The sequence below is a fragment of the Triticum urartu genome, chromosome 4A, assembly GCF_056163025.1.
Source record: "Triticum urartu cultivar PI428250 chromosome 4A, HENAU_Tu73, whole genome shotgun sequence".
Lineage (NCBI taxonomy): Eukaryota > Viridiplantae > Streptophyta > Magnoliopsida > Poales > Poaceae > Triticum > Triticum urartu.
The window spans coordinates 500509268-500581356 of NC_141876.1; the positions used below are offsets into that span (position 1 = coordinate 500509268).

A 72089-nucleotide genomic window follows, 5' to 3' on the forward strand; every position below is an offset into this window, starting at 1 on the left:
CCTTATTGGGCCATACGGGAATAGAGGAGAGAGGCCAAAAGGAAGGAGGCACGCGCCCTCCCTCTAGTCCGAATTGGACAAGGGGTGTAGCCCCCTTTTCCTTTTCCCTCTCCCCACTTTCCTTCTCTCCTACTCTGAAAAGGAAAGGGGAATCCTACTAGTAGTCCCCACACTTGGCGCGCCTCCTCTAGGGCCGGCCTCTCCCACCCTCCTTTATATACGGGGGTAGGGGGTCACCTCTAGACACACAAGTTGATCTGTTGATCTCTCCTTGCCGTGTGCGGTGCCCCCCTCCACCATAATCCACCTCGATCATATCGTAGCCGTGCTTAGGTGAAGCCCTGGGTCGGTAGCATCATCATCACCATCATCACGCCGTCATGCTGACGGAACTCTCCCTCGAAGCTCTGCTGGATCGGAGTTCGTGGGACGTCATCGAGCTGAACGTGTGCTGAACTCAGAGGTGCCGTACGTTCGGCACTTGGATTGGTCGGATCGTGAAGACGTACGACTACATCAACTGCGTTGTGCTAAAGCTTCCGCTTTCGGTCTACGAGGGTACATGGACACACTCTCCCCTCTCGTTGCTATGCATCACCATGATCTTGCATGTGCATAGGAAATTTTTGAAATTACTACGTTCCCCAACACAAGGGCGCGGCCTTCTCGCTCCCCAGGGCGGTGCAGATTGGGCATGAGGATGAGGGCCGTCACTGCCTGCTCTCGTCTTTGCTGGCGGCGGACGTGCGCAAGCCGCGCCCTTTGGTCTCCTTCAACTCGGAGGAGATGACTTTCTCCTTTCAGCTAGAGCTCAGCAGCTGGAGCTCCGCCTCCGGCGTTGTGCCTATGAATTCGGTGGCAATGGACGACAGCTATTTCCCGGGCTTCGATTACCTCGCGGGGCTGCTGGCGCGGGAAAGCTGTCATTCTCTACTTTTCAAATTATCGCCCAAAGTGGTGGATGGGGGGCTCGGCGCCCGCACGCTGCCGCTGCTTCCTGCAATCGAGTCCAGATACCCTCCCAAGCCCAACGTGCTAGCAGGCCTGCTGCCTACTGTTGGGCCTCAACTCTCGCTGGTTGGTGGAGATGTCCCTCCAGTGGAGACTCTCTTCCCGGGCCATGACCACATGCGAGCCCACCACATTCTCACTTCGCGGCCGATGTGCACGCGCCCCCCGGCCCATGTGCCTCGGTCAGAGCCAGGTGTGCTGCCCATCGGGTATCTGTCTCCGGTGGCGGCCACAGATCTCAGGCACGGGGCTTGCGCTGCGCTCCCCTCCCATGTCGCACTGGCGTTCTGCAACTGCCGGGAGCCACCGCACAAGCCTGCAGCCAGCGAGCTCCGCCGCTCCACGCCTATGCTTCAGCTCTACCCCTCGTCGACGCCCTCTGTTGGTTTTCCATTCGGGCCGGCCGCGGCAGTGGAGGCGCGGGCCCTCGACCTCAACCTAGGGCCTGCCTCTAAGCTGGCGATGCAGGAGGCCCCTTCCGACCCTGTTGCGCATCCCCTGGGCGGCCCGCCCACCCACGCGCCGGTGGTCGCTTCTTCGTCTCCCCGTCGCAGTCCCCACATCCGAGTCGCGTACGACGGGGTGCGCTTGGGCTCGATGGAGTGCGCCTCCAAGAGGAAGGTTGCGGCCTCTGCATCAAGCTCAAGCAGTCGTTCTGTAGGATCGAAAGTATGTCTAGAGGGGGTGATTAGACTACTTGACCAAATAAAAACTTAACCTTTTCCCAATTTTAGTTCTTGGCAGATTTTAGCTATTGTAGGACAAGTCAAGCAATCATCACACAATTCAAGCAAGCATGCAAAGAGTATATTGGCAGCGGAAAGTAAAGCATGCAACTTGCAAGAATGTAAAGGGAAGGGTTTGGAGAATTCAAACGCAATTGGAGACACGGATGTTTTTCCCGTGGTTCGGATAGGTGGTGCTATCCTACATCCACGTTGATGGAGACTTCAACCCATGAAGGGTAACGGTTGCGCGAGTCCACGGAGGGCTCCACCCATGAAGGGTAATGGTTGCGCGAGTCCACGGAGGGCTCCACCCACGAAGGGTCCATGAAGAAGCAACCACCCACGAAGGGTCCATGAAGAAGCAACCTTGTCTATCCCACCATGGCCATCACCCACGAAGGACTTGCCTCACTAGTGGTAGATCTTCACGAAGTAGGCGATCTCCTTGCCCTTACAAACTCCTTGGTTCAACTCCACAATCTTGTCGGAGGCTCCCAAGTAACACCTATCCAATCTAGGAGACACCACTCTCCAAGAAGTAACAAATGGTGTGTAGGTAATGAACTCCTTGCTCTTGTGCTTCAAATGATAGTCTCCCCAACACTCAACTCTCTCTCATAGGATTTGGATTTTGTGGAAAGAAGATTTGAGTGGAAAGCAACTTGGGGAAGGCTAGAGATCAGGATTCATATGGTAGGAATGGAATATCTTGGTCTCAACACATGAGTAGGTGGTTCTCTCTCAGAACATATGAGTTGGAATTGTGTATGTGTTCTGATGGCTCTCTCCATGAATGAAGAGGAGGTGGAGGGGTATATATAGCCTCCACACAAAATCCAACCGTTACACACAGTTTTCCAATCTCGGTGGGACCGAATCAACAAACTCGGTCGGACCGAAAAGGTAAACCTAGTGACCGTTAGAGATTTTCGGTGGGACTGACATGCAACTCGGTAGGACCGATATGGTTAGGGTTTGGGCATAACGTAATCTCGGTGAGACCGATTACACAAACGCGGTGAGACCGAGTTTGGTAATAAGCTAACCAGAGAGTTGGTCAGGTAAACTCGGTGGGACCGATTTTCTCTTTCGGTGAGACCGAAAAGTTACAAAAAGAAATAGAGAGTTTACACTGCAATCTCGGTGGGACCGATTCGCTCTTTCGGTGAGACCGAAAAGTTACGGAAGGGAAACAGAGAGTTTGCAATCCCATCTCGGTGAGACCAAGATCCCTATCGGTAGAACCGAATTGCTAGGGTTTGGCAGTGGCTTATGACAAGTGAAACTCGGTGGCGCCGGATAGAAAGAATCGGTAGGACCGAGTTTGGCTTAGGGTTTAGGTCATATGTGGATATGGGAAAGTAGTTGAGGGTTTTGGAGCATATCACTAAGCACATGAAGCAAGAGGCTCATTAAGCAACACCTCATCCCTCCTTGATAGTATTGGCTTTTCCTAAAGACTCAATGTGATCTTGGATCACTAAAATATAAAATGAAGAGTCTTGAGCTTTTGAGCTTGAGCCAATCCTTTGTCCTTAGCATTTTGAGGGTTCCACTTTCACATCCATGCCATGCCAATCATTGAGCTTTCCTGAAATAGTCATCTTGGAATAGCATTAGCTCAATGAGCTATATGTTGTTATGAATTACCAAAACCACCTAGGGATAGTTGCACTTTCAATCTCCCCCTTTTTGGTAATTGATGACAACATATAGATCAAAGCTTCGACAAATGATAATAAGCATGAAATATATCGTCGCTTTGAGAAGTATGTGACAAGTAAGAGCTCCCCCTAAATTTGTGCATATTTAAAAATTTGCTTTGGACTGCAAATGCACAAAGAGTTAGAGTCATGGGTTACTCTTCCATGTCACATACATCTTGGTGGAGCGCTTAAAATGATAAGAATGAAATACATGCACTCATCACCAAGAATAGTGAATGATCACATAAGATAGATAAGATGATAATATTAAGCAAACATTAAGTGTAGCTTATGATCAAACACATGATCATCAATGTCTCGCGAGCAATGACATAGTATCTCACACAAAAGCAAACAAAGTTTGAAAAACCACCAAATAAAACAAGAGAGAATAAAAGCAACACTAAAAGCAACACACTCTCTCGAAGCCTATGATCTATACATTTTCTCCCCCTTTGGCAACAAGTTACCAAAAAGTTCCTAGAAAATGCATAGTGCTAAGTCGACACTCAGGCTTGATCTTCAGGTGGTGGTGGAGTCCGGAGCACTCCAAGGACGAAGCCTTCTGTAGACGTGGTCGTAGTCGAGGCTGAAGTGGACGCTGGAGCTGGTGGAACTGAGGCTGTAGCTGGTGCAGACGTGGTGGCTCTGGGGGTCAGCAACTGGCACTGCAGACGACCTCGGACCTCGTGGCACTCTGGAAAAGGCATCAGTTGTAGTCTTGCCTCTCCTCTCCTGCATGTCATCCTGGAGCTGCTCCACTGCAGTCTGAATCTCTGTCACTTTGACATCCAAGTCATAGAACTTTTGTTCCATGATCCTCTCTAAGCTTGCCTGGTTCTGAGTTAGGGTGGCTAGTCCTTGCTCAATCCGCAGGGTGGATGCAATCAAGTAACCAAGTTGCTCTTGTTTGGTTTTCAGGAAATATTCAGATGCCTCCTCTTGAGTAGGCATCTTGGCAGCTTTCTCCTTCCTCGCCTTCTCCTTCTTGGCTTGTGCTTGGGCAGATGATGGCTCATTCTCAGTCATGACCACTTGATTATCTTCAAAGTCTGGGCGGATGGGCAGGTGTTCCTTGTCCAATAAGTATATCCCCGTGCCCATCTTAGAGTTGATGAGCTCCTGAATTTGTGGGGCATATCCACAGCTCCTCTTCTGGTCTGCTGTTGTCCTCTTGATTGTTTCAATCATAAGGCTCATGACTTTGAATTTCTGTGGCACGTCAAAGATATGAAGCAAGTTGATCGCGTGGCCCCTGATCATCTTGTGATCTCCAGACTTGGGCAATAGGGTGTGCCTAAGAATCCAGTTGATGGTTGGCAGCCCTGACAGAAGATAGTGTACTGAGCCAAACTTGAACGTATCAAGTGCTTCATTTGGAATCTCCTTGTACATGTTTGACATTGAGTTATGGTCCATCTTCTTCTTGGCATAAATGTCCAAGTCATCGTCATGCTCTTCTGGGGCATTAATCAGCTGAGCCCATTCAGCAACTGTAGACTGGTACCTCGTACCCTCTGACATCCATACAATCCTGCCATCTGGATAGAAATGGGCTGTGGAGTAGAACTGCATGATGAGTTCCTCGTTCCACTTTGTGAGCTTCTGCCCAACAAAGTCCTCTACTCCACATGCCTTGAAGTTGTCCTGCACTCCAGGGTAGTACTCTTCGTTGTCCTTGATGTATTGCCAATCAACCCATCTCATATCACAGACAATTGGCTTCTTGTCTAGCAGCACTGTCTCATAAAAGTCTTGCTGCTCCTTGGTGTGAAACATGTAGTCAACTGCACTCCTTCTCCTTGAAGCATACGGGTCTGCTTCTCTCCACTTCCGGAGCCCGGAATCTCTCCTGAGTTTCATATCCTCAGCCACAGGATGAGCATCGTTGTGGTCTGGGATCTTGGGCTTGAGCTTTCTAAGAACATTCTCTTCTTCTTCTTCTGCAGCTTCAGGCACTGGGGCCTTGTTCTTCTCAGTAGCTGGGATGCTTCTTGTGTTCCTCTTTGGCTTTGGCTTTGGAGCTGGCTTGGCCTTGGAAGCAGCTGCCCCTGTTCTTATCGCATCACCCATCATCTTGGGTGCCTTAGGTGCTGGTGCAGCTACCTCTTCTTCTTCCTCCTCATCTTCCATGATGGAAGCCTTGCCAAGCACTCTGGCTACAGTTTTCTTCACCCTTTCTTTCCTCTTCTTGCCTTCAGCAGCAACTAGCTCAATGGGAGTGGGCTTCTCAGTTGAAGCTCTGGCCTTTGACATAGGCTGCCTGCCTGCTAGCCTTTTGATCTTCATCCCTGGTTTTATGCCCTGTGCTGGCTCAACTCTCTTGGAAGTTGCTTCCTCTTCTGCCACATAATCCTCATCTTCTGAGTCTGAGGTTCTCTTCTTTCTCTGTCTTGTGGCAGCTTTAGGCAGATTGCTAGGGGTGCTCCTGCTGCCATCATCTGAGGAACTTGAGGGACTAGTGCCCTCACTCATCTGCACTTGCTGCTCTGACAAGTTCTGGCTATCACTTTGGTCTGACATGATGCAAACTCTGACTGCTGACCCTGTGAATAGGTTATAGATGAGATAGAGTGGATAAGCATCACAAAATGCAGAGATTTTTGCAAAAGAATAATTCAAAAACTTAGTTTTAGTTTCCCACTGAAAGCATCTCGGATCTACCGATTTCTAAACTTGGTGATACCGAAGCAGTTGGCACCTAAACTAGTGAACTCGGTCAGACCGAGTCACAGTTCGGTGGCACCGAGACTGCTAGGGTTTCACAGAGTTCCAAAATCGGTCACACCGATAAGTAATTCTCGGTCAGACCGAGTCTCACTTGTGCAATGGCATAAGCCAAATCGGTGGGACCGAGTTTTTCAACTCGGTGGGTCCGAGATGGTTTCGGCGGAAACCTAACCCTAAAATTTTTGAATTAAACCTAATCTACGAGTTCATTGACTGGATATAAGTTTAACAAACGTGGCAAGAATCATGATGATCACAATGTGCTAAGAATCGGATTGGGGAATAGCACAAAGATCGAGTCCATACCCTAGTTCGGCGGAGACTCGCTACGGCGGCAACGGCGGGGTTGAATTTCCGTTGACGGCGACGGAGACCAGCGACTGGAGGCGGCAGGCGGCGAGGAGACGATCCGGAGACCAAGTTGGCAGAGCAGGCTATCACGCGGGCAAATGGGTTCGGAGAAATTTCCAAATTTTTGCCCGTGACTGTATATAGCCCGACCCTGTCGGTGTGACCGAGTGGAACAACTCGGTGGCACCGAGATGCAAAACTGTATACAGTTGTTGCAACTCGGTGTGACTGAATGGTTCAAATCGGTTGCACCAAGATCGAAAACCTCGATCAACTTAATGATCTCGGTAGGACCGAAAGTAGGGTATCGGTCAGACCGAGAATCATAAAGAGGTTTTGGAAGTTTAAGTCTATGACGAATCGGGGACTCCGAGCGCTCCTCACACAGAGTGGTTCGAATCTGACTTGATCAAATTTTGTGATGTAGCATGAATAGAGTTTGAGACGAGAAAAGCATAGATAGCTAGAGGAGGTTCTTAGGCATTCTTGTCCATCCACTTGGCAAAAGGAAATAAAACCAAACAATCAAAACAACAAGTGGATGTCCTCGAATGAGTAAAATATGCAACCAGCATGCTCACACAATAAGATGGCAAATGAAATATGTGACAAGGCATGCACAACCAATTCTAGCATCTATCAAGCAATTTGCGATGACAAGGTCATCTATATATGAGTATATTGACTTAGGAGTCAAGTGAGAACACTTGATCATAGGTCATACTCATCGTTTAAGCTCAAGTGGGGTTACCACTTTTACATAAAGCATTGTTGTGTTCACATCTTTAGAGTTGCTTTAGCTCAAGTCTTAGAGTAAAGCTCCCCCTAGATGTGATATCCCCCCTTAGAGGGATGAACTAACCTCGTGTTTTGTCGATGATGACTTCATGTAGATGTTGAAGATGTGGATGCTCAATGTTGATGTAGATCACTTGGAGCTATCCATTTGAGTGAATTGCACTTTCAATACCTACATGGGTTAGTCCCACAAGGAACAAACAAGGATATCCATAGACATAGAGTGATGCACACACAAGATGATGTCCATGAAAATTTTTAGGTTACCTTGTCCCTTGTCTTACCAACAAGAGGGTTTGTGACTCCTTGAACTAGTGCAAGATGTGGAAGTTGATTGCACTTGTTCTTGCCAAAATGATAAGAGTGAAGTATGTTGGCGGAGTCACCCTCAAGAACTCTCTAGTTCTTCTTCTTTTGGATCCACACCATCTTGATGGGAATCCTTGGAGTTGTAGTCGTACTTGATGAAGTGGAACTTGAAGTAGTCTTGGGAATCCACTTGACTAAGGTCTTAGGAGCTTCTTCAAATGCATCAATTTCCTCTTGAAGCTTGTCCTTGCCTTTTTGCTTGTAGTCTTGTGGTGGAAGATCATCTTGAGCTTGTGCCCCCTTGAAAGAAGTATCATACTTCTCTTGTTGAGGAACAAACTTTGTCTTGGGGTATTGATCTTCTTCCCACTCAACTCCATTGGCATTGAACTTTTGTTCAAAACCAACACCTTGATTCTTTCGGTGCATTCCTTGCTTGCGCACAATTTCCTCGAATTGCTTACTCCCGGCAAGGCCTTTGTACACTCCTTTCTCTATAATTCCCTTCAATAAGATATTTTCTTGCTCAAGTGTAACTTGGCTAAGAGAATCATTAGTGGAATCAAGAGAACTACTAGAAGCAACAATATTGGATTTAGCATGATCATTGTTACTGCTAGAGGAAGAATCTTTCTTGTTCTTGTTACTAGACTTGACTTGAGGCATGTAAGTGGATAAGAGTAAAGGCTTGGCAATGTAAGAAGAACTTTTCTTGCGGAGATCATCATTGATTGCTTTTAAGAACTCATGCTCTTGCTCAAGATTGAGCTTTTCAAAGCGTAATTTCTCATGAGCTCTTAAAAGTTCTTGATGATCTTCGAAGATAGTTTCATGAGCTAACTTAAGAGTGTTTAGTTCTTTATTTAGAGCCTCAATCTTCTCCTTATCATTGTCATTCGTTTTATCTTGATTAGCATGATTAATTGACGTTTCAGCATAGTATTCATCACTAGAGTTGTCAACAAGCAAATCATCACCTAACAAGTCATCTTCATCACTATTGAAATCAACATACTCGGGGTGTGTTACCTTAGGACCTTTGGCCATGAAGCATCTTCCAATTCCTTCATTTGGTGAGTCAAATATGTCGTAGGAGTTGGTTGACACAAGTGCTAGACCGGCAACACCTTCATCTTGAGTATCTTCGGAGTCGGAGTGATAACTTCTCTCGGAGTGGCTGTCGGAGTCGGAGCCGGATACCCATTCACCAACATGAGCTTGATGTCTTCGTTTTGTGTAGCTCCTTGATGATTTTTCCTTCCTTTCCGAATCCTTGCTTCTCCGTGAGTATCTTCGTTCATAACGATCATCTCTACTCCTTCTCTCTCTTGGTGGTGATTCTTTGCTTCTTCTTTTTGGAGAATCTTCTCTTCTCTTGTAGGGAGCCGTACACTCATTGGAATAGTGTCCAGGTCTTCCACAACTGTAGCAGTTTCGCTCTCGACTAGAAGATCTTTTGTCATTGTAGGACCTTGACTTGAAGCTTCTTTCTTTGCTTCTACTCTTGTAGAACTTGTTGAAGTTCTTCACCATTAAGCTCAATTCTTCATTGAAGTTTTGTTTCTCACTTGATGATGTAGGGGCTTCACATGAGGCTTTGTAGGCACCACTTGATTTGTTGTGAAGTTCCTCTTTATCCTTAAGTGACATCTCATGAGCAACAATTCTTCCAATCACCTCCGTTGGCTTGAGATCTTTGTAATTGGGCATCATTTGGATCAATGTGCACACGGTATCATATTTTCCATCCAAGACTCTTAGAATCTTCTTGATGATGAATCTATCGGTCATCTCTTCACTTCCTAAGCCGGCAATCTCATTTGTGATGAGAGCAAGCCTAGAGTACATTTCAGCGACACCTTCACCATCCTTCATTTTGAACTTGTCAAGTTGACTTTGAAGCACATCCAACTTGGATTCCTTGACGGAGTCGGTACCTTCGTGCATATCAATCAAAGTGTCCCAAATTTCCTTTGCATTCTCAAGACGGCTGATTTTGTTGAATTCTTCGGGGCACAATCCGTTGAAGAGAATATCACAAGCTTGAGCATTGTATTGCAACATCTTCAACTCATCCGCGGTAGCTTCACGGTTTGGTTCTTTCCCATCAAAGAAGTCACCTTGCAAACCAACACACACAATAGCCCAAACGGCGGGGTTATGTCCAAGAATATGCATTTTCTTTTTATGCTTCCAACTAGCAAAATTAGTACCATCAAAGTAAGGACCTCTACGGTGATAATTTCCCTCGCTAGACGCCATACTCTCCTAGGTTGTGAAACCAAGGCTATGACCACCAAAAGCTATGGAGATCAAAGCAAATGGAGACCAAAGCTCTGATACCACTTGTAGGATCGAAAGTATGTCTAGAGGGGGGGGGGTGATTAGACTACTTGACCAAATAAAAACTTAACCTTTTCCCAATTTTAGTTCTTGGCAGATTTTAGCTATTGTAGGACAAGTCAAGCAATCATCACACAATTCAAGCAAGCATGCAAAGAGTATATTGGCAGCGAAAAGTAAAGCATGCAACTTGCAAGAATGTAAAGGGAAGGGTTTGGAGAATTCAAACGCAATTGGAGACACAGATGTTTTTCCCGTGGTTCGGATAGGTGGTGCTATCCTACATCCACGTTGATGGAGACTTCAACCCACGAAGGGTAACGGTTGCGTGAGTCCACGGAGGGCTCCAACCATGAAGGGTAATGGTTGCGCGAGTCCACGGAGGGCTCCACCCATGAAGGGTCCACGAAGAAGCAACCACCCACGAAGGGTCCATGAAGAAGCAACCTTGTCTATCCCACCATGGCCATCGCCCACAAAGGACTTGCCTCACTAGCGGTAGATCTTCACGAAGTAGGCGATCTCCTTGCCCTTACAAACTCCTTGGTTCAACTCCACAATCTTGTCGGAGGCTCCCAAGTAACACCTAGCCAATCTAGGAGACACCACTCTCCAAGAAGTAACAAATGGTGTGTAGGTAATGAACTCCTTGCTCTTGTGCTTCAAATGATAGTCTCCCCAACACTCAACTCTCTCTCATAGGATTTGGATTTTGTGGAAAGAAGATTTGAGTGGAAAGCAACTTGGGGAAGGCTAGAGATCAAGATTCATATGGTAGGAATGGAATATCTTGGTCTCAACACATGAGTAGGTGGTTCTCTCTCAGAACATATGAGTTGGAATTGTGTATGTGTTCTGATGGCTCTCTCCACGAATGAAGAGGAGGTGGAGGGGTATATATAGCCTCCACACAAAATCCAACCGTTACACACAGTTTTCCAATCTCGGTGGGACCGAATCAACAAACTCGGTCGGACTGAAAAGGTAAACCTAGTGACCGTTAGAGATTTTCGGTGGGACTGACATGCAACTCGGTAGGACTGATATGGTTAGGGTTTGGGCATAACGTAATCTCGATGAGACCGATTACACAAACGCGGTGAGACCGAGTTTGGTAATAAGCTAACCAGAGAGTTGGTCAGGTAAACTCGGTGGGACCGATTTGCTCTTTCGGTGAGACCGAAAAGTTACAAAAAGGAAATAGAGAGTTTACACTGCAATCTCGGTGGGACCGATTTGCTCTTTCAGTGAGACCGAAAAGTTACGAAAGGGAAACAGAGAGTTTGCAATCCCATCTCGGTGAGACCGAGATCCCTATCGGTAGAACCGAATTGCTAGGGTTTGGCAGTGGCTTATGACAAGTGAAACTCGGTGGCGCCGGATAGAAAGAATCGGTAGGACCGAGTTTGGCTTAGGGTTTAGGTCATATGTGGATATGGGAAAGTAGTTGAGGGTTTTGGAGCATATCACTAAGCACATGAAGCAAGAGGCTCATTAAGCAACACCTCATCCCTCCTTGATAGTATTGGCTTTTCCTAAAGACTCAATGTGATCTTGGATCACTAAAATATAAAATGAAGAGTCTTGAGCTTTTGAGCTTGAGCCAATCCTTTGTCCTTAGCATTTTGAGGGTTCCACTTTCACATCCATGCCATGCCAATCATTAAGCTTTCCTGAAATAGTCATCTTGGAATAGCATTAGCTCAATGAGCTATATGTTGTTATGAATTACCAAAACCACCTAGGGATATTGCACTTTCAGGTTCTTCTGGCAGCCGCTCTGGTGTTCATTTTTCGAGGCGCAAGAAGGCCAAGGCGGCGGCGGTGGCTGGGCTCCTGGATGTGACGCCCCCGATTCAATCGTACACTAATCATACACGCAAACGTGTACGATCAAGATCAAGGACTCACGGGAAGATATCACAACACAAATCTACAAATAAAATAAGTCATACAAGCATCATATTACAAGCCAGGGGCCTCGAGGGCTCGAATACAAGAGCTCGATCATAGACGAGTCAGTGGAAGCAACAATATCTGAGTACAGACATAAGTTAAACAAGTTTGCCTTAAGAAGGCTAGCACAAACTGGCATACAGATCGAAAGAGGCGCGGGCCTCCTTCCTGGGATCCTCCTAAACTACTCCTGGTCGTCGTCAGCGGGCTGCACGTAGTAGTAGGCACCTCCCGAGTAGTAGTAGTCGTCATCGACGGTGGCGTCTGGCTCCTGGGCTCCACCATTTGGTCACAGCAATCGAGTATGGAAAAGGGGGAAAGAGGGAGCAAAGCAACCGTGAGTACTCATCCAAAGTACTCGCAAGCAAGGAGCTACACTACATATGTATGCATTGGTATCAAATGGAATAAGGGTATCATATGTGGACTGAACTGCAGAATGCCGGAATAAGAGGGGGATAGCTAGTCCTGTCGCAGACTACGCTTCTGGCAACCTCCATCTTGCAGCATGTAGAAGAGAGTAGATGGCAAGTTCACCAAGTATCATCGCATAGCATAATCCTAACCGATGATCCTCCCCTCGTCGCCCTGTGAGAGAGCGATCACCGGTTGTATCTGGCACTTGGAAGGGTGTGTTTTATTAAGTATCTGGTTCTAGTTGTCATAAGGTCAAGGTACAACTCCAAGTCGTCCTGTTACCGAAGATCACGGCTATTCGAATAGATTAACTTCCCTGCAGGGGTGCACCACATAACCCAACACGCTCGATCCCATTTGGCCGGACACACTTTCCTGGGTCATGCCCGGCCTCGGAAGATCAACACGTCGCAGCCCTACCTAGGCACAATAGAGAGGTCAGCATGCCGGTCTAAATCCTATGGCGCAGGGGTCTGGGCCCATCGCCCATTGCACACCTGCACGTTGCGTACGCGGTCGGTGAGCAGACCTAGCAACCTCCATTACAAAGGAAGTTGCGTTACGCGGTCCAACCCGGCATGTGCCGCTCGATCGCTGGCGTCACGAAGGCTTCGGCTGATACCACGACGTCGAGTGCCCATAACTGTCCCCGCGTAGATGGTATAGGCCAGTAGCCAGACTCAGATCAAATACCAAGATCTCGTTAAGCATGTTAAGTATCTGCGAACGCCAACCAGGGCCAGGCCCACCTCTCTCCTAGGTGGTCTCAACCTGCCCTGTTGCTCTGCCACAAAGTAACAGTCGGGGGCCGTCGGGAACCCAGGCCCACCTCTACCGGGATGGAGCCACCTGCCCCCTCAGCTCCCTTCTCCGAACAGTATCATAAGTAATGTAACAGTATAAAGTATATATCATATGCCCGTGATCACCTCCCGAAGTGATCACGGCCCAGTAGTATAGCATGGCAGACGGACAAGAGTGTAGGTCCACTGATGGAACACTAGCATCCTGTACTGAGCATTTAGGATTGCAGGTAAAGGTAACAACAGTAGTAGCAAGGACAGGCTATGCATCAGGATAGGATAATGGAAAGCAGTAACATGCTACACTACTCTAATGCAAGCAGTAGAGAGAAGAATAGGCGATATCTGGTGATCAAAGGGGGGGCTTGCCTGGTTGCTCTGGCAAGAGAGAGGGGTCGTCAACACCGCAGTCGTACTGGGGTCTCCGGCAGTCTCGAGGTCTACCGAAAAGAAGTAACGGAGGGGGAACACAATAAATAACAGAGCAATCAATGTAACAAAAGGCAAGATGCGGCATTACGTTGTGCTAGGGGTGACCTGACGCGGTACGAGGTGGTACCGGTGAAGGGGGGAAACATCCGGGAAATATCCCTGGTGTTTCGCGTTTTCGGACAGATGAATCGGAGGGGGAAAGTTGTGTGTTCGCTATGCTAGGTATGCGTGGTGGACGAACGGGCTGCGTATCCGGGTTCGTCTCGTCGTTTTGAGCAACTTTCATGTACAAAGTTTTCCCATCCGAGCTACGGTTTATTTTATATTAATTTTAAATGATTTAAATCATTTTTAGAATTTATTTAATTTAATATTATCCAGAAGAGTGTTTGCTGATGTCAGCATGACGTCAGCAGTCAACAGGGCGTTGACTCGGTCAAACTGACATGCGAGACCCACTTGTCATACTCTGATTAGTTTAATTAGGATTTAGCTAACCTAATTACTGTTTAATTAAACTAACTAGTTGATTAGGTTAATCAAACAGGATTAATTAACTTAATTAATTCACTAATTAATTAATTAATTATTAATTTTATTAATACATTTTTATTTTATTTCTTATTTCTTTTTTAAAATACGTTCCGTGGTGGGCCCCGACTGTCATTGGGCCAGGGGCCCTAACGGGTCTCGGGCGCCACGGGTCCGTGGGCGCAAACCGCCTGGCGCGGGGCTAGGTTGCCGGCGATAGGGAGGCGGAGTGCGGGCCGGCGACGAGCAGGCTCACGGGCGGCAGAGGAGCGGCCGCAGGGGAGCCGGGACGCGGCGGCGCACTAGCAGCAAGGGGCGGCGCCGCGGCAACGGAAGCGCAACGATGAGGATGCGGAGCATGGTGCGGGAGGCTGGAGCGGCGGTGAACAGGGGCTGCGGGGGGTGGTGGCGAGTAGGAGACCACCATGCGGGGTTGTGGCTGGGCGTGAGGGGCGCGGCCATGGGCGGTCCAGTGCGTGAGGGAGTTCGACGGCGGACGCGCGCGGAGGCATGTGGCCGCGGGCGCCAGCGGCAGATGCGGCTCGGGCGCGCAGGGCAAGGAAAACCAGAGCGGGGTGAGGCACGCGGTGGCAGCAGAGCAACGGGGCCGGCGAGCGGGGCAGCAGTAGTAGGGCTGCGCGGCGGAGCGACACGCAGAGGGAGCCGAGCGCTGGGCGTGCACGGGACAGCGCGAGGGGCAGAACGGGTGCGTCTGAGTGTGGCGGGGTGGTGCGCGTGTGTGCATGCGCAGGGGATGGCCCACGGGCACGCAACGTGGGCGCTAACGGTGCAAGGCCGACGCGGCGGTGGAGGCACGGGGATAAGGGGAGGTGCGGCGCCTCACCGGCGGTTGCAGGGAAATGGCCGTGGGTGTGGGGAGGAAGACGAGGATGACGACGAGCGTCGACAGGGACGAGGCTGCGAGGTTGGGGGCGGTCCGGCGACGAAGAGGACGACGGCAATGGCGTCCAGCGAGGTGGTCTCCCGGGCGGCTGCGACGGGGTTCGAGCACGATCCCGATTGGATCGGGGGGGGGGAGAGGGAGAGTGGGGAACGAGTGGGGGGAAGTGGAGGGGAGTGGGGAGAGACCGCTAGGGTTCGGTCATAGTGGGGGATTATGGAGAGTGGGGGGGGGGGGGGGCGGTTGGGCCGGCCTGCTAGTGGCCATGTGGGCCAAATGGCCCAGGGAGGGTTCTTCTTCTTTCCTTCTCTTTGTTAGTTTTTTATGTTTTAGTTTTTATTTATTTTTCCTTTCTTCTGTTTTCTTTTAACTTTTAATATATTTTATTTTTATAATTTATAGAGTGGATCCCTAAATCAGTGTTACAAATTAATCCACTGCCACAAAAGTTTTACCCCAAACAAAACAGTTTAGTAATTTATAAAATACAAAAGGCATTTAATTAATGGTTTTAGCTACTGTTTTAATTAGTTTAGTGCATTTAATCTTTTTACAAAAAAAGGTTGGCTCCACCACCAATATTAGTTAGGGATTATTTGCCACATGACGAACATTTTAGTTTTGACATTTGAAAACTTTTAAAGTTTGAGTTGATTTTTAAATTTGATTTTGAACGAGGTTTGAATTAAAGCGAGTTTATCAACAGTAAGCGTGGTGACGTGGCTACATTAGTAGAGGGTTACTGTAGCTTAATTATCCGGGCGTCACACTGGAGCTGCCGCTGCTGTCCACGCCTGCTCCTATGACCAGAGGCAAGCTCAAGCAAATCGCTATGCATTGTGACCTCAACGCCATAGCCATCCTGGACCAAGCCCGAGCGCGTGCCTCTCCCGTCGCTCCGCCTGAAGCAGCAATTGGCATGCCCACCAGCGGCTCCGTTTCTGCTAGCCTGTGCGTCTCTGGCTCTCCTGATGAGTAATCTTGTTGTTGTTAGAGGGCTTTGCATGCGGCCGGCATTAGCCATGCCTGCTGTTCAGTCTGCTCATTGTCCCTTCAGTAGTCGAGTGCTAGCTTTGTTCTTGTGTTTCAGTCTAGTCCAGTTCAGTTCATTGCTGTTTTCGTCAGTCAGACTGCATCAAGTCTGTTATCGAGTCTGTCATCGAATCTGTATCGCCTACCCTTTTGGGCTCCATGTTATCTGCACTCTGTCTCTGTTGAACATGCATTTAGCTTTCTCTCTTATGGGTTGTATGCTCTCTCTTATATTATGAAGATGCTTAACTGGAATGTTTGTGGTCTCGGTGACGATGACAAATGCTCTTTGGTTCGTGATGTCCTAACCTCTTGTCACCCTAGCATTGTTTGTCTACAGGAGACCAAGCTGTAGGTGCTCGATCGGTCCAAGTTACGCAGCTTTCTTCCTGCTAATTTATGTGATCATGTGGCTTTTCCTTCGGATGGTGCTTCTGGGGGCGTTCTTGTTGCCTGGGATCCAAGTGTGGTGGTTGGCCAGGCAGTCTCAACGCACAGATATCATGTTACTGTCAGTTTCTCATCTACAACCACCAATATTTCCTTTGTGCTCACTTCAGTATATGCTCCCTGCATAAATTCAGATAGACCTGCTTTCTTTGAGGCTATGAACAATATTGACGTGCCGGCTGAGGCCTCTTGGGTGGTTATGGGCGATTTCAACATGTATCGGTTTGCTTCTGAAAAATCCCGTGGCAATGTTAACTGGAGGGTCATGGAAAATTTCAACTCATGGGTCAGAGATCATGGTTTGGATGATGTTCAGCTGGATAACAGGAAATTCAGCTGGACTAATAAGAGGAGTACCCCTACAATGGCTCAGTTGGATCAGGTTTTGGTCAATGCTTTTTGGAATCTTGGTTTTATGCAGACCACAGCCACTGTCGTGCCAGCCATTACTTCTGATCATAGGACCATTTTGGTTCAATTATCTGCGGACGTAATGAGAAGCAGCTTGTTTAGGATGGAAGATCATTGTCTTGAGATAGAGGAAACAAGGAACATCATTGTTGACAATTGGACAAGGGGGCACCGAGCTTTAAATTCCTCTGCTTCTGTTTTCAGCTTCAAGATGAGGAGAGTTAGAGCTGCCCTCCGTGCTTGGAGCAGAAAAAAAATCAAGCCTCAGGCTCTACACAGACAACAATAAACACGTGGTAAACTTCCTGAATGCAGTAGAGGAAAGGCGCTCCCTCTCTGTTCCTGAAGTTGTGCTTCGAGAAGCTGCTTCTGTTAAAGCCGAGGAGCTAATTTTGTGGCAAACTGCACTCTGGCGACGTTGCGCTAAAGTGCGTTGGTGTGTGTCGGGAGACGAGAATTGCAAGTTTTTTCATGTTGTTGCCAATTGCCAGGCACGAAGGAATAAAGTCAAGGTCCTTGTTCAGGATGGGGTTGAGATTTTTCAGAACAACTTGAAGTTGGCGCTGGCCACTCGCTATTTCAAGAATTTGCTGGGACGGGATGCTGTGTCCCTGCCTATGGTGCAGCTCAGCTCCTTATATACGCCTTCAGATTTGACTGAGCTTGCGGACGATTTCACTTGGGCAGAAATTGTGACTGCCATCAACAAGGCTCCAAATAACAAGAGCCCTGGCCCAGATGGGTTTACGAATGAGTTCTACAACGCCTTTAAGTCTATGCTCAAAGATGATCTTCTCAGGTTCTTTGCTGATTTTCATGCAAACAATGTCTCCCTTGAGGGCATCAACAGGGCTTATATCACCTTGCTGCCCAAAAAGGACACCCCTCTTGAGATGGGTGATTACAGACCTATTTCTTTGGTTCATAGTCTGCCTAAGTTGGCCTCCAAGGTTTTAACTAACCGGTTTCAGCGCAGAATTCCAGAGCTTGTGCACCCTTTGCAGTCTAGGTTTTTGAAAGGGCGCTCGATCATTGAGAACTTTGCTTTAGCCACCGAACTGGTTCAAACTTCTCACAAAAGAAAGCTGCCGGTTGTTGTTTTAAAGCTAGATTTTCACAAAGCCTTTGATAGTGTGAGCTGGAGTTGCCTCTTCCAAATCTTTGAAGCTAGAGGCTTTCCGCAGAGGTGGACTCAGTGGATCTCCTCCTTGCTTTCCACTGGTAAATCACAAGTGCTAATGAATGGAGAGCTTGGGGATGCTTTCTCTGCTAAGAAGGGCTTTCGTCAAGGGGACTCTCTGTCTCCATACCTTTTCATCCTGGTTGCTGATGTGCTTCAGCAACTATGTTGCATGCATTTCCAGGCTGGCAGTTTGTTACACCCCCTTGGCTCGGATGTTTTGTTCCCAGTTTTGCAGTACGCAGACGACACTCTCCTCATCTTCCAGGGGGATTTGCAGCAAGCGCAGGTTATAAAAACCATCTTATCTGCTTTCTCAGATTTCTGTGGCCTGCAAATTCACTTTCACAAGAGTACGCTGGTCCCGGTTTCAGTTGATGCCGACCTTGCGTTGGATATTGCTCATGTCCTTGGTTGTCCTGTCTCCTCCTTCCCGTGCACTTACCTTGGGTTACCTCTGTCTTTCAATAAGATTACGCATGGTATGCTCCTGCCTGTCATACACAGAGTTGACAAGAGGCTGTCAGGCTGGTTAGCTACTTTCCTTCCATGGGGAGGCAGACTTACTTTGCTTAACTCGGTGCTTGCCGGCATTCCCAGCTATTTCATGACTTGCTTCCCGTGGCCAAAGGAGTCAATTAATAAGTTGGAGGGGATTTTGCACGCTTTCTTCTGGCAAGGCAAGAGCAAAACCTCGGGGGGTCACTGCCTTGTAGCTTGGGATACAGTTATCTTGCCACGATACGCGGGTGGCTTGGGAATCAGGGATCTTTCAGCTCACAATCAAGCTATGATATGCAAGTTCGTGGCCAGAGTTCTTCAGTCTTCTGATATACCTTGTTATCAGTGGTTCGCCTCACAGTACTGTAGGAATAACTTACCTTGTGGCACTCATTCAAGAGACATTGCCTTCTGGAAAGGACTCAAATCTTGCATCCCGCTGGTCATGTTTTCTTCCCGTTGCTCGGTTGGTTCTGGGGCTCTGGTCTCCTTTTGGCAAGATCAGTGGCTAGAGGTGGGGAGGCTTATGTTTATGCTTCCAGTCTTATTTTCTTTTGCCAAAGATAAATTCTGTTCAGTTCAGTCGGAGAGATCCTCAGGTGGTTGGGATATCCAGTTGCATCCCAGTTTATCGCACACGACCTTGCAAGAGCTGCAGGTCCTGCATTCCCTCGTTGCGCATGGCAACTGGAGCAGTGATGCCACTGTCGACCATCGTTTCTCCTCTCTGTCTCGAAAGGAGCTTACTACGAGTCATTTCTACAAGCTGATCACGTTCCGTGGTGGGAGGTGCGTTTTTGAAAAGTGGATATGGGATGTGATCATTCCAAGCAGGCACAAGGTCTTTCTTTGGCTGGCTTTCTATGGGCGTCTGAATACCAAAGATAATATGTTCAAAAAAGGCTGGTCTGCACTTGTCTCACATTCAGATTGTGATATCTGTCCTGCTGTGGAGTCAATTGCTCACATTGTCTTGAGGTGCCGGCCTGCTGAGCATCTCTGGGGCAAGCTGCAGTTGGACGCGTTGGCGTGTGTTTCCCCTAACCTGCTGTCCTTCTTTGAACGCGCTGCTCAACAGCTTAATCCCAAAAGGAAATGGAACATCACTTTCGCAGCCTGCATCGTCACCCTATGGCATGCTCAGAATGATCGTGTCTTCAACAATAAGGTTTGGTCTGATCCTTACACAAGGTTCTACGCTGCGGATTTGCTTCGTCTTTGGCTACACCGAGCTACGCGCCAACAAGACAGAGATGATCTAATGACCTGGTTGCGTAGTTTGACAAGCTAATTATGTTGTAATCCTGACGTTCTCCTTTCTTTTTTTAGAACATAGACGTCAGGGACGTCCGGCTTTAAATTAATAAAGCCCACAACATAGGCAGCGTATGACAACCGCATGACCAACACACGGCACCAAACATAAGACGAGCAGGTCTTGAAAACAGCAACCGGAGAAGGAATAAAGTACGTTACAAGGAACGTCCGGCCTAGCGAAACGAGCACGCAGGCTCGGCTGAAACTACAACCAAAAGGGGCTGCCCATCCCTATGCGACAGCAGACGGCGCAGACGACGGAGCGCGGGACTCGGCGTAAACTAAGCGAAGACGGCAAAGAGCTTGGCGATGAAGATCAGAGTCCTGTTGTCTGCCCGGCGGTGCCCATTGCTGCAAGAAAATGGTGCATTTGAAGATAACGTCAGCGGGAGTGCGAGGGAAATACGCCCTCAATAGTAAACTTGTTACGAATATGCCAGATAGCCCATAACATGGCCGCCGCACACGTCCACATGACCCGACGAGCCGGTCCATGAACCAATGACAAAGAAGACACTAGCGCGGCTCGGGAGCGGGGATCCCAATCCACCCCCACGGCCTCACGGACCGTGCTCCAAGCAAAGCGCGCCAAAGAGCACAGGAAGAAATCATGGTCAGCATCTTCCGGAACCCCACACAAAGCACAAGGGCCGGAGGCGGGGCCGTTGCGCTTAGCAAGGTTGGTAGAGGTAGGAAGGCGATCTTGGCATAGTTGCCAGAGGAAGACCTTGATCTTGAGAGGGATTTTAGCCTTCCAAAGCCCATGGCAGCTGAAGGGACCTGGCCGCGGGTAAGCTCTCTGTATAAGGAATTGACAGAGAATTTGCCAGAGCCCGAAAGTCTCCAAGAGACCGTGTCCGCGGAGTCCGACAAGCGAACATCCGCGATCAAATCCCGAAGGCGGTCCCACTCCGCCATTTCCGTCCCCGATAATTCTCTTCTGAAGTTGATGTGGGGTGGGGAGGAGCTAAGAGCCGAAGCAACCAGTTGGTTGGGCTCGACTGCAATGGAGTAGAGTTGGCGAAACTCCGACCATAGGGGTTGGTGGCCAATCCAAAGGTCTAGCCAAAACCGCGTGGAGCGCCCGTTGTTAACCCCAAACTTCGCGCCCCTGGCGAAGAAGGGTTTTAGGGCTTGAATGGAGTTCCAGAAGGGGGACCCACGAGAGGCCGCCTCGAAGAAATTCCCGCTCGGGAAGTATTTCGCACGAAGGAGGTCAAACCAGAGGCCAGTCTCACCCTGAGACATCTTCCAGATCCATTTGCACATGAGTGCAATATTCATCAGCTTGGAGTTGATGATCCCAAGGCCCCCCTGGGCTTTAGGTCTACAAACGGCCTGCCATTTGACCATATGGTATTTCCATTTGGGTCCCGCTCCTTCCCAAAAGAAACAGGACCGCGGGGTATCCAACTTAGTGTGTACCCCATCCGCCAGCAAGAACAAACCCATGGCGAACATAGGTAAGGATGAGAGGCTGGAGTTGGTTAAGATTAGTCTAGCCCCTGAAGACATAAATCTACCTCTCCATGGGCAGACCCTGCCCGCTACCTTGGAGGTGAGAGGTTCCCAATCGGCGACCGAACATTTCTTCGCCGCGATCGGGAGGCCGAGGTAAGTGAACGGAAACTGGCCAAGTTTGCAGTTAAGCAAGTTGGCTACCCTCTGACTTTCGGCCGCGTCCATCCCTATGGACACCACTTCACACTTGTGGAAGTTGATTTTAAGCCCCGACATGAGTTCAAAACACAACAGAATGGCCTTGACCGATGCGATACTGTGTGTGTCGGGCTCGAAAAGGAGGAGTGTGTCATCCGCGTATTGCAGGTGTGACACTCCCCCCGGGATCAGGTTGTCCACCACTCCCCTGATGTGGCCAGCCAAACGAGCTCTGTCGAGCATGGCGCCCAAGGTGTCCGCTACAAAGTTAAACAGCAATGGCGAGGCTGGGTCCCCCTGACACAGCCCACGCTTGGTGCGGAAGAAGTTCCCTACTTCTCCATTCACCGCAATCGCCGTTTGGCCCCCCGAGACCAACTGCATCATGCGATGAACCCAAACCGACGAGAATCCCCGATCCAGGAGGACCTGACGGAGAAACTCCCAGTTCACGCGATCGTACGCCTTCTCAAAATCTAGTTTCAGGAGAATCACGGGCTGGCGAGCGCGTTTTACGGAGTGCACAATCTCCTGGAGGGCCAACGGCCCCTCTAAGATGTTGCGCCCCCGAATAAAAGCCGATTGGTTCCTACTAATAATACGGTGAGCTATCGGAGACAAGCGAGTCGAACAAGCCTTAGCACAAATTTTAAACGGAACATTAATCAACGCTACGGGACGAAAGAGCCTAATATGATCCGCGCCCGGAACTTTGGGGATCAGAGAGAGAACCCCAAAGTTTAGGCGAGAGATATATACCGTACCCTGCATAAAACCATTGCAAATGTCAAAAATAGGCCCTTTGAGCACTTGCCAAAACCTTTTGAACATCGCCACCGGCCACCCATCCGGCCCAGGTGCGGTGTTGGATTTCATGCCAAGGGTCGCCTTGTTAATCTCCTCCGGGTTGAAGGCCAATATCAGGCCCTCGTTTTCATCGTCCGTGACCCGCAACGCAGGGTCCCACACATCCGCCCTAAGCCGGGCGCGGGATTCCTCCCTAGAACCCATAAGTTGGATGTAGAACTCGTAAATGTGGCGGACGATATCCTGTTGCCGCAAAAGGAGCCCCTGCTCAGATTGCAAGCACAGAATGGCGCATTTGCGGCGACGGCCATTAGCATAGGCGTGAAAATATTGAGTGTTCGCGTCACCCTTGAGCGTCCACTTGATACCACCACGTCTACGCCAGTACTCCTCCTCAGCTCTAAGGAGGGACTCGACCTGGGCCTCAAGCGCGTAGCGCTGAGCCCAGTCTTGCTCTGAGAAGGTCTGCACATCCGCCACAACATCCATCTGAGCGAGCTCCGCGGTCAAACGCGATCGAAGCAGCTTATCTTCGCGCCCCTGGTTAGCCCCCCACCCTTTGAGGGCCGCACGCAAGCCCGCTCCTGCAGCAATCCAGAACTCCATTGGCCCGCGCGCGCGCCCGACCCGAGCGACGCAATTCTCCCATTTCGAAAGGAAGATTTTCTCAAAGTCCGGAGACTCTAACCACACGATTTCAAAGAAAAAACGAGGGCTGCGTTTTAACCTTTCCTCCCCCGAGGAGAGGATGAGGGGGACGTGGTCCGACCCTATCCTCGTTTCGGCATGCAAAGGGCACAAGGGAAATAGCACCTCCCACTCCGAGGACATGAAAACCCTGTCCAAGACCGACCGCACCGGCGTTAGTTGTTTGTTGGTCCAGGTGTAGCGTGCCCCCACGCGAACCACTTCCCTAAGGGCCATGGCTGCGATTGCATTATTAAACATGGACACCCTTGTCCAATTAATAATACCGTTGTTTTTATCCGCTCCCGAGCGAATTAAGATGAAATCCCCTCCCACTAGCAGAGGCAAATTTCGTGTGCCCACAGACGCAACCTTCGCCTGGAGTTCTCCCAAGAACTCAAGCGAGAGCGAGTGGTCGGCCAGGCCGTAAACCACAATCACCTCCCACTCTTGGAGAGTTGCGCGGTGGCGCACGTGGGCCGACAGGAAGAAACGACCGGCATCCCACGCCACCACCTCGAAGCAAACTAGGTTGATGCCTAGCAACATGCCTCCCGAGTGCCCGACCGCCGGCACCCAATGCCAAACAAAACGCTCCAGCGGATCGACAGCTAGCAGGTCCCGATGATTGAAATCGGCCTTGATGGTTTCCTGCAGGCCAACTACATCGATCGCCTCGTTCAGAATGAACTCTTTTAACTGGGTCCGCCTCCAAGCGTGGCCGAAGCCTCGGATGTTCCAGAATATGTAATGCATTAGATAATGCGATTGCGGAGGCGGATACCGCGAGTGGTCACTGCTTTGGCCACGCGCCGTGTCTTGGCAGGACGACGGTTGGAGGTGGACGGCGCAGCCCCTGCTGCTATGTCCTCCTGATCGGGCCGCGCAACAGTCACCAGAGAAGCCCCTACTTCTTCTGCTGTTGGTGCAACGCGGGCCAGCGCTGCCTGAGCTAGCGTGGCCTGCGCGATTTCCTTAGCACGAATAAGAGAAAGCACTTCGCGTGTTTCCCCCTCGTCAGACATCACCACCCCACTATCCTCTAAGATACCCCCCAAGCACTCATCAGAATATTCATCAAAGATCGTAAAGCGGGGCATGGGGTTACCTTCGGTTTCCAGGTTCTTCTGGGCCTACAGGAGTTGGGCGCGTTGGGCTGGAAGGTTGCCCTTGGCGCCCTTCGGGCGGGAGCTCACCCGCTCCTGCGTCGCCGTGGACGCCACCACCGCCTTGGAGCGCTTGGCCGTTGAAACGGGCGCCACCTTCGCCACCTCCACGCGGAGCGCGTCAGAAGCTGGAGGGGAGATGACCGACGAGGTGCCACCAGTCGGACCCCCAGGAGAGGCCAGCGCCATCACCACCGGCTGCTGCGGAGCAGGCGTGCCCGCATGGCCCGAGGGAGGGCTCACCGGTGGCACCATGGGAGTCTTGCGGCCCGCCGGCTTCTTGTGGAGCCTCGTCCCACCGCCACCGAGGCCAGTCAACGCCTTGGGTGAGCGCGCCGTGGCAGCCCGAGGCTCACCCACCACCGCAGCCACCGGGGAGACGAGCATCGAGCGACCCTCCGAGTCGCAGGACGCCGAGACCCCCTTGTCGATGTCGAGGCCCAGCGTCATGTTGGAGCCGTACTGGTTGAGACCCATCTCGTTGCTGCCCACCACTACTTGCCGCTCCTCCTGGTCCTTCGTAGCGCCCGCCGCCGGGGGCGCGTCCTAGGAGTCCTTGTCCTTGAGGCCAAGCTTGTCCCAAGTGGCGATGTCGATGGAGTCATCCCCCATGCTCGTGTCGTGGTCCTTGTCTTTGTCATTTGGTCCCTTGTCCACGCTGGCTAGTGGAGGGGGAGGGGGCACCGCACCCTGTAGATCACCCACCTCGGCCTCCAGACGAATGGTGAAGCCCTCGCTGTTGAACCACACTTGGACGTAGCCCTTGAGCTTGGCCGGCGATCAACACGCGAAGCGCATTCGGACTGGGCCGCGCCCCGGCAACGACGCCTGATCCACCTCCATCGGACGCCCAATCATCACCGTCCCTGCCATGAGGCGGTCCACGCGGCGGTGCTTGGGCGGCACACCCCACAGCTTGACCCACACGTCCGGCATGATCTCGGCCTTGGGTTCCTCCTGGCTCAGTTCCTTGATGTCCGCCATGATGTCGTTGAGGGAGAGGTAGAGCTTGCCGCTGCAGGTCGCCATCCACAGCATGGTCTTGTTGGGGAAGACGACCGAGAACTGGTCGACGCCGATGGCCGTCACTTGCCAATCCCACACCCCCTCGAAGAGGTGAGGGAGCTCCGCCTCCATGATGGGGATTGACAGCGTGCCGGGTGCCGCCGAGATGATCGCCGCATCCGCCACCAGCGGGGCCTGGACCTCCTCGCCCTCCGTCTCCACGAAAGGGAGGCAGAAGAAGCCCTCTCCAGGAATGGCGTTGCCCATGATCTGCAGCAGTAGAGGCCGCCCCCGCGTGGGGCAGTACGCCGACGCGTGCCCTTCCTCGTGGCAGACGACGCACAGGGGCTTGAAGTGGCACATATTTTGGTAATGCCCCACCCTGCCGCACTTGAAGCACTCCGGCCCGTCGGCCTCCTCCACTGGGATCGGAGCGTCAGCCGAACCCTTCGAAGCCGACGGCCCGGCCGCCAGCTACAACGGCGCCATGCCACCCCCCTTTTGCTTCTGCTTCTTGGCCACCGGATCCCCGCTCCGCTCACCGCCCGGAGGGAGCTGAGACTCCTTCCTCTTGAGCTCTTTCTTCTGCTCCAGCCCACGGCGCCGATATTCCTCCTTCTTCTTCTTCTTGCGCTCGCGTTCCTCTTGCTGCTTCCGCTCTTGTTCCGCAAGCCACCATGGAGGCGGCGGCCCCCAGCCCCCATCCCCCGCGGCCTTCGCCAACGCCTTGGAGGGCGCCTTCGCTCGCAGATCGTGCTCGCGCTGTCGATCCGCCGCCGGGATCGGAGGCGACATGGGAGGCTTGTCGCCGCGGCGGGAGCCCATCTTCACAACAGTGGCGAACGAGCAAGAAAGAGGTGGGGGAGGGGCAGAACGTAGGAGACGACGGGCAAGGTGCCCGAAGCGCCGCACCTGAGAGTGGGATGCAGGAAACCCTAGAGGCAGATCTAGGGTTCCTTTTGGCACCCACAGCCACCTATTAATAGGGGCGGACGACCGCGCAACCTCCTCCGCACTGGGCCCGGGCCTAAGCGCAGGCTCACAGCAGGTTTTGTCCCCAGGCTGCGGCCTGTTTGAAATATATAAGGTAGAAAGATCTCTACCTTTTATTTTCAAAAAAAAAAGGTCGGTCGGAATTATTCCCTGGCAGTGGCGATCCCGTGGTTCCATGGGGTTTTGGCCCCAAACCACGCGGGGGTGCGTGGACGGAAACGAGCAAGGCTTAAGCTAGAACATTCACTTTTGTTTTGAAGGTGATAAGCTAGAACATTCACAAGGAATGCTTAACAGAAAACGGAGGTTACAATATTGTTATGCATGCGTGATGCTAGGTAATCAACAATTCATAAATCAAATGTTGACAAGCATACGCAAGAAAGTCTGACGCCATTTTTATCCTGGTTTTCAAACTATGGAACAAATATATACAAAGTCCGACAGCTATATTTACTTCAAATGATCATTCATGCAAGCAGAGGCAAATTGACTGCTCACGTTCTTTGCTGCAAGGAAGATTTTTTTCATGGACCTGACATCATATCTAGTAGTACTAACTAGCACACACACTAGCTTCACATCAAAGAGGGAAGAGGAATATCCTCAGTCAGGCTAGATAAGACCAAGTTCCAGCAACATGCATGTCGCATCAGGTACATACATGCACGGTAACGATCCGAGAGAGCTGGTTCCAGATCGACAACAGTGGATACGGGCGAAAGACAGTTATCATGCATCTAGCGGCATATCGGGAAAAAATATGCAGGCAACAGATCACATGATCGTAAGGTAATCTGATCGGGCGAACCTAAAGACGACGGCGCCCATTACCATCGCACCCTCTTACGCAGCTCATCACCATCAGCGACGGTATCTCCGGGCACGCCAGAGGAGGTCGTTGATTTTCCGCTCCAGGTTCTGCGTCAACTCCCGGGAGTGCTGCACCGTACGTAGATGATCATCACAAACATGTTATGAACGTACCGATATATCCATGAGAAAGACGTACTTAAACGACTGACATGCGACGCAAGTCGAGATGCGTGTGACAGGAAGTGATTAAGTTAGCAAGCTACTTACAGTTACAGCATTGCATGTCTCGAGCAGCGTGTGGAGGACGAAGGTGGCAGGAGTGGTCTGCACCAGCCCTTGGAGCTCTCTTATGCTCTGGCGATTACAAGCACTGAGCACGATGGGCAGCAGATCGTGCTGTGGCGAACCAGTCCTTCTGTTCCGGACGCAGTGCTGCACGAGGTAGTTCCCGTGCGGGTGGAGGGAAAGGCTGGCGAACTGCATAATGAGCCTGGACACGAGGCCGCACCTGAACTGAATGTCGCCATGGTCGAGGACGAGCTGCACAAAGTAGTTGCTGCGTGCGTGGTGGCGAGGCGAGTTCATGCATGAGAATTGGGAGCCGGTAATGAGTACAGTATAATCAACGGGATCGAATCACCGGACAAGTTGACGCGAGAATTGTGTAGACGGTTACCTGTGTCGTCCCATTGCCATTTCTACGGCGTTTTTAAAGACGATGCCCTGGAAACACCAGCGCTCCTCGGGTCTCGCGTGCCGGAAGCATGTACCCAGGCGCGCCAACCCGGACGCCGACTCCAGCATGTATCCGATGGTGCGCAGCGCAAACCTCTTTTTACCGGAGGGGGTATGTACCGGAGCGGCATCCACCGTTGGCATTGTTTGCGATTCGTGCCTTTTGATGGCCCACACTTTTGTATATGAGTGTATTCATCTGCCCGGGTCACTGTATTGATCATTACGTCCTATCAATGGTTGGCCCCATTTATTATTAACTCCTTTTCTTTACCCCCCCCCCCCCCTCCCTAGTCGTCATCCACCCCTCGCAAACCTATCTTCTTCTTCCATCGGTGTCCATGATTCATCCGCCGCCATCTCCTCCGCCGCCTGGCCGCGTTCTTCGCGGCTGAACTGTTGATTTCTTCCTCGTCGCCTCGGCCGCCGGCCCGCGTATTTTGGCGGCTCACCTGTCGCTTTTCTTCCCCTACTTCCGCCGCCCTCATTAGTTCGTAAAGGTTAGATATCCATCTTCATTTACTCATAATTCCTGCTGCTCATCTTCATTTACAGTTTCTACATTTAGCTTATTTTGGTTAGATATGTAGAAACCCGTGACCTCTAAAACTATATTCCGTAGTTGATTAATGCTTTGGTTCTCTAACCCTAGATCCCCATGTGTAACTAGAAAAAGCGGTAGCACATTAGTAATGAGATGTTCAAAGTGAGATAGTTATTTGTTACAGAAACTGTGATTGAAATATGATTTCTAGTTCCCTTAATTCGTTTGAAGGGTACACTCTGTGTGCATGATTTCAATTTTTATTGAAATAAGATCGTGCAAATTGTTAATTAAATGGCTATTGTACATTATTCCAATCTGTATTGAAATAAGGTACAGAAACTATATCTGAACGTGCAAGTGAAATGGCTGCATGATTTCAATTTTTATTGAAATATGAACCTTAAATTTGTTAGTGAAATGGCTATTCTACAGGATTGGAATTGTTATTCTACATGATTCCAATTTGTATTGAAATAGGTTAAAGAAACTATATCTCAACGTGCTTGTGATATGGCTATTCTACATGATTTCAATTTTTATTGAAATACATTTTTTAAGTACAGATTGCAGACTTTTTTTCAAATAAGATGGCACATAATTTGTCTTAAGGGTACACAGTGGGTACTGAAATGTTAGATATAGTGTTCAAATTTGACTAAAATCCATACTAAACTGCTACATCCGTACGTAATATATGGGTTTCATAAGTCCACAGGTTGTAAGTACATTCAGCTCCAAAGAATCTAAAATGTTAAAGTTACTGATAACTGAATTTCCTCTTGACCACTTTATTATTTCTACCTATGCTGGTTCTTAATTTCGAATTTTTAATTTCACAGATGACTAATTCTGCACGCCGTCGCCGGAAATCTCCAAGCTTTGAGACAACTAACTATGATGAAAGCTGTGGCGTCGACATGAGTGATACTGATGTTTCCTCAATCAAAATCAACCAGGAATAGGCGTAGAAGATCTCCGAAGAAACTTAAGAGAGCAGCTTCCCCCGAAGTTAAGCAGGTATTTACTTAGTACACTAGATGTTTGCATCGCTTTAAAATGTAATTATTGATGGCAGCACTAACCTTCTGCTTCCCCCGAACATGCATGTAGACAATCAACTGCAAATGTGATCCAAACAAGATACGCGCCATTATATAAAAACTATGTCCAGAACAGCTACAATGGATAGAAGAATTGGGATTTGGATCACTCATTCACATGATTGAGTGCAAGTTACCCAGAAAGCTAACTATATGGCTGATGAAAAGAGTAGACTGCGATAGCAAGTGTCTAGTATTCAGAAATAGGAAGGTTTCTATAGTACAAGCTGTTGAAAACCTGTTGAAGTTACCTGCTCTTGACAAAGCAGTTCCAATGCCCCGTCCAGGTAGGGTTCGTGACAAACCTTTCAGAGGTAAAACTGAATTCAAGTCTGCTACGGCCGGAAGAGGAGAATCACTCAAGGAAGCGACAGCAGGATGTTAATGTATAAAGAGGAGAAAGACAAGGACAAGTTTTGCTTGTGTTTCATGCAAGTCATTCTTTGCGCCTACTTAGCTCCGACGACTGGTTACCAAATTAATAGAAGTTACCTGCTAGGAGCTTTGAAGGACTTGAGCGACATCCCTCGTATGAATTGGTGTCGTTTTGCTGCTGAGTACCTTATCGAGGCAATCCGTGAATCAAGGGAAAACAAAGTGCCCAACCTGAATGTGGGTGGATGCGTACATATTCTACATGTAAGCTAAACCTTTAAAAAATTGCACATACTATGCTTCCACTACACATTCACATCACTGTGTTACTAATAAACCCTATTTATATTCTGTCTAATTATTGCAGCTCATATATGTGGATCTACTTCAATCACATTTAGTCAAAATACCTCAGGGTTACCCAAGGATTAAATATGTGGGTTCAGCAGTACTGGAACAAATAGATCATACTGGAAAAAAGAAGACACAAGACCATTGCAAGTTGTTTGAGAGCTTACTGGTATACAAATCATGTTGTTATTAATACTCTTCATTTTACCTATTTCCTTTAACTTATTAACTGAATCTTCATGTATTCTATTGCAGGACGATGAAAAGTTAGCAATGTTCCCTACTGCAGAAGACCATAATGATGATCTTGATGATCACGAAAAATCTACACATTCCACCCCACCAGTAACAGTTAATATAATTACTACCTGGCCAGGAGAAACATATACTTCCTCCACAAGTAGTACAAGTTTCTAAAAAGCGGCTATCACATCAAGCTACAGATGAGGTGATTTCTTAAATCTGTGTTACACTAGTTCATTATTTTTCATTGATATATTCATGAATTAGTCTCTGTCCAACTTGCAGTTTGATAAAACGGATAAAGATTCTTGAAGACCAGTACACAGCCGATCGACAAAGGTTGATAACTGTGTCTGAACGAAAGCTTCAAAACAAACTGCAACAGCTTCAAATTAAGAAAACCAAGGAAATGGCAGCCTTGGTCCAGGAAGAGATTCAGAAGGCTATGTTACCGATGATTGATGATGCACGTCCAGGAAGTTCTCTGCACAATGATGATGCAACTTTGACGAAACGAACTGTACGAACACAAAGTCCATGTCAGTCCAATCTAGATGAAGCTGTTCTCAATTCTTCCCAGTCTGCTGAACTGGTTCACGAAACTAGCACTCATGTTGATGTCATCCAGCAGTTGACAGCCGGAACACCGGCATCTCCAACCTTCATGAATGAGACTGTAGAAATTGGTACTCATGAATCAGAACCAGGAACCAATTTTGTGAACATTGAAGGTGTCGAAGCTGACAACTTCCATCCTGCTTCGCCAATGCTTGCTCAGAGTACTCAGTACGAGCCTTCTTCTTCTAAAGATTTGACTACCACGGATCAGATTGTTCAGCCTGAACCTGCTGCTTGTAAAGATCCATTGGTGGAAAGCATTTGCACTTTTCAAAATCTCAAGTCTGATGCTACATCATGTTCTGCAACAACCGCCTTAGAAAGACAAGAGACTTCTGTTGCCAATGTTGTATCGTCGTCAAACAATTCTGCTTCTACACATCCCCCAGAATTTGTCTCTACAGTCATCATTCCCACAACTGCAATTGTCATTCCCAACATTGCTGCAGACCAAGTCAGGTCACATTCTGTTCAAACTCAGAGAAGCAACATGCCAAGTGAACATTCATCAATAATGAAGTTTGTTGGTACTGATGGTCAAGCGGATAGTGCTTTTCTTCTACCTGTTACTAGTGCTCATAATGTGCTTGGACATGGCAACCAAGGGGATCAGCCAGAGAGTAATGCATTTGCTGTTCAACATCCACAACAGGATTCATCCAAAGATGTTTTGCATGAAGTAGGTAATACCGTTACTACGGCACCAACTGTTGATGGAATTCAAGATATTGCCTTCATTCATCCAAAAACAACAAATCTTCATCTCAAATAGATGTTTCTGATGCACAGAAAGCTACCAAGAATCATAGTTTCTCACACAATCCTGCATAAGATGTTGTTCAACTACAACATACAGACAAGACGACACTTGAAGATGGCATTCAGAAACAATCGAATGATCATTTGGGAAATGTTGATGTCAGCAAAATTGATATTCTATCGATGAAAGATATTGAAATTGCTGATACTGATTCCACTTCAAAAGATGTTCCAAATATTTCTTCCCCACCTTTATCCATACAAATAGTAGGTGATGTATCAATTATGTCAGTCAGTCAGATGACTAGGGAATATGATAGGATGAATGTACCAGCGGGTGCTACTATTCATACTACCCAACATAATGTTGCATCTACGCTCCAGGAAGTCTCAAGAATTGAAGATAATCAGCCTATTGTTTTGGAAACTTCTGTTCTGCCTGACCACAGCTCCTCCAGTTTGGATGTTTTCCAGATAGACCCTTCTAAGTTACCTGATGATATGCCAAAACCAAGCACTGTACCCTCAGATATCACATTGCAAATTGGTCAAACCTCACCAAAGGAATCCTCGGCACTGCAAGATTCTGATAAAAAAATACTAGACAAATGTGTGGAAATGATTCTATGTATGACACCGAATCCAGCACCTGCAAATGATAACAACGAATCACTAAGTCTTGCTATCAATGAAGTGCTCAGTGAAAACTTAGAACAAACTCTTGCATTAGTAGAAATACAGACTCGATGCACTCCAGGAGACATAGAATCTGAAGGAAATATGCCCTAGAGGCAATAATAAAGTTATTATTTATTTCCTTATAATCATGATAAATGTTTATTATTCATGCTAGAATTGTATTAACCGGAAACATAATACATGTGTGAATACATAGACAAACAAAGTGTCACTAGTATGCCTCTACTTGACTAGCTCGTTAATCAAAGATGGTTATGTTTCCTAACCATGAACAATGAGTTGTTATTTGATTAACGAGGTCACATCATTAGTTGAATGATCTGATTGACATGACCCATTCCATTAGCTTAGCACACGATCGTTTAGTATGTTGCTATTGCTTTCTTCATGACTTATACATGTTCCTATGACTATGAGATTATGCAACTCCCGTTTGCCGGAGGAACACTTTGGGTGCTACCAAACGTCACAACGTAACTGGGTGATTATAAAGGAGCATTACAGGTGTCTCCAAAGGTAGATGTTGGGTTGGCGTATTTCGAGATTAGGATTTGTCACTCCGATTGTCGGAGAGGTATCTCTGGGCCCTCTCGGTAATACACATCACATAAGCCTTGCAAGCATTACAACTAATATGTTAGTTGTGAGATGATGTATTACAGAACGAGTAAAGAGACTTGCCGGTAACGAGATTGAACTAGGTATTGGATACCGACGATCGAATCTCGGACAAGTAACATACCGATGACAAAGGGAACAACGTATGTTGTTATGCGGTCTGACCGATAAAGATCTTCGTAGAATATGTAGGAGCCAATATGGGCATCCAGGTCCCGCTATTGGGAGGAAAGTAGAACTTGACGAGGTAACTATACCTGCTCCCTTGTTGGAAAGTAGTACATCACAGAAAATTGTTTCTGCGACACCTACACCAATAAGTGAGGAAGTTAATGATAATGATCATGAAACTTCAGAACAAGATACTACTGAACCTCGTAGATCAACCAGAGTAAGATCTGCACCAGAGTGGTACGGTAATCCAGTTCTGGAAGTCATGCTACTAGATCATGATGAACCTACGAACTATGAAGAAGCGATGGTGAGCCCAGATTCCGCAAAGTGGCTTGAAGCCATGAAATCTGAGATGGGATCCATGTATGAGAACAAAGTATGGACTTTGGTTGACTTGCCCGATGATCGGCAAGAAATTGAGAATAAATGGATCTTCAAGAAGAAGACTGACGCTGATGGTAATGTTATTGTCTACAAAGCTCGACTTGTCGCGAAAGGTTTTCGACAAGTTCAAGGGATTGACTACGATGAGACCTTCTCACCCGTAGCGATGCTTAAGTCCGTCCGAATCATGTTAGCGATTGCCGCATTTTATGATTATGAAATTTGGCAGATGGATGTCAAAACTGCATTCCTGAATGGATTTCTGGAAGAAGAGTTGTATATGATGCAACCGGAAGGTTTTGTCGATCCAAAGGGAGCTAACAAAGTATGCAAGCTCCAGCGATCCATTTATGGACTGGTGCAAGCCTCTCGGAGTTGGAATAAACGTTTTGATAGTGTGATCAAAGCATTTGGTTTTATACAGACTTTCGGAGAAGCCTGTATTTACAAGAAAGTGAGTGGGAGCTATGTAGCATTTCTGATATTATATGTGGATGACATATTGCTAATTGGAAATGATATAGAATTTCTGGATAGCATAAAGGGATACTTGAATAAAAGTTTTTCAATGAAAGACCTCGGTGAAGCTGCTTACATATTAGGCATTAAGATCTATAGAGATAGATCAAGACGCTTAATTGGACTTTCACAAAGCACATACCTTGACAAAATTTTGAAGAAGTTCAAAATGGATCAAGCAAAGAAAGGGTTCTTGCCTGTGTTACAAGGTGTGAAATTGAGTAAGACTCAATGCCCGACCACTGCAGAAGGTAGAGAGAATATGAAAGATGTTCCCTATGCATCAGCCATAGGATCTATCATGTATGCAATGCTGTGTACCAGACCTGATGTGTGCCTTGCTATAAGTTTAGCAGGGAGGTACCAAAGTAATCCAGGAGTGGATCACTGGACAGCGGTCAAGAACATCCTGAAATACCTGAAAAGGACTAAGGATATGTTTCTCGTATATGGAGGTGACAAAGAGCTCACCGTAAAAGGTTACGTTGATGCAAGCTTTGACACTGATCCGGACGATTCTAAATCGCAAACCGGATACGTGTTTACATTAAACGGTGGAGCTGTCAGTTGGTGCAGTTCTAAACAAAGCGTCGTAGCAGGATCTACATGTGAAGTGGAATACATAGCTGCTTCGGAAGCAGCGAACGAAGGAGTCTAGATGAAGGAGTTCATATCCGATCTAGGTGTCATACCTAATGCATCGGGTCCAATGAAAATCTTTTGTGACAATACTGGTGCAATTGCCTTGGCAAAGGAATCCAGATTTCACAAAAGGGCCAAACACATCAAGAGACGCTTCAACTCCATCCGGGATCTAGTCCAGGTGGGAGACATAGAGATTTGCAAGATACATACGGATCTGAATGTTGCAGACCCGTTGACTAAGCCTCTTCCACGAGCAAAACATGATCAGCACCAAAGCTCCATGGGTGTTAGAATCATTACAATGTAATCTAGATTATTGACTCTAGTGCAAGTGGGAGACTGAAGGAAATATGCCCTAGAGGCAATAATAAAGTTATTATTTATTTCCTTATAATCATGATAAATGTTTATTATTCATGCTAGAATTGTATTAACCGGAAACATAATACATGTGTGAATACATAGACAAACAAAGTGTCACTAGTATGCCTCTACTTGACTAGCTCGTTAATCAAAGATGGTTATGTTTCCTAACCATGAACAATGAGTTGTTATTTGATTAACGAGGTCACATCATTAGTTGAATGATCTGATTGACATGACCCATTCCATTAGCTTAGCACACGATCGTTCAGTATGTTGCTATTGCTTTCTTCATGACTTATACATGTTCCTATGACTATGAGATTATGCAACTCCCGTTTGCCGGAGGAACACTTTGGGTGCTACCAAACGTCACAACGTAACTGGGTGATTATAAAGGAGCATTACAGGTGTCTCCAAAGGTAGATGTTGGGTTGGCGTATTTCGAGATTAGGATTTGTCACTCCGATTGTCGGAGAGGTATCTCTGGGCCCTCTCGGTAATACACATCACATAAGCCTTGCAAGCATTACAACTAATATGTTAGTTGTGAGATGATGTATTACAAAACGAGTAAAGAGACTTGCCGGTAATGAGATTGAACTAGGTATTGGATACCGACGATCGAATCTCGGACAAGTAACATACCGATGACAAAGGGAACAACGTATGTTGTTATGCGGTCTGACCGATAAAGATCTTCGTAGAATATGTAGGAGCCAATATGGGCATCCAGGTCCCGCTATTGGTTATTGACCGGAGACATGTCTCGGTCATGTCTACATTGTTCTCGAACCCGTAGGGTCCGCACGCTTAAGGTTACGATGACAGTTACATTATGAGTTTATGCATTTTGATGTACCGAAGGTTGTTCGGAGTCCCGGATGTGATCACGGACAAGACGAGGAGTCTCGAAATGGTCGAGACGTAAAGATTGATATATTGGAAGCCTATGTTTGGACATCGGAAGTGTTTCGGGTGAAATCGGGATTTTACCGGGTTACCGGGAGGTTACCGGAACCCCCCGGGAGCCATATGGGCCTTCATGGGCCTTAGTGGAAAGGTGAAAGGGCTGCCCACAAGGGCTGCGCGCCTCCCCCCTTCCCCTAGTCCTATTAGGACTAGGAGAGGTGGCCGGCCACCCCTCTCCCTCTTTCCCCCTCGGGGAATCCTAGTTGGAATAGGATTGGAGGGGAGTCCTACTCCCGGAAGGAGTAGGACTCCTCCTGCGCCTCCCTCCTTGGCCGGCCAGCCTCCCCCCCTCTACTCCTTTATATACGGAGGCAGGGGACACCTCTAGAGACACAAGTTGATCCACGTGATCTATTCCTTAGCCGTGTGTGGTGCCCCCTGCCACCATATATCTCGATAATACTGTAGCGGAGTTTAGGCGAAGCCCTGCTGCTGTAGTACATCAAGATCGTCACCACGCCGTCGTGCTGACGGAACTCTTCTCCGACACTTTGCTGGATCGGAGTCCGGGGATTGTCATCGAGATGAACGTGTGCTCGAACTCGGAGGTGCCGTAGTTTCGGTGCTTGATCGGTTGGATCGTGAAGACGTACGACTACTTCCTCTACGTCGTGTCATCGCTTTCGCAGTCGGTCTGCGTTGGGTACGTAGACAACACTCTCCCCCTCGTTGCTATGCATCACATGATCTTGCGTGTGCGTAGGAAAATTTTTGAAATTACTACAAAACCCAACAGAATCATCATCTTGTCAGTCTACACAAGAAGATGTTGCAAAAAAACAAGATGAATCCCAAGAACATCCTTCCGACAATTCAGTTGCAGAAGTAAGTTCTGAGCGCACCGAAGATGATGATATATCTAAAGTGGGCAAGCAAGATTCAGACTCTCATACTTCTTATTTAACTCCTAGTAAGTTCATACAACCAACAATTGTTCTCACTTAAATAATGTATTTATATTTTACATGACTTAGTATAGTAATAATTATCTGACTTGTAAATATTCAAATATCAGGACACAGCTTCAGGGATATAGAGATAGTTCACATACCCGATGAACCTTCATCTCCTAAAACAATTGATTGTGACCACATCTCTAAGCTTGCTGAGCCATTACCAGATGGAGAATGTTTTGATTATGCTGGTAGCATAAATCCTTCTATGAAGATGAGAAAACAGCGTTATCAGAAGAAAGAGGAGATCGTCGAAGGTATATCTGAGCTCATAAAGAAGAAGCAATATCCGGTGAAGAAGTTGAACGACCTGTACAATACTCTTGTCGCTGGTAGCAAGTTCCGAGGTTTACGTAAGACACGACGACGCAACGATAATGACACAGGTGGTACCAAGATAAGGATAGGTCCAGCTTCTGTAACAGAAAGAGAGTTAGTACAATGCCTAATGCCAAAAGGAAAGATGTGCAAAAATATGATGTGGTTACTATCCGTGGCACTTATGTATGATTGGGGATCAAAGACCAAGATCATATTGGACCAGACTATTATAGTAAGCACTCTTTACTTTTATTACGCATAATTTTCATTCCATTCTTGTTATCTAACAACTCTGCATTCTTATTTAGACCGAATTGCTAAAAAAGGAAATAAATGCAACCATGCATATCTCTGCAAGAAGCTTAGTAAGTTGCCACTTCAAAATGTTGAGCAGGTAATCTTTCACCATCTACATTTTTACTTTCTACTGTAAGTACATTTTACTAATAAACAAATTTGTACTTTTTTTCAAGCTATTTCTGCCTACAGTATCGGACAACCATTGGATTCTGGCTGTCATTAACCTCACGCAAAACACAATTGAAATTTATGACTCTAACTTAGAAGTCAAAGAAGGTGAACACTCGCACAGGGTTATGTTGGAGAACATGGTAGGTTATTCTGTTACTAGTTCTATTTCAGATTTCCTAATTCTGATAAATGTTCAATACAGTACCTGAAATTTCTCACATAAATAATTTGCATTCATGACCTTTCTCAACAAATTGCAGGCCAGCAATCTCCAAAAATCATTGAATGATTGTCTCCACAAGAGTGCTTTCGCATTTACTGATTTCCCAATGAAATATTGTTCTGCTGGAAAACAAACAAACAAGTATGTATGCTACATCTTTTGTTATATACTTCAGTAATATGATGAAATACTAATAATTATTATTATGGCAGTGATGACTGTGGTTTCTGGGTTCTTAAAGTCCTTCTGTGTCACAATGGCAAAGAGCTCATTGGAAATTACAAGGTTTACTATTGAACACACAACAATGTTCTCACAATCTTCTATAACATCACAACTTCCTATGTACAAGTTCATCCACTATTAACTCTTCCTTGCTTCCTTACAGTGGGCAATGGATGTCTTCAGGAAGGAAATATGCTATATCCTTGTTTACCACTGCTTCAATGATCTCAATCCAAGGAGGCCTGAGATTAAGAAGATAGCATCCGTCGTGAAGACAACAACATAATGATTCCTCCACCGCGTTGTTGCCTATGTAGCATTCACTACGTACTACAAGTTATTTCATATGATGTAGTAGTTTCATTTGAAATGAACAATGTTCATTACGTGCAATCATCGTTATGTATGGTACTTTAAAACTATTAAGGTTATTCCCTGCTTTATAACCAATGTTTGTATTGCCAGTATGTAAGGAAATGACAGCACAACTTCTTGCTGTCTTCCAATCACTTTATGCATCTCATATTTCAGTTAACAACAGTATATATTGCACTCATGGTCTCTATCATTCTTAAATTCTGTATAATATATTTCTAAAATGTACTCTTAAGTCAAAAGATTGTTCCACATCATATGAATAAAATAACTTGTATGCTTGTTCTTCTTGCTCACAGCAAAATTTTGGTTCACAGCTAAACTTCTTGCTGTCTTTCAAAGTGTTTATATTTCTGCTATAGATCATATTATTTATCATACTTAAATTCAGTATCATAGCTATCAATCAAATACTATCAAGTACAAACATTTATCCAAATCATAAGAAGAAATTACTTTGGGTGCTCACAACTAACTTTTGTCTAAACGTATCTTTCAAATGTCACACTAAGATACTTATTCTGTGTTTATCTGCTATGTGAAATGAGACATCACATACTTGTGTTGGCATACCAATTATGTATGTTAGTCGTTTCACTGAAAATTAAACTTATTTTGTAACTTTCTTGTTACATATTTCATTCCATACTTTTCTTTCAAAATTTGATTTCAAGTAATAGCAACGATATACCAATACAATAATCTCTTTCCAAATTTGATTTCAATTAATATAAATGATATACCAATACAAACGAGCTACCGCTACATATTTCATTTTTTTACTATGCTCTACAGATTTCATTACAGACATCTCTTTCCAAATTTCATTCCAGACATCTCTTTCCAAATTTGGTTTCTACTAGGTTGCCCAGTTGCGTAATGACAAGAAAAAAGCAAGCTTAACTAGATATTCATACATCATTATAGAATAAACTTACATATTGGTTCACACGGATAGGTTTTCAAAGTTACCCTACAACCAGATAAATTAAAGTTACAGCTAACAGTATAGTCACCAGACTTGAAGCAGATCCTCCAATTGCTAACCAAGTTGATACCAAAAAGATTGTTCCCCATATGAACATCTTCAACATTCTCACTGATCCTTCAAGCTTTGTTATACAACCTATGACCTCTCCCAACTGGTGCTCTCTATCACTAGAATCTTGTTCAATCTTCAACCTCAGGGAATTAATTAATCTAGCTTGATCAGCAAGCTTTCTATTTGCATCATCAAGCATCTCCTTAATTGGCGCTCCACAATAATCAATCATTTCCTCAACGTACTCCATTCATATATCTCTCCAAATCCAAATGCTACATCTTCCTGGCTGCTCTTAAATATATTAGGTGCGAGATGATAATTAGATTTCTGCGAAGATCCAAAAATCAGTAAAGATGAACAATCAACTTACAGTGCTTCCACATGAAAGGTACTCTCGATCTGGATTCCGTGTGGTGCGAGACATCATCTTCCTCGCCTCAACCTTGCAAGCACACCTTAGCTCTGGTGGATCCAAGCTTCTACCATCTCTAACTGACTTGTACACCCTTCTAGAAGACCTAGAGCTTGCAGATCCAGATGAATTACCCTGTTGCAACATTTTGCTCTGTGAAATGAGTGTGTTCCTTCCGCACTCTTATATCCCCCACTGGTCATTGGATTCTAACAAGTGGATCAGCTTTCTCATTTACTCACATGCGTCTGTACCACGCATCCTTGTGAGGTCAGTTCCCGCTTTTCACAGTACCACGCATCCTTTGATTTGAAATATCATAATATACAAATTTTACACAACGCCACAGTACTAGGTTTCCAAATGTAACTCTTCGTTGTTGTGTAAAACTGCAATTTTCCACTTTATCAAGTCTACTTTAATTTCACATATACTAATATTTGTTAATTACAGTACTGCACACTACTATTTACGAAATGTAAATATTGCAGAACATAGAGACATATTATTTTACATTCACTAAACGTTAACACATCGTACCATAGTAAAAATTGCAACCTATCTAACACAACAAGATGGGTACTAAAATACAATAAGTTCAGTCATATATTCCATTTCAATTTTACAATTTTTTGGTTTTATCTAATATGTTTTTGGTTAAGTTCTGTCAAACATGAAACATTAATATCAGTACAAATTATTTCAAAAATCATGTATAACTGTTTCTTCAATTGAAAAATATTTCATCACATGTGAAGCGTTAAAGAACATATCACATTTCATTATATCCACATTTCAATATTTCCAAATAGTCAATCAATATTTATGAAAGTGAAATGCAATATAAATACCATACCACATTTCATTCTTTCCACTACTGTTCAAAATTTATATTTCATTATACACACAATACGAACAATATGTCATTTTATACATCTGAAATATGATATGTCTTAGACAACATATTTCAGTGCTACCAACCAACAACAATATGTGAATCTATACATGTGCAATATGAATTATATTAAACTACATGTTTCAGTAATACCAACGAGGACATATCATATGTCATTGTATACATGTCAAATGTCGTATTTGTTAATTAAGCATGTTAGCACCGTGTATTCACATGAGGAATTATGAATGTGAAACATTTGGACATCACTAAATGCATACTATACAACTTAAATATGATATTTGATATTCAATTATTTCATTTCAAACTATATAACTGATCTCATATTATATTGTCCCCACAATAGTTGGATTTCACATAAACATATTGAATTGTTATAGTTACAACGTGTAACATTTCAGTATTTCATTTCTCACTATACAAGTAAAAAGTCATAATTATAACAGCTCATATTTCATTGACTCCACAATTATTTAATTTCATATAATGATATTCAAGTGTGCTAATTACAATTTATAATATTTCATTCTATCCACAATACGAAACTTAACAAATTAATAATTATATTACTCATTTGACACAAATGTGAAATATGTTTTCCCATTTTCGCTATGCAAATATTGCATTTTATAATCTGAAAGTTAAATGACATATATAGAACATATCACATTTCATTATGTCCACAATTGTATATTGTACATAATGTGAATCTATACATGTGCAATATGATATATATTACACTACATGTTTCAGTACTACCAACGAGGACATATCATATGTCATTGTATACATGTGAAATGTCCTATTTGTTAATTATTTTATTTCATACTATAAAACTGATCTTATATTATATTGTCCCCACAATTGTTGGATTTCACATAAACATTGATTGTTACAACATCTCATATTTCATTACACACAAAATAGGAACAATATGTGATTCTATACATGTGAAATATTGAAATACGATAAGTTTAGTCATATCTTGCATTTCATTTCTCCATCATACATTCTATTACCAGTGAATTATTTAAATATGATATATATTATTTACTAATTATGTACTATGTTTTTTTGTTCAGGTCTGTCATACATGAAACATGATCATCAGTACAAATTAGTGCAAATATCTTATATACCTGTTTTTTCAATCAAAAATATTTCATCACATGTGAAGCTTTAAAAACATATCATATTTCATTCTATCCACATTTCACTCTTTTCAAATAGCCAATCAATATTTATGAAAGTGAAATCCAATATCAATGAAATATCACATTTCATTACTACCACTACTATTCAAAATCATATTTCATTTTTCACAGAAATAGGAACCATATGTCATTTTATACATCTGAAATATGATATATCTTAGACAACATATGATATATATTGTACATAATGTGGATCTATACATGTGCAATACGATATATAATACACTACATGTTTCAGTACTACCAACGAGGACATATCATATGTCATTGTATACATGTCAATTGTCGTATTTGTTCATTATTTCATTTCATACTATAAAACTGATCTCATATTATATTGTCCCCACAATTGTTGGATTTCACATAAACAGATTGAATTGTTATAATTACAACGTGTAACATTTCATTATTTCATTTCTAACTATACAATTGAAAAGTCCTATTTATAACAACGCATATTTCATTCATTGCACAATTATATAATTTCATATAATGATATTCAAGTGTGATAATAACAATGTCTAATATTTCATTCTATCCACAATAGGAAACTTACCAAATTAATGAATATAGTACTCATGTGACACAAATGTGAAATATGTTTATTTTTTATATGCAAATATTGCATTTTATATTATGAAAATGAAATGACATATATAGAACATATCACATTTCATTCTTTCCACTATTGTACATAATGAAATGTCAACTTATTATGATACTGATATTTGATTGTTAAACCATCTCATATTTCATTACACACAAAATAGAAACAATATGTGATTCTATACATGTGAAATACTGAAATAGGATAAGTTCAGTCATATCTTCCATTTCATTTTTCGATCATAGATTCTATTATCGGTGAAATAGTGAAATATGATATATATTATTTACAAAAAAAATTATTTATGTAATATGTTTTTTTGTTTAGGTCTGTCAAACATGAAACATTAACATCAGTACAATTTATTGCCAATATAACATATACCTGTTTTTTCAATTGAAAAATATTTCATCAAGTGTGAAGCTTTCAAGGCCATATCACATTTCATTCTATCCACATTTAAATCGTTCCAAATAGACGTGAAAATTCATTTTGATAACAGCTCATATTTCATTCATTACACAATTATTAAATTTCATATAATGATATTGAATTGTGATAATTACAATGTCTAATATGGCATTCTATCCACAATAGGAAACTAACCAAATTAATAATTATATTACTCATGTGACACAAATGTGAAATATGTTTTTCCATATTTGCTCTGCAAATATTGCATTTTATGAAAGTTAAATGACTTACATACAAAATATCACATTTCATTCTTTCCACGTTTGTACATAACGAAATGTGAACATATTATGATAATGAAATTTGATTGTTACAACATCTCATATTTAATTACACAAAAGATAGGAACAATATGTGATTCTATACATGTGCAATAGTGAAATACGATAAGTTCAGTCATATCTTCCATTTCAATTTTCCATCACACATTACAGTACCGGTGAAATAGTGAAATATGATATATATTATTTACAGATTTTTGGTTTTATGTATCATGTTTTGGTCTGTCAAACATGAAACATTACCTTCAGTACAATTTATTGCAAATATCATATATACCTGTTTTTTCAATTGATAAATAATTCATCAAATGGGAAGCTTTAAAAACATATCACATTTCATTCTATCCACATTTCACTCTTTCCAAATAGCCAATCAATATTTATCAAAGTCAAATGCAATATCAAGAACATATCACATTTCATTAGTTGTAGTACTATTCAAATTTCATATTTCATTACCAAAACAATAGGAACCATATGTCATTTTTTACATCTGAAACATGATATATATTAGACACCATATTTCAGTGCTACCAACGAGGAACAATATGTGAATGTATACATGTGCAGTATGAATTATATTAAACTACATGTTTCAGTACTACCAACTAGGACATATCATATGTCATTGTATACATGTGAAATGTCATATTTGTTAATTAAGGATGTTAGCACCCTATAGTCACATGAGGAAATATGAATGTGAAACATTTGGACATCACTTAATGCATACTATACAACTGAAATATGATATATGATATTCAATTATTTCATTTCATACTATATAACTGATCTCATATTATATTGTCCCCACAATTGTTGAATTTCACATAAACATATTTTATTGTTCTAGTTACAACGTGTAACATTTCATTATTTCAGTTCTTACTATACAAGTAAAAAGTCATACTTATAACATCTCATATTTCATTGATTCCACAATTATTTAATTTCATATAATGATATTGAAGTGTGATAATTACAATGTCTAATATTTCATTCTATCCACAATAGGAAACTTAACAAATTAATAAATATATTACTCATGTGGCACAAATGTGAAATATGTTTTCCCATATTTGTTATGCAAATGTTGCATTTTATAATCTAAAAGTTAAATGACATATATAGAACATATCACAATTCATTCTTTCCACAATTGCACATAATGAAATTTGAACATATTATTATATTGATAATTGTTTGTTACAACATCTCATATTTCATGACACACAAACTAGGAACAATATGTGATTCTATAGATGTGAAATAGTGAAATACAATAAGTTTAGTCATATCTTCCATTTCATTTTTCCATCATACATTCTATTACCGGTGAAATATTTAAATATGATATATATATTATTTACGAAAATTTTGTTGTATGTAATATGTTTTTTTGTTCAGGTCTGTCAAACATGATACTTGAACATCAGTACAAATTATTGCAAATATCGTATATACCTGTTTTTTCAATTGAAAAATATTTAATCAAATGTGAAGCTTTAAAAACATATCACATTTCACTCTTTTGAAATAGCCAATCAATATTTATGAAATTAAAATGCAATATCAATGACATATCACATTTCATTATTACTACTACTGTTCATTTTCATATTTCATCTTTCAAAAAATAGGAACCATATGACATTTTATACATCGGAAATATGATATATCTTAGACAACATATTATATATATTGTACATAATGTGAATCTATAAATGTGCAATATGACATATATTACATTACATGTTTCAGTACTACCAATGAGGACATATCATATGTCATTGTATACATGTCAAATGTCCTATTTGTTAATTATTTCATTTCATACTATAAAACTGATCTCATATTATATTGCCCCCACAATTGTTGGATTTCACATAAACATTGATTGTTACAACATCTCATATTTCATTACCCACAAAATAGGAACAATATGTGATTCTATACATGTGAAATAGTGAAATTCGATAAGTTTAGTCATATCTTGCATTTCATTTCTCCATCATACATTCTATTACCAGTGAAATATATAAATATGATATATATTATTTAATAAACTTTTTATGTAATATGTTTTTTGTTCAGGTATGTCAAACATGAAAAATGAACATCAGTACAAATTAGTGCAAATATCATATATACCTGTTTTTTCAATCAAAAATATTTCATCAAATGTGAAGTTTTAAAAACATATCACATTTCATTCTATCCACATTTCACTCTTTCCAAATAGCCAATCAATTTTTATGAAAGTGAAATGCAATATCAATGACATATCACATTCCATTACTACCACTACTGTTCAAATTCATATTTCATTTTTCACACAAATAGGAACCATATGTCATTTTATACACCTGAAATATGATATATCTTAGACAACATATGATGTATATTGTACATAATGTGAATCTATACATGTGCAATACGATATATATTACACTACATGTTTCAGTACTACCAACCAGGACATATCATATGTCATTGTATACATGTCAATTGTCGTATTTGTTCATTATTTCATTTCATACTATAAAACTGATCTCATATTATATTGTCCCCACAATTGTTGGATGTGACATAAATAGATTGAATTGTTATAATTACAACATGTAACATTTCATTATTTCATTTCTAACTATACAAGTGAAAAGTCCTATTTATAACAGCGCATATTTCATTCACTGCACAATTATATAATTTCATATAATGATATTGAAGTGTGATAATTACAATGTCTAATATTTCATTCTTACCAAATTACATGTGAATATAGTACTCATGTGACACAAATGTGAAATATGTTTATATTTGCTATGCAAATATTGCATTTTATATTATGAAAATGAAATGCCATATATAGAACATATCACATTTCATTCTTTCCACTATTGTACATAACGAAATGTCAACTTATTATGATACTGATATTTGATTGTTAAACCATCTCATATTTCATTACACCCAAAATAGAAACAATATGTGATTCTACACATGTGAAATACTGAAATAGGATAAGTTCAGTCATATCTTCCATTTGATTTTTCCATCATACATTCTGTTATCGGTGAAATATTGAAATATGATATATATTATTTACCAAAAAATTTATTTATGTAATATGTTTTTTTGTTTAGGACTGTCAAACATGAAATATTAACATCAGTACAAATTATTGCAAGTATAACATATACCTGTTTTTTCAATTGAAAAATATTTCATCAACTGTGAAGCTTTCAAGACCATATCACATTTCATTCTATCCACATTTCAATCTTTCCAAATATACGTGAAAATTCATATTTATAACAGCGCATAATTCATTGATTACACAATTATTAAATTTCATATAATGATATTGAATTGTGATAATTACAATGTCTAATATTTCATTCTATCCACAATAGGAAACTTACCAAATTAATAATTATATTACTCATGTGACACAAATGTGAAATATGTTTTTCCATATTTGCTCTGCAAATATTGCATTTTATGAAAGTTAAATGACTTATATAGAAAATATCACATTTCATTCTTTCCACATTTGTACATAATGAAATGTGAACATATTATGATAATGAAATTTGATTGTTACAACATCTCATATTTCATTACACACAAAATAGGAACAATATGTGATTCTATACATGTGCAATAGTGAAATACGATAAGTTCAGTCATATCTTCCATTTCAATTTCCCATCACACATTACACTACCGTTGAAATAGTGAAATATGATATATATATATATATATTATTTATAGATTTTTTGTTTTATGTAATATATTTTGGTCTGTCAAACATGAAACATTAACTTCAGTACAAATTATTGCAAATATCATATATACCTATTTTTTCAATTGATAAATATTTCATCAAATGTGAAGCTTTAAAAACATGTCACATTTCATTCTATCCACATTTCACTCTTTCCAAATACCCAATCAATATTTATGAAAGTGAAATGCAATATTAAGAACATATCACATTTCATTATTTGAACTACTGTTCAAATTTTATATTCCATTACCCACACAATAGGAACCATATGTCATTTTATACATCTGAAATATGATATATATTAGACAACATATTTCAGTGCTACCAACCAGGAACAATATTTGAATCTATACATGTGCAATATGATATATATTACACTACATGTTTCAGTACTACCAACGAGGACATATCATATGTCATTGTATACATGTGAAATGTCGTGTTTGTTAATTATATCATTTCATACTATAAAACTGATCTCATATTATATTGTCCCCACAATTGTTGGATTACACATAAACAAATAGAATTGTTATAGTTACAACGTCTAACATTTCATTATTTCATTTCTTACTATACAAGTGAAAAGTCATATTTATAACAGCGCATGTTTCATTGATTGCACAATAATTTCATTTCATATAATGATATTGAAGTGTGGTAATTACAATGTCTAATATTTCATTCTATCCACAATAGGAAACTTACCAAATTAATATTTATATTGCTCATGTGACACAAATATGAAATCTGCTTTTCCATATTTGCTATGCAAATATTGCATTTTATATTATGAAAGTGAAATGACATATATATAGAACATATCACATTTCACTATTTCCACTATTTTACATAATGAAATTTGAACATATTATGATAATGAAATTTGATTGTTACAACATCTCATATTTCATTAAACACAAAATAGGAACAATCTGTGATTCTATACATGTGAAATATTGAAATACAATTAGTTCAGTCATATCTTCCATTTCAATTTTCCGTTATACATTCTATTACCGGTGAAATAGTGAAATATGATATATATTATTTACAAAAATTTTGTTTTATGTAATATGTTTTTTCCTTCAGGTCTGTCAAACATGAAACTTTAACATCAGTACAAATTATTGCAAATATCATATATACCTGTTTTTATAATTGGAAAATATTACATCAAATGTGAAGCTTTATAGAACATATCACATTTCATAATATCCACATTTCATTCTTTCCAAACAGACAATCAATATTCATCCAAGTGAAATGCAATATAAAGAACATATCACATTTCATTCTTTCCAATACTGTTCAAAATTGATATTTCATTATACCCACAATAGGAACCATATGTCAATTTATACATCTGAAATATGATATATCTTAGACAACATTTTTCAGTGCTACCAACCAGGAACAATATGTGAATCTATACATTTGCAATAGGATATATATTACACTACATGTTTTAGTGCTACCAACGAGGACATATCATATGTCATTGTATACATGGGAAATGTCGTATTTGTTAATTAAGCATGTTAGCACCGTGTAGTCACATGAGGATATATGAATGTGAAACATTTGGGCATCACTTAATGCATACTATAAAACTGATTTCTATACACATTTCACTCTTTCCAAATAGTCAATCAATATTTATGAAAGTGAAATGCAATATGACATGTCATTATGTGAATCTATACATGTGCAATATGATATATATTACACTACATGTTTCAGTACTACCAACTAGGACATATCATATGTCATTCTATACATGTGAAATGTCGTATGTGTTAATTAAGCATTTTAGCACCGTGTGGAAATATGAATGTGAAACATCTGTACATCACTTAATGCATACTATACAACTGAAATATGATATTTCATATTCAATTATTTCATTTCATACTATAAAACTGATCTCATATTATATTTTCCCCACAATTGCTGGATTTCACTGAAAAAGATTGAATTGTTATAGTTACAACATGTAACAGTTCATTATTTCATTTCTTTCTATACAACTGAAAAGTCATATTTATAACAACGCATATTTTCATTGATTCCACAATTATTTAATTTTATAAAATGATATTGAATTGTTATAATTAGAATGTCTACTATTTCATTCTATCCACAATAGGAAATTTAACAAATTAATAATTATATTACTCATGTGACACAAATGTGAAATATGCTTTTCCATTTTTGCTATGTAAATATTACATTTTATAATCTGAAAGTGAAATGACATATATAGAACATATCACATTTCAATATTTGCACTATTGTACATAATGAAATGTGAACATATTATGATAATGAAATTTGATTGTTACAACATCTCATATTTCATTACACACAAAATAGGAACAATATGTGATTCTATACATGTGCAATATCATATATATTAAACTACATGTCGAAGTACTACCAACAAGGACATATCATATGTCATTGTATATATGTGAAATGTCAAATTATTTAATTAAGCATGTTAACAACGTGTAGTCACATGAGGGAATATGAATGTTAAACTTTTCTACATGACTTAATGCATACTATACAATTGAAATATGATATTTCATATTCAATTATTTCATTTCATACTATAAAACTTATCACATATTATATTATCCCCACAATTGTTGCATTTCACATGAATAGATTGAATTGTTATAGTTACAACGTGTAACATTTCATTATATCCACAATATGAACCATACAAAAATGCATAATTATATTCCAAAAGATCAGTTGTGCAATATAATATTTTATTTTTGTAATGTTTTTATTAAATTTCAAATTTCAAAACGAAAAATTTATATGTACAACATGATATACGATATGCCATAATATTTCACTAAAGTATTTCCATTTCAAATACATAGTTATAATTCACATTTTAGTCACATGAGGAAATATGGATGTGAAATAGGATATTTTATATTTGCTATGTATTTATTCCATTGCATATATTGTACTTAAAAAGAATTATGTACAACAAATCATATTACATTATTCCATAACTTGTTCCATTTCATATTATCATAATGAAATGTGATAGTTACAATATATCAAATATGATATATCTGACGGAACATATTTCAGTTCTACCACCGACGACATGTCATATTTCATTTCTTTTATGTGAAATGTCACAGTTGTTCATGAGATATTTCAGTTCTTCATTTTGCAAATTCTATCATATGAAATATAAAATATAATCCTTGTCTATTCAAATCAATTTATACATACATTGTTTTCATACCCAAGTAGTCACATATAATATTGATGAAATTTCATTTCTGATTAAAATGTAATATGAAATGTTGTATTAACGAATTTAAAACGTCGTATATGAAAACCAATATAAATATCATATTATGTAGTTATTTGACCGAAAATGGATATTTGCAATTTCAAACGTGAATACATCACTTAATTCATTCTATACATCTGATAAATGATATTTGTTATTCGATTATTTCATCAATTACTATAAAAGTGAATTTTCATAGTTACAACGTCTCATATTTCATTGTATCCACAAAAGAAACAGTACCAAGTAAATAATTATAATCCTAATGTGACTCCAATGTGAAATATGATATTTGATATTTGCAATGTATTTATTGCGTCGCATTTTTTGAAACTAATAAGTGTTATGTAGAACAAATCATATTACATTGTTTCAAAAAATGTCAAATTTCACATGTTTTTTTATTTACATATAATTAACATGTGAAATATATGTATTCATTATTTTATTTCATATACTGCGTGTCAGATTTTATATGAATTACTTTTCATATTTCATTTTTTAAATAATAAATACCTATGACCAAATATAAGTGCAATATTCAGGATGTACGACATGGAAGGACATCTCAACACTGTAATATGTAACTTCAAATTAAAATATTATAGTTATTAGGCACGTTCAAAACATTCAAATATATTACAATCTACCTTATATCATCCAAATAGGACTAACATCCTTACAATCCTTAAAATATTAGACATGGAAGCTTCGCCAAAAGGTAGGAAGAACCAACTTGACGTTTCAAGTGTCCATGGTACGTCTTCATCGCCCAAAATAAAAACACTTCTGCCTTGTTAGTTCACATGCCTAGATAAGCCTACATTTCAAACATAAATGTGAGTGTTTCATAACTGGTAGCACTAAATATCCTGGTTCAATTACAAACAAAAACCTACCAGGGATATATAAAGTTGCATATGGGTAGACTGACATAGTAACTTCTGGTCCAAACAGCTTTCTACCAGCTTCATTGCAAATGTCCACTTCATAGACACCATCTGCAGTTCTAACAATCACCATTTCTCTATCTTCAAAAACATGAAGTAATATTGCTTTAGGCTTCCAGCACAAATGTGTTGTTCTTGGAAAGGAAATAATTGGCTGCAGTTGAATCACTTTATGAGGAATCCAGCATATTGTTTCATCTAAATCAGCTTCCATCCTCCATATTCTCATCTCAAAATTAATAATAGCAGCAACACCAAGTTCATGATTTCTAATCTTCATTACATGAACATTCCTCCTAAGAATTGTATCAACTTCATGAGGTTGTTCTATGTAGCTCATGCCGCTGTCAATCATATTGAAACTAAACAGATGGTTTACACTCATTACCCAATACATGACATTTCCAACAATGGTTCCAGGACGGAATTCGACATATGACAAAGATGGAAGAACACACACAGCACATTTCCACTCAGCAGTAGCAGAACAAAAGGTGTACACCTTGGTTGGATTTCTTCCTGTGCTAATCCAAATGATTTTGATAGGACAATTATTGCATCCATCCTTGTGATCATGATTCGCAGCACACAATATACTAGCCTGGCTATTCGTTTCATTCTCTGGTTCTTGTGTGAAACTTGTTTCTCCATTCATAGGATCCCAGACTGCGAGAATCCTACCTTGTGTGCACAGCAATAGTACCTTGCCATGACGAACATCAACAATTCGCATATTGTTTAAGAAAGGATCGTCAGTTTCACTTTGCAAATGTTGCTCAAACACTTCAGCTCTAAACATATCAGGATGTTGACCAACAGCAAGGAATCTAAATATTCCATCTATTCTTGTGAAAAGTCCTAGGAAAGGAGGACTCTTCTGATTATCAATCAACAGCCTCCTAAAGGAATTGCTTGCAATCAACCTCTTCCACTTTTTGCACACACTTATTGCTCTGGCAAGACTATTTGGGTGTGCTGGCAAACGTGATAAAATAATTTGTTTAATGTCATCAGGTAATACTGATAGGTCACCCGTTTCTTCATCGCTTTGATCGTCCATCCTACAACAAGTAGCTGGTTTATATTCTAAGTGAAATTCCAAATTCCACCTACTAATTGATATATGTAACTTGATAATAGTGAGATGTTGAAAGAATGAACCAGAGAAACAATAAATTCATAAACGTAGGCCATAAATCCAACTATATTAGCACTATCTAACACATAATTTTACTGGAAAATACATTGTCACAGATATAAACAAGTTAAAAGATTCGCAGTGATGCTGCTGTTCTTGTAACAGTTGCAAAAAACATTCAAGTAAATCGCCACATCTAGCATTCAGTGAATATATTTTTACTAGTACATAAGTAGTATGTTATGTTTTTGATTTACAAGAATCGAATGCTCAATAAAGGCGGGAAAGTGATGAACAAACGCCAAATGCAACATTTCCAAAGATCTAATGTCTTCTAGCAAAATCTACATCAAATAAATTGGGTAAAGGAATGTACCGATGATTTCAGAGACAGAAAGGGAAGATTTGATGTGCTTCTCAGCAGTAAGACGAACAGAGTGGACGAGCTTCGGTCCTAATGGTTCCGTCGACTAATGCAGTTGCCCAGGGTTCCTTCTTCAAACTCATTCCATTATCTTCATGTCTCTTGTTTTCCTTCTGCCTGGTACTCCGTGCTGTAGCTATGGCGTTGAAAGCGAGAGGTAGAGGACACACTATAGAAAAGGTATCTGTGCACCACTCCACAGAGATAGATGTATGACATAATAAAAAATTATTTTACTAAGGCTGGGATGGCGTTACCTGAGTCTCCGCAGTCACGGGGTAACAAGTGCCCTTGCATTAAGCGGTTTTTTTCATCAAACGCCACTCTTTGATGTAAGTGTGAAAACGGTATCACATTTCACTACTTACAATATCATGTTTCAATATTTCATAAATACATTTTAGTAGTTTCACTAGTTTTGATATCTTAATTTCCTAATTTCCATTCTTTCAATAGCATATTTAACTCATTCATCTAATTTAAGTTGTTTCAATAATAGATTTAGGTGAATTCATAAATTTGTTTCATCCCATTTTACTTAATTCACTCGTTATCAATAACATATTTCACTAGCTTCAAAAAATGATTCACTAGTTTCACTAACAACCAAATATGATTACAATTGTTTCAATCACAAATTTCACTCATTTCACTCGTTTCAATAATATACTGAACTAATTCAAAATATTGAAACGAGCTCAAATATATTCAACATTATTCTTATTATAAAGTTGTTTGCGTAATGATTATAAAGATCAAATTTGTTTTTGAATCAGAATATTGTTATTATTGAAACGAGTTCATAGTTTACGTTTTTATTCCATCTTCCAATTGCATATAAGACAAACTTATATCATTAGAACATCAAATTGATAAAACAAATCAAAGAACTAATTTTCCATCATACAACATAATTTCTCAGTAAATCGACAAGCCAAATGAAAAATTTCTAGTGCATCAAACAAATAACTAAAATGAAATTACATAGATAGCCAACACATTGATACAGAGTAGGTAATAAGAAGATAGGATCACATGCAACTAGTTGGAAGTCCGAGCTCCAATTGTTCCAATTATCTCCGACTCTAACTCATCTTCACCAAGTTGATTGTACTCAAACACTGTCTCCGCAAACTTCTGAATGACATCTTCCCAAACAAAAACTTCACAACCAAGGTGCTGAAAGGTAGAAAGCCAAATTTTAGAACATGGCGCAATGTTGCAAAAAAATATAAACTTCGAAGAAAGGAAATGTAAATTTACTAACCTGTTTCCACCAGAGTTTTTTGTTGAAACCGACACTATTTTCAACCCATCCATTCCCGCACCTGTAGAACATTCGACCATTGTGTTCTCCACCTAAACACTTCCTAGAATCTGCAGGTCTACCGCAACCACACAAGAACTCAGGTTGAATGAGTTTCTTATGCGGCAGGTGGACGGCCACTGTGACTATGACAACCATTGCTAACTGCTAGATGTATTTCAGTAGTTAAGATCTAGAGCAATGTGTGTTCAAATGTCATGCGCACAACATATATATAGCATCTGGATTGCTAACTAGTAACTGTTGGGGAACGTTGCAGAAAACAAAAAATTTCCTATGGTTTCAACAAGATCCATCTAGGAGTTCATCTAGCAACGAGTGATCAGATTGCATCTACATACCTTTGTAGATCACGTGCGGAAGCATTCAAAGAACGGGGATGAGGAAGGCGTACACGACGTGATCCAAATCACCGGAGATCCTAGCGCCGAATGGACGGCACCTCCGTGTTCAACACACGTACGGTCAGCGTGACGTCTCCTCCTTCTTGATCCAGCAAGGGGAAGGAGAGGTTGAGGAAGATGGCTCCAGCAGCAGCACGACGGCGTGGTGGTGGTGGAGCTGCAGTACTCCGTCAGGGCTTCGCCAGACTCTACGGAGGAGGAGGAGGTGTTGGGGAGGGAGAGGGAGGCGCCAGGGCTTAGGTGTGGCTGCCCTCCCTTCCCCCACTATATATAGGGCCAAGGGAGAGGGGGGCGCAGCCTTGGCCCTTCCTCCAAGGAAGGGTGCGGCCAGGGAGGAGTCCATCCTCCCCAAGGCACCTCGGAGGTGCCTTCCCCCTTTAGGACTCTTCCTTTCCTTATCTCTTGGCGCATGGGCCTCTTGGGGCTGGTGCCCTTGGCCCATACAGTCCAAGGCGCACACCCCTACAGTCCATGTGGCCCCCCGGGGTAGGTGGCCCCACCCGATGGACCCCCGGGACCCTTCCGGTGGTCCCGATACAATACTGATGACCCCGAAACTTGTCCCGATGGCCGAAATAGCACTTCCTATATATAATTCTTTACCTCTGAACCATTCCGGGACTCCTCCTGACGTCCGGGATCTCATCCGGGACTCCGAACAACATTCGGGTTACTGCATATACATATCCCTACAACCCTAGCGTCACCGAACCTTAAGTGTGTAGACCCTACGGGTTCGGGAGACATGTAGACATGACCGAGATCGCTCTCCGGTCAATAACCAACAGCGGGATCTGGATACCCATGTTGGCTCCCACATGCTCCTCGATGATCTCATCGGATGAACCACGATGTCGAGGATTCAAGCAACCCCGTATACAATTCCCTTCGTCAATCGGTATGTTACTTGCCCGAGATTCGATCGTCGGTATCCCAATACCTCGTTCAATCTCGTTACCGGCAAGTCACTTTACTCGTACCGTAATGCATGATCCCGTGAACAGACACTTGGTCACTTTGAGCTCATTATGATGATGCATTACCGAGTGGGCCCAGTGATACCTCTCCGTCATACGGAGTGACAAATCCCAGTCTTGATCCGTGTCAACCCAACAGACACTTTCGGAGATACCCGTAGTATACCTTTATAGTCACCCAGTTATGTTGTGACGTTTGGTACACCCAAAGCACTCCTACGGTATCTGGGAGTTACACGATCTCATGGTCTAAGGAAAAGACACTTGACATTGGAAAACTCTAGCAAACGAACTATACGATCTTGTGCTATGTTTAGGATTGGGTCTTGTCCATCACATCATTCTCCTAATGATGTGATCTCATCATCAATGACATCCAATGTCCATAGTCAGGAAACCATGACTATCTGTTGATCAACGAGCTAGTCAACTAGAGGCTTACTAGGGACATGTTGGTGTCTAAGTATTCACACATGTATTATGATTTCCGGATAACACAATTATAGCATGAATAAAAGACAATTATCATGAACAAGGAAATATAATAATAATGCTTTTATTATTGCCTCTAGGGCATATTTCCAACAGTCTCCCACTTGCACTAGAGTCAATAATCTAGTTACATTGTGATGAATCGAACACCCAAGGAATTCTGGTGTTGATCATGTTTTGCTCTAGGGAGAGGTTTAGTCAATGGATCTGCTACATTCAGGTCCGTATGTACTTTACAAATATCTATGTCTCCATCTTGAACATTTTCACGAATGGAGTTGAAGCGACGCTTGATGTGCCTTGTCTTCTTGTGAAACCTGGGCTCCTTGGCAAGTGCAATAGCTCCAGTGTTGTCACAGAAGAGCTTGATCGGCCCCGACGCATTGGGTATGACTCCTAGGTCGGTGATGAACTCCTTCACCCAAATTGCTTCATGCGCTGCCTCCGAGGCTGCCATGTACTCCGCTTCACATGTAGATCCCGCCACGATGCTCTGCTTGCAACTGCACCAGCTTACTGCCCCACCATTCAAAATATACACGTATCCGGTTTGTGACTTAGAGTCATCCAGATCTGTGTCGAAGCTAGCGTCGACGTAACCTTTTACGATGAGCTCTTCGTCACCTCCATAAACGAGAAACATTTCCTTAGTCCTTTTCAGGTACTTCGGGATATTCTTGACCGCTGTCCAGTGTTCCTTGCCGGGATTACTTTGGTACCTTCCTACCAAACTTACGGCAAGGTTTACATCAGGTCTGGTACACAGCATGGCATACATAATAGAACCTATGGCTGAGGCATAGGGGATGACACTCATCTCTTCTATATCTTCTGCCGTGGTCGGACATTGAGCTGAGCTCAATTTCACACCTTGTAACACAAGCAAGAACCCCTTCTTAGACTGATCCATATTGAACTTCTTCAATATCTTATCAAGGTATGTGCTTTGTGACAGACCTATGAGGCATATTGATCTATCTCTGTAGATCTTGATGCCTAATATATAAGCAGCTTCTCCAAGGTCCTTCATTGAAAAACTCTTATTTAAGTAGGCCTTAATGCTGTCCAAGAGTTCTATATCATTTCCCATCAAAAGTATGTCATCTACATATAATATGAGAAATGCTACAGAGCTCCCACTCACTTTCTTGTAAACACAGGCTTCTCCATAAGTCTGTGTAAACCCAAACGCTTTGATTATCTCATCAAAGCGAATGTTCCAACTCCGAGATGCTTGCACCAGCCCATAAATCGAGCGTTGGAGCTTGCACACCTTGTTAGCATTCTTAGGATCGACAAAACCTTCCGGCTGCATCATATACAATTCTTCCTTAAGGAAACCATTAAGGAATGCCGTTTTGATGTCCATTTGCCATATTTCATAATCATAGAATGCGGCAATTGCTAACATGATTCGGACGGACTTCAGCTTCGCTACCGGTGAGAAAGTCTCATCATAGTCAACCCCTTGAACTTGTCGATAACCCTTAGCGACAAGCCGAGCTTTATAGATGGTCACATTACCATCTGCGTCTGTCTTCTTCTTAAAGATCCATTTATTTTCTATGGCTCGCCGTTCAACGGGCAAGTCAGTCAAAGTCCATACTTCGTTTTCATACATGGATACTATCTCGGATTTCATGGCTTCTAGCCATTTGTCGGAATCCGGGCCCGCCATCGCTTCTTCATAGTTCGAAGGTTCACCGTTGTCTAACAACATGATTTCCAAGACAGGGTTGCCGTACCACTCTGGTGCGGAACGTGTCCTTGTGGACCTTCGAATTTCAGTAGGAGCTTGATCAGAAGTATTTTGATCATTATCATTAACTTCCTCTCTAGTCGGTGCAGGCACTTCAGGAACATTTTCTTGAGTTGCGCCATTTACCGGTTCAAGAGGTAATACTTCATCAAGCTCTACTTTCCTCCCACTTACTTCTTTCGAGAGAAACTCTTTCTCTAGAAAGGACCCATTCCTGGCAACAAAGATCTTGCCTTCGGATCTGAGGTAGAAGGTGTACCCAACAGTTTCTTTTGGGTATCCTATGAAGACGCATTTTCCGATTTGGGTTCGAGCTTTTCAGGTTGAAGTTTCTTGACATAAGCATCGCATCCCCAAACTTTCAGAAACGACAACTTAGGTTTCTTACCAAACCATAATTCATACGGTGTCGTCTCAACGGATTTCGACGGAGCCCTATTTAAAGTGAATGCGGCAGTCTCTAAAGCATAGCCCCAAAAAGATAGCGGTAAATCGGTAAGAGACATCATAGATCGCACCATATCCAATAGAGTGCGATTACGACGTTCGGACACACCGTTACGCTGAGGTGTTCCAGGCGGCGTGAGTTGTGAAACTATTCCACATTTTCTTAAGTGTGTGCCAAACTCGTGACTCAAGTATTCTCCTCCACGATCTGATCGTAGAAACTTGATTTTCCTGTCACGTTGATTTTCAACCTCACTCTGAAATTCCTTGAACTTTTCAAAGGTTTCAGACTTGTGTTTCATTAAGTAGACATACCCATATCTACTCAAGTCATCAGTGAGGGTGAGAACATAACGATAGCCACCGCGAGCCTCAACACTCATTGGACCGCACACATCAGTATGTATGATTTCCAATAAGTTGGTTGCTCGCTCCATTGTTCCTGAGAACGGAGTCTTGGTCATTTTACCCATGAGGCATGGTTCGCACGTGTCAAATGATTCGTAATCAAGAGACTCTAAAAGTCCATCAGCATGGAGCTTCTTCATGCATTTGACACCTATGTGACCAAGGCGGCAGTGCCACAAGTATGTGGGACTATCATTATCAATCTTACATCTTTTGGTACTCACACTATGAACATGTGTAGCATTACGCTCGAGATTCATTAAGAATAAACCATTCACCATCGGAGCATGACCATAAAACATATCTCTCATATAAATAGAACAACCATTATTCTCGGATTTAAATGAGTAGCCATCTCGAATTAAACGAGATCCTGATACAATGTTCATGCTCAAAGCTGGCACTAAATAACAATTATTAAGGTTTAAAACTAATCCCGAAGGTAAATGTAGAGGTAGCGTGCCGACGGCGATTACATTGACCTTGGAACCATTCCCGATGCGCATCGTCACCTCGTCCTTCGCCAGTCTCCGCTTATTCCGCAGCTCCTGTTTTGAGTTACAAATTTGAGCAACCACACCGGTATCAAATACCCAGGAGCTACTGCGAGTACTGGTAAGGTACACATCAATTACATGTATATCACATATACCTTTCGTTTTGCCGGCCTTCTTGTCCGCTAAGTATTTGGGGTAGTTCCGCTTCGAGTGACCACTTTCCTTGCAATAAAAGCACTCAGTCTCGGGCTTGGGTCCATTCTTTGGCTTCTTCCCGGCAGCTTGCTTGCCGGGCGCGGCAACTCCCTTGCCGTCCTTCTTGAAGGCTTTCTTACCCTTGCCCTTCTTGAACTTAGTGGTTTTATTCACCATCAACACTTGATGTTCCTTTTTGACTTCTACCTCTGCTGATTTTAACATTGCAAATACTTCAGGAATGGTCTTTTCCATCCCCTGCATATTGAAGTTCATCACAAAGCTCTTGTAGCTCGGCGGAAGCGACTAAAGGATTCTGTCAATGACCGCGTCATGGGAGATTAACTCCCAGCTGAGTCAAGCGGTTATGCAACCCAGACATAGTGAGTATGTGCTCACTGACAGAACTGTTTTCCTCCATCTTACAGCTGAAGAACTTGTCGGAGACTTGATATCTCTCGACCCGGGCATGAGCTTGGAAAACCATTTTCAGCTCTTCGAACATCTCATATGCTCCGTGTCTCTCAAAACGCTTTTGGAGCCCCGGCTCTAAGCTGTAAAGCATGCCGCACTGAACGAGGGAGTAGTCATCGGTACGTGCCTGCCAAGCGTTCATAACGTCTTGTTCTGCAGGGAGAACAGGTGCGTCACCCAGCGGTGCTTGTAGGACATAATCTTTCTTGGCAGCTATGAGGATGATCCTCAGGTTCCGGACCCAGTCCGTGTAGTTGCTGCCATCGTCTTTCAGCTTGGTTTTCTCTAGGAACGCGTTGAAGTTGAGGACTACGTTGGCCATTTGATCTACAAGACATATTGTAAATATTTTAGACTAAGTTCATGATAATTAAGTTCATCTAATCAAATTATTAAATGAACTCCCACTTAGATAGACATCCCTCCTGTAATCTAAGTATAACATGATCCGAGTTAACTAGGCCGTGTCCGATCATCACGTGAGACGGACTAGTCAACATCGGTGAACATCTTCATGTTGATCGTATCTTCTATACGACTCATGCTCGACCTTTCGGTCTTCTGTGTTCCGAGGCCATGTCTGTACATGCTAGGCTCGTCAAGTCAACCTAAGTGTTTGCATGTGTAAATCTGTCTTACACCCGTTGTATGTGAACGTTGGAATCTAACACCCGATCATCACGTGGTGCTTCAAAACAACGAACTATCGCAACGGTGCACAGTTAGGGGGAACACTTTCTTGAAATTATTATGAGGGACCATCTTATTTACTACCGTCGTTCTAAGTAAACAAGATGCAAAAACATGATAAACATCACATGGAATCAAATAATAGTAGTGACATGATATGGCCAATATCACATAGCTCCTTTGATCTCCATCTTGGGGCTCCATGATCATCTCGTCACCGGCATGACACCATCATCTCCATCATCGTGTCTCCATGAAGTTGCTCGCCAACTATTACTTCTACTACTATGGCTAACACGTTTAGCAATAAAGTAAAGTAATTTACATGGCGTTTCTCAATGACACGCAGGTCATACAAAAAATAAAGACAACTCCTATGGCTCCTGCCGGTTGTCATACTCATCGACATGCAAGTCGTGATTCCTATTACAATAGCATGAACATCTCATACATCACATATATATCATTCATCATTCATCACAACTTTGGCCATATCATATCACAGAACACTTGCTGCAAAAACAAGTTAGACGTCCTCTAATTGTTGTTGCAAGTTTTACGTGGCTGAAATAGGGTTCTAGCAAGAACGTTTTCTTACCTACGTGAAAGCCACAACGTGATTTGTCAACTTCTATTTACCCTTCATAAGGACCCTTTTCATCGAATCCGCTCCAACTAAAGTGGGAGAGACAGACACCCGCCAGCCACCTTATGCAACTTGTGCATGTTAGTCGGTGGAACCGGTCTCACGTAAGCGTACGTGTAAGGTTGGTCCGGGCCGCTTCATCCCACAATACCGCTGAAGCAAGATAAGACTACTAGCGGCAAGAAAGTTGACAACATCTACGCCCACAACAAATTGTGTTCTACTCGTGCAAAAAAAGAACTACGCATAGACCTAGCTCATGATGCCACTGTTGGGGAACGTTGCAGAAAACAAAAATTTTCCTACGGTTTCACCAAGATCCATCTAGGAGTTCATCTAGCAACGAGTGATCAGATTGCATCTACATACCTTTGTAGATCACGCGCGGAAGCGTTCAAAGAACGGGGATGAGGAAGGCGTACACGACGTGATCCAAATCACCGGAGATCCTAGCGCCGAACGGACGGCACCTCCGTGTTCAACACACGTACGGTCAGCGTGATGTCTCCTCCTTCTTGATCCAGCAAGGGGAAGGAGAGGTTGAGGAAGATGGCTCCAGCAGTAGCACGACGGCGTGGTGGTGGTGGAGCTGCAGTACTCCGTCAGGGCTTCGCCAGACTCTACGGAGGAGGAGGAGGTGTTGGGGAGGGAGAGGGAGGCGCCAGGGCTTAGGTGTGGCTGCCCTCCCTTCCCCCCACTATATATAGGGCCAAGGGAGAGGGGGGCGTAGCCTTGGCCCTTCCTCCAAGGAAGGGTGCGGCCAGGGAGGAGTCCATCCTCCCCAAGGCACCTCGGAGGTGCCTTCCCCCTTTAGGACTCTTCCTTTCCTTATCTCTTGGCGCATGGGCCTCTTGGGGCTGGTGCCCTTGGCCCATACAGGCCAAGGCGCACACCCCTACAGCCCATGTGGCCCCCCGGGGTAGGTGGCCCCACCCGGTGGACCCCCGGGACCCTTCCGGTGGTCCCGATACAATACCGATGACCCCGAAACTTGTCCCGATGGCCGAAATAGCACTTCCTATATATAATTCTTTACCTCCGGACCATTCCGGAACTCCTCGTGACATCCGGGATCTCATCCTGGACTCCGAAAAACATTCGGGTTACTGCATATACATATCCCTACAACCCTAGCGTCACCGAACCTTAAGTGTGTAGACCCTACGGGTTCGGGAGACATGTAGACATGACCGAGATCGCTCTCCGGTCAATAACCAACAGCGGGATCTGGATACCCATGTTGGCTCCCACATGCTCCTCGATGATCTCATCGGATGAACCACGATGTCGAGGATTCAAGCAACCCCGTATACAATTCCCTTCGTCAATCGGTATGTTACTTGCCCGAGATTCGATCATCGGTATCCCAATACCTCGTTCAATCTCGTTACCGGCAAGTCACTTTACTCGTACCGTAATGCATGATCCCGTGACCAGACACTTGGTCACTTTGAGCTCATTATGATGATGCATTACCGAGTGGGCCCAGTGATACCTCTCCGTCATACGGAGTGACAAATCCCAGTCTTGATCCGTGTCAACCCAACAGACACTTTTGGAGATACCCGTAGTATACCTTTATAGTCACCCAGTTACGTTGTGACGTTTGGTACACCCAAAGCACTCCTACGGTATCCGGGAGTTACACGATCTCATGGTCTAAGGAAAAGACACTTGACATTGGAAAACTCTAGCAAACGAACTATACGATCTTGTGCTATGTTTAGGATTGGGTCTTGTCCATCACATCATTCTCCTAATGATGTGATCTCGTCATCAATGACATCCAATGTCCATAGTCAGGAAACCATGACTATCTGTTGATCAACGAGCTAGTCAACTAGAGGCTTACTAGGGACATGTTGGTGTCTAAGTATTCACACATGTATTACGATTTCCGGATAACACAATTATAGCATGAATAAAAGACAATTATCATGAACAATGAAATATAATAATAATGCTTTTATTATTGCCTCTAGGGCATATTTCCAGCAGTAACTACACGTACGCATGCAGTAAAAAGTGTTTTTGCCATGCAAGTAAAATTATATTTTTCACCATGTCACTGCTCCCAATAGTACCGTACCGGTCAAGACGTTTGAGGCAGGAATCGAATAACTTTATGTCCATATGGCAGAAGAATCCTTTATGTCCCGTCTATGTACCTGCATGCGCAGCCACATAAATACAATTCTGAACAGAGGGGGCGATTCATGCTACTACTCTTCAAACCATGGCCTATGTATGATTGCTATTAAGAAGGAAAAAATATAAGTGGATACTATTTCATATTTAATTTCATTTAGATTTGGTCATAATCTTATTTCATTAAATTTCAAATGTACATTCATTGAATTTGAAATTAAAATATTTGAAGATTTAATATCTCATTTGTCTAACTGTATTGCTTACCTACAGTCTGACTATCTATTACACAATATTTACAACTTTTCAGCACCTTGGTTGATGAATCTAAAGCAATCAAATTATATGACGCAATGGAGAAGTGCTACTACTCTTCAAACCATGTCCTATGTATGATTGCTATTGCGACCATTTCATATTTCAGTAAATTGAAATTTTATCATATTCATTTTTCATTAACTTTGAAATGTACATTTCACATATTTTAAATTACAAAGTATGAAGATTTAATTTCTCATTTGTCTAACAATAATGCTTACCTACAGTCTGAATATCTATTACATAATATTTACACCTATTCACCACCTTGGTTGATCTATCTAAAGCAATCAAATTATATGAAGCAATGGAGAAGTGTAAGAACTTATGATGTACATACAATGACACTATAAAATGAAATGCTGAAAACTTTTTTGTTTCACATTTCACATGGCTAAAACAATATCAAACTTTTGTAAATTATAATAATAATTAGTGATATATATTTGGGCATCCAGTTATTAATACGACAATCGTACTGATACTTTATCAAGTCTAAAATTATTTTGAAGAAATTACATGATAACATATACTATACTTTTAACATAGTATTACCATCTAGGAGGGCGTTTTCAAAAATTTGAACTACTGGTATGTGCATTCCACCAGACGTTTCATTCTCAGAGGATGCGTGTACTAATTGAATTGAAAAAGTTGTCAGCCTAGTACTGGTGTGACGCCCCCGATTTAATCGTACACTAATCATACACGCAAACGTGTACGATCAAGATCAGGGACTCACGGGAAGATATCACAACACAACTCTACAAATAAAATAAGTCATACAAGCATCATATTACAAGCCAGGGGCCTTTAGGGCTCGAATACAAGAGCTCGATCATAGACGAGTCAGCGGAAGCAACAATATCTGAGTACAGACATAAGTTAATCAAGTTTGCCTTAAGAAGGCTAGCACAAACTGGGATACAGATCGAAAGAGGCGCAGGCCTCCTGCCTGGGATCCTCCTAACTACTCCTGGTCATCGTCAGCGGGCATCACGTAGTAGTAGGTACCTCCGGTGTAGTAGGAGTCATCGTCGAAGGTGGCGTCTGGCTCCTGGGCTCCAACATCTGGTTGCGACAACCAGGTAGAAGGGATAGGGGGAAAAGAGGAAGAAAGCAACCGTGAGTACTCATCCAAAGTACTCGCAAGCAGGGAGCTTCACTACATATGCATGGGTATCAAATGGAATAAGGGTATCATATGTGGACTGAACTGCAGAATGCCAGAATAAGAGGAGGATAACTAATCATGTCGAAGACTACGCTTCTGGCAGCCTCCGTCTTGCAGCATATAGAAGAGAGTAGACTGAAGTCCTCCAAGTAGCATCGCATAGCATAACCCTAACCGATGATCCTCCCCTCGTCGCCTTGTGAGAGAGCGATCACCGGTTGTATCTGGCACTTGGAAGGGTGTGTTTTATTAAGTATCCGGTTCTAGTTGTCATAAGGTCAAGGTACAACTCCAAGTCGTCCTGTTACCGAAGATCACGGCTATTCGAATAGATTAACTTCCCTGCAGGGGTGCACCACATACCCCAACACACTTGATCCCATTTGTCCGGACACACTTTTCGGGGTCATGCCCGGCCGCGAAAGATCAACACGTCGCAGCCCCACCTAGACCAACAGAGAGGTCAGCACGCCGGTCAAAACCTAAGCGCCCAGGGGTCTGGGCCCATCGCCCTTAGCACACCTGCACGTTGCGAACGCGGCCGGGAGCAGAACTAGCCCCCTTAATACAAGAGCAGGCTTACGTTCCAACCCGGCGCGCGCCGCTCAGTCGCTGATGTCACGAAGGCTTCGGCTGATACCACGACGCCGGGATACCCATAACTACTCCCGCGTAGATGGTTAGTGCGTATAGATCAAAAACCCAGATCTCGTTAAGCGTGTTAAGTATCCGCGAACGCCGACCAGGGCCAGGCCCACCTCTCTCCTAGGTGGTCTCAACCTGCCCTGTCGCTCCGCCTCAAAGTAACAGTCGGGGGCTGTCGGGAACCCAGGCCCACCTCTACCGGGATGGAGCCACCTGCCCCTTCAGCCCCCATCTCCGAACAGCATCACAGGTAAGGTATCTGTGTAAAGTATATTGTATATGCCTGTGATCACCTCCCGAAGTGATCACGGCCCAGTAGTATAGCATGGCAGACGGACAAGAGTGTAAGGCCACTGATGGAACACTAGCATCCTATACTAAGCAGTAGGATAGCAGGTAATGGTATCAACAGTAGTAGCAAGGATAGGCTATGCATCAGGATAGGAATAACGGAAAGCAGTAACATACTACACCACTCTAATGCAAGCAGTATAGAGAAGAGTAGGCGATATCTGGTGATCAAGGGGGGGGCTTGCCTGGTTGCTCAGACAAGGAGGGGTCGTCGATGTAGTCGATCACAGGGGTACCGGCATCGGTCTCAGGGTCTACCGGAAAGAAGTAACGGAGGGGGAACACAATAAATAACAGAGCAATCAAATGTAACAAAAAGTAAGGAGCGGCAATACGTTGTGCTAGAGGTGACCTAACGTAGGGATAGGTGGCACCGGCGAAGGGGGGAAACATCCGGGAAAGTATTCCCGGTGTTTCGCGTTTTTGGACAGATTAACCGGAGGGGGAAAGTTGCGTGTTTGCTATGCTAGGGATGTGTGGTGGAAGAACAGGCTGCGTATCCGGATTCGTCTCGTCGTTCTGATCAACTTTCATGTATAAAACTTTTTCATCCGAGTTACGGATTATTTTCTATAATTTTTCAAAGATTTAAACAACATTCTAAAATTGTTTTAATTCGAAATTAAATGACAAATTGCTATGTGTAGCCAGCTCTGTGTACACATAGAGGCTGACAGTGGGCCAGGGAGGGTCCAGTCAGCAGAGTTGACCCTGTCAACATTTGACCGGTCAAAAGACGAATAGTAAAGGTGGGTCCCGACTATCATAGACTTAGGCCCTTTTAATTTAATCTATCATTTTAATTTACAGCAGGGCCACATGTCAGCGAAATAACTAAAAGTTAATCAGTTTTATTAAATTCCCAAGTAGATTTATCTAATCTAAACAGGGGCCCCACTTGTCATTGGCTAGCAATTAAACTAACTAGAAACTACCCCTAAGCTAATTTGTACGGGTCGGCCAGTGATGGCTGTATACACACACGCAATGCTAAGTGTAAGAGAAGATGGCATTTTGTGATTTTTGTAGGATTTAATCGATGCTTTGAAAGGACTTGATCCAGTGGGATAAATTAAAGTTTATCAAGTATACTTTCTACTCATAATTTTCTTAGCCTTGTTAATAGTTGTTTAACTGCAGTTTATGGGCTGTTTAGAGGGTTAGACAGTGTAGATTTAGCAAAGCTAGCTAGTAGCAGCTACAGTAACTAGTAGTAGTACATTCAGGAGAGCAGCAACAGCATGCACATGAGTTGGGCGCGGGGCGCGGGGCTGCACGGCGTGAGGCTGGGCCGGTGAGCGACGCGAGGCGAGGGGCAAGGCAGGCCGCGGTTGCAGGCCGGCGGACCAGGGGGCGACGGCCGGCAAGCAGCAAGCAGAGCAGCGTGGCAGTGGCTACAGCAGCGCAGCAGGGGGCGCGGCAGCGGGTGGCACAGGCGCGGTGCACGGCCAGCACGACAAGCTACGACAGTCAGTACAGCGACGCGAGCGCGCGCGCGTGGTCAATCGAGCGTGGGCGGCGACGACAAGTCGACGAACGGGGCGGCGACTACGGGCGGAGCTCGACGGACTCTACGATGGGGACGGCTAAAGCGAAAAGGAAGGAGCGCAACCGGCGCAGCGGCTCACAGTGAGGACGACGGGCTGAGCGGTGAGCTCGGGGAAGGCTCGAAGACGATGATCCCCGACGGAGATCCACGGCGACCGAAAGTGGAAGACGTCCTCGATCCCTTCGCTGTAGGGGTCCCCGGAACGGACGGATCCGGTCGTGACGGACCTCCTGGACATGCTCCCGCACGCCGAAGACGACAGTGGCCGCGACGATGACGACGAGGGGCGTCGGGCACGAGTGGCAGAGGGAGAGTGGGGCGCGAGGAGATAGGGGTTAGGGTTGCAGGCGCAGGGGGTAGATATAGGCAGGGGGAACGCCGGAGGGCCGTCGGATGGCCGCCACGGCGACGGCTGGTGCAGTGGCAAGCATCGGCGTTGCCCACGATCCCCCCCTCTGAACAGGGAGGGGGAGGCAGTGCGCTTGGGCCGGCCTGGTGGTTAGGTGGGCCAACTGGCCCAGGAGGAGGGGGTTGTCTTGTTTAGTTTTTTTTGTGTTTAATTACTTTTTATTATTTACCTTTCACTATTTTAATTAATTTCCACAATACTTTAGTTTAGCTAAAATACAAAAGTAGTTTCTAAATTAGTATTACTAGTTATACCTCTGGCACAAAAAGTTTCACCCACACATAAAATAGTTTAACTTTTTAGAAATTATTAAAGGCATTTCAATGGTTGTTTAAGCCATTGTTATATTCACAAATGAGGATTTAAACATTTTACAGAAGTGTTGGGTCACCACCATAATTAGATATGGAATATTTGCCACACTTTGAACATTTTATTTGTCATGTTTGAGAAACTTGAATTTTGGACTTTAATTTTGAATTTGAATTGGAATCATGATTTGGACAAACCGAGGATTAGCAATAGTAAGAGTGATGACCTGGCATCATTAGCAGGAGATTACTGTAGCTTAATTATCCGGGCGTCACAAATCTCCTCCACTATAAGAAATCTCGTCCCGAGATTTAGGAGGGGAGTAAGGGAAAGACGTGGCTAGGAAATTCTATTGAGTCTTCTCGGTCTTGGTTGCTCTTCTCGAAGAGGTTGATCCCTTTCGTTGTTGTCTTCATTTCTCTGATTTAAGTCACCATGACCAAGTCGTCATCCTTTCTTCGGAACTCCAACGTACTTACGAATAGGTAATAGGCAACTTGGCTACGTCAGAATGATTATGAGGGAAACAAGCTGGGGGTTAACCCATGAATGAGCATAAGACTACCTCTCGAGTTGAACATATAAAATACATCGAGAGTAAGGTACAAAGGTACAATGAGAGGGTCCAAGCAGATAGATAGTTGCTCAAGGTCTGAACCATAGTGAGAAAGGGTTCAGAGCAGCGAGAGTAAGTATTGCGTCTGATACCAGAATGGAGCACTAGGATGGTGGCTCACGAATTACCTACGAAACCAAGAGCAAGGGATAACTTTGTTAACAAGGTGTACAGGAGAGTCAGGTTTCGATCCTGTGGAACTGTGGGTTATGGGCCCACCATGTGGTTAAAAGTAGGAAGGTCGGTGACCTCTTGCACGATCATGTAAGCAAGGCATGTCAGAGGATAGTCTGTCGGTCATGTCGGCAACACATCAGTACCAAGGGCGAGGGACGAAGAGAACCATTTCCCCGCTCGTTGAACGAGGCGGACCAATAGGCAAAGTTCTCGTCCATCGGTGGTTACCGGGATGCTATCAACAATGGTAACAGGGTCTTACTGACAGAGTTGTACAACGAGGTGCTTACTAAGCAGGGAATTATCACTGCTCAGTTAAGTCAGCTTACAAGAAAGCTTAACAAGACAATGGAAAGGAAAATGCGATTATCAGGTTTAAACAGAAGAATGGAAAGGAAAATGTGTTTTAAACACATAATTCAGGGATATATTCTTCCCAAGGACAAGTAGAGCATGATATCCATGACAGGATAGAAACTAGAAAACCTTTTATGTAAGGGGAGAGGAATTTCATGACATTATCCATACAACGTTGTCTGGATAATTGAGCAAGAAATATTTAGCATCGGGCTTCAAATGTTCTTGTTGAAAATCGGAGTACCACAGACATGCTTCGAGATAGCATTGACATGGTTATCAAGTAAGGGTCAGAATTTGGATGCACAAAGGATCCATCAGGAACAACTTATAGAATAAGTCTTATAATTTCCTCAAGGAAGAATGGTTAAACTTGCTAAACAAGAAACTATAATAACAAGTCCTCCGGCCAGGTGTGATAGGCATGACATCACCTTACCGATATATAAGGACCAATGTTATAACTCTTGGAAATATGTCCCAACCATCATATTTGACCGAGATTCAGATCTGATCGATGTTAGGAATCAGGATACCTCAGACTTAGGATGCCTAAGAAGAGAAGGTGCGACACAAATTGACGAGATGTCATTATAAGATCCTTAGGAAATGAACTATGGAAGTGAGTTCCGAAACATGAGTTCATCAGTAAACCAACGAGAGGATGAGGAGGTGGCTGATGGAATCAGCGGTAATTCATCGAGATTAACAAAAGATGGATTTCCACAATTAGGTGAACAAGGAAATATCATTTGTCGGATCAAATGATATAATGAAGCATGTTTGAGGAAAACATACACAATTAAACATTGGTAGAAAGGTGCGCCCGAAATATGGGTTGGGCTGCACGACCAATGTCAGAATGGTGATTCAATAATCAATAGTCTAAGAATGAATGGCCGACCATTATTCAAAGCAATAGGGTTGCTAGAAAGGCAGAATCCAAACAGTACCGTTCACTTGTTGGTACCCCGGTTGGAATCAACGCGAGGACCAAGAAAGAATGGTGATGATGAGAAGTATCACTATACCAAGAATTCTTAAGAGGAGGAGCAATCCTCACAACATCCTTGATATTAAAAGATGTTAATAATCCAAGGTAAAGAAGAACAAATGCTAGATAGCAGGGAACTCAAGGTATAACACAAAACACGAACAAGTTTGTGTTGAAGGGAAGGCAATAAAGTGGTCAAAGATAACACAAATCAGCGGGGCAAGGATAGTATTTCTCATCATGAACTCAATTGATATCCTGGAAGAGCTCATAAGGTCGATGATGATCACGACACATTTGTCGAGAGATTTCATGAAGATGTAATCAATCAGCGATGACATCAGGTCAAAGGAATGATGAAGCGGAAGGTTATTGGAACCGTGGGTAGGACACAAACTTGAAATCAAGCTTGTTGTTCAAGGCGAATGGAATGACGAGGGAGATCGGGCGTAACCTTAGATCATCATCGAAAGTTGTGCTCTGGGGTTAAGGACCAGGTAGCACAGTTAAAATTGGCACGATAATGATATAGCCGAGCGGGCTAGGATTTACGTGATCGAGTTCAAACTCGGTCTTAAAGAAGATTATCAAGAGTTGTTGAACCGTAGGGCAGACACGGTTCAGTTATCGGTGTCTTTGAGTGTTTAATAACTCAGAGCCCATGAAAACTGTAATCAGTGAGAATGTAGTACTTGATGAAGAACTCATAAGAAGTTATGCAGTTCCAAGATAATCTCGAGATACCAGGGGGGTAATACCCAATGACGGATCAAAGTAGAGGTTGGACTGGGGTATTGGTCCACAGAAGACAAGTGCTTACACTTGCATCGAAAATGGTATTTAAAGGAGAACATGGTCGGAACCATGATTGCAAAGGATCAATTCACCGATAGCAAAGGATATTATATAAAGGAAATAGTTACAAGAAGCTTCCATGATAGGATCTACATCGCATCCATGGGCATGAATACAAAGTTCAAGGTCGACTCCCACTTCTCCAATGCATAACCTTTCATTCACTTCTCGCGTTCGATGAAGTTGCAGTGTTGAAATTTTTTCTGGCGAAGCACCAGAAGAGTATGACTCGTGAAAACTTCCGGGTTCACACGGTTTAGAGAAGGCATATGTTCAACCCATAGGGGCTTCTTAGAAACATATACCACAAGTTTCAAGAGTAACTAACACAAGTCTGAAAGCAGAGCATGGTTGACAAAGCAGAGGATACAATTTACCAAAGGCATTATGTACCCGTGGAAAGGCTCACAAGGTTATTGAATATGAAGGACGAGGTCAGATGAAATCCAACAATGGATCGGGCAATCCACAACGGAGCTGATGTGAGTATCGGTACTCAATCAGACGAAGAAAGAATGCACGGTTATCATTTTATAGAACATCTGAATAATTCGAGGTTTAGATACCAAAGGAATT

At 43.0% G+C, this 72089-nt stretch overlaps 4 protein-coding genes and 2 pseudogenes across 4 annotated transcripts; 3 read left to right on the forward strand and 3 right to left on the reverse strand.

Moving 5' to 3' along the window:
* The first annotated feature begins 14975 nt into the window (after positions 1 to 14975).
* LOC147976302 (uncharacterized) lies at positions 14976 to 17198 on the forward strand (annotated as a pseudogene).
* Positions 17199 to 20423: 3225 nt separating this feature from the next.
* On the reverse strand, positions 20424 to 24160 carry LOC147976303 (uncharacterized). Its single transcript, XM_087520816.1, has 3 exons — positions 23845 to 24160; positions 22326 to 23788; positions 20424 to 21944 (listed from the first exon to the last, which is right to left on the reverse strand). The coding sequence occupies exons 1-3, from the start codon at positions 24158 to 24160 to the stop codon at positions 20424 to 20426; spliced, it is 3300 nt and encodes a 1099-aa protein (XP_087376942.1).
* Positions 24161 to 24772: 612 nt separating this feature from the next.
* On the reverse strand, positions 24773 to 26056 carry LOC147976304 (uncharacterized; annotated as a pseudogene).
* A 1032-nt stretch (positions 26057 to 27088) lies between these two features.
* On the reverse strand, positions 27089 to 27919 carry LOC147976305 (uncharacterized). The gene is made up of 3 exons (XM_087520818.1): positions 27717 to 27919; positions 27308 to 27596; positions 27089 to 27166 (listed from the first exon to the last, which is right to left on the reverse strand). Exons 1-3 carry the CDS (start codon positions 27917 to 27919, stop codon positions 27089 to 27091), a joined length of 570 nt encoding a protein of 189 aa, XP_087376944.1.
* A 171-nt stretch (positions 27920 to 28090) lies between these two features.
* Positions 28091 to 32486, forward strand: LOC147976306 (uncharacterized). Its single transcript, XM_087519750.1, has 6 exons — positions 28091 to 28275; positions 29162 to 29339; positions 29433 to 30061; positions 30165 to 30317; positions 30404 to 30596; positions 30677 to 32486. The coding sequence occupies exons 5-6, from the start codon at positions 30592 to 30594 to the stop codon at positions 31779 to 31781; spliced, it is 1110 nt and encodes a 369-aa protein (XP_087375876.1). The 5' UTR covers positions 28091 to 28275; positions 29162 to 29339; positions 29433 to 30061; positions 30165 to 30317; positions 30404 to 30591; the 3' UTR covers positions 31782 to 32486.
* Positions 31952 to 38260, forward strand: LOC147976307 (uncharacterized). Its single transcript, XM_087520819.1, has 6 exons — positions 31952 to 32468; positions 36879 to 37052; positions 37158 to 37648; positions 37725 to 37810; positions 37890 to 38027; positions 38148 to 38260. The coding sequence occupies exons 1-5, from the start codon at positions 31952 to 31954 to the stop codon at positions 37978 to 37980; spliced, it is 1359 nt and encodes a 452-aa protein (XP_087376945.1). The 3' UTR covers positions 37981 to 38027; positions 38148 to 38260.
* Positions 38261 to 72089: the final 33829 nt, after the last annotated feature.

Excerpts from the sequence above, each read along its gene's own strand:
- LOC147976303 (XM_087520816.1), bottom strand. The coding sequence starts at position 24,160 with ATGCCCCGCTTTACGATCTTTGATGAATATTCTGATGAGTGCTTGGGG. Across the intron at positions 23,789-23,844 it reads CAAAGCAGTGACCACTCGCG|GCTTCGGCCACGCTTGGAGG; the intron begins GTATCCGCCTCC and ends GGAACATCCGAG. Across the intron at positions 21,945-22,325 it reads ATGGTTTTATGCAGGGTACG|TTGGTCTCGGGGGGCCAAAC; the intron begins GTATATATCTCT and ends CGCATGATGCAG.
- LOC147976305 (XM_087520818.1), bottom strand. The coding sequence starts at position 27,919 with ATGCCAACGGTGGATGCCGCTCCGGTACATACCCCCTCCGGTAAAAAG. Across the intron at positions 27,597-27,716 it reads ATGGCAATGGGACGACACAG|CAACTACTTTGTGCAGCTCG; the intron begins GTAACCGTCTAC and ends CCACGCACGCAG. Across the intron at positions 27,167-27,307 it reads AGACATGCAATGCTGTAACT|CACTCCCGGGAGTTGACGCA; the intron begins GTAAGTAGCTTG and ends CGTACGGTGCAG.
- LOC147976307 (XM_087520819.1), top strand. The coding sequence starts at position 31,952 with ATGAAAGATATTGAAATTGCTGATACTGATTCCACTTCAAAAGATGTT. Across the intron at positions 37,053-37,157 it reads TACTTCTTATTTAACTCCTA|GACACAGCTTCAGGGATATA; the intron begins GTAAGTTCATAC and ends TTCAAATATCAG. Across the intron at positions 37,811-37,889 it reads CACTTCAAAATGTTGAGCAG|CTATTTCTGCCTACAGTATC; the intron begins GTAATCTTTCAC and ends CTTTTTTTCAAG.